We start from the raw sequence: 72,089 nt of genomic DNA, 5'->3' as shown, positions 1-72,089 counted from the left end.
TTCTTCTCCACCCAACACACATAAATCAATACATAAATCTTGTCTCCCAAATAAAAATTAGTATATAGACAAATGATATCGTAAAAATAGACTAACATTAGCACCTTATATCGTATTCGAAGATGCTTTATCAAAAAATAAATTTGGGTATATAAATTTTGATTTTTATTTATAAAATTTCATAAAATTTAATATTTACGTGTTTAATTATTCTCTACAAGTGTAATCCCACAAGAAGGAACTAAAATCATAGACCGCTAGCTGACAAAAGAACTTCACTTTTAGCTTCGTACCATTCCGTCGAACCATCTCTTTCTTGTCTTCAATCTCTTCCCCCACTATTTTTATTCATTTCATCTCCCAGCAGTTCATATTTCCTCTGTTTGGTATAAAAACCCAACAAGCATCTCCCAACAGTTCATATTTCCTCTGTTTAGTATAAAAACCCAACAAACATCTTGCCAGTTTGGTATTTGAGAGAGAAAGAGAGCACCCCACCTCTTTTGCAAGATTGAAAATGGACTCTCAGGTCGTGGCTGCGCTTGGCTTGTCTCTTGTGGGTGGATTGAGTACTTCAATAGGTCAGTTCTTTATATTTTACTGAACTTAAAGCTTAATTGTTATTGTGTTTTTGCTTACGGGTATGTTTTAAGTTTGTGTTTTTGTGAAGCTCGATTGTTTCAGTTAGTTGTCATTTTGATCTCCTACCGTATATCTGAAACGCTAGATTTTAGCTGTTTATTAGGAACATGGTAAGGTTAAAAAATATATAATTTATGTGTTTTGCAACAGTTTTAAAAGTTTATATTTTTGTTATTTGGTTGTGAAGCTTTCTTTTTCAGTTGAGCTGAAATGGTAATAATGTGATAAATGAATGATGTGTTTAAATGGAAATTGCAAAGGTTTGGTCCAATAAGAGCGGAAAGTTACCCTACAGTATAATATGGTGGTGAGTCTACATTATAGTAGCATGGCAATCTCCACTTGGCCTTAAGTTTATCTGTGGTCTGTTTCATTTGATATCAATTGAGGAAGAGAAAAATGATAAGGGTTGGATGAGTATGAAGTTAAACTGATAATAGAACTTAAAAGTGTACTAATTATAATATTTTAGGGGTGGTTTTTATGAATTACAAGATAACTGACAGCTGTTTGAGTAGTGAACAAAGTTTCTGTTCGTTTGCCTTCTTTGTGATCGTGATTAATGAGTCAATGATCTATGATATGATATTGTTGTATCCAGATTCATACAATTTAGATATGGCATAAATGAGTCCGGAATAATAAAAAGCTCTCCCTGTCATTTCATGATATTTTAAAATTTCAAAGTCATGTTAGTGGTATGACATTTCACTTAGATATCTTAAGGGACATGCACATTGAAGTTTAAAATTTGGGAATTATTCTCTTTCAAGATAGAAGTTTGAAATCTAAGAATTATTCTCTTACAATATATGATTAACCATCACTTGAATATTTTGTTCACATGATTAAATTACCTATTTAGTCATTGATGAAGGGTATACTAGTAACATGGTTTGAAATATCTACAAATAAAACTTGTTAATGAATTCTATCTGCACACTATTTTTGCTTCCTTTTTTTGTATCTACAATATATACTTCTTTGAATTTAGATTTTATGATAAGAAAAGTATTAACTATGTATGCAATGTTTAAACAACTTTCCAAGAGTGAAGTGCATAAGGTATTGTCACTAATCTGATTATAAATGCTTGACCGTGTTGCAGGTGCACTCTTTGTAATTCTTAATCAAGCTCCCAATTTGAAGATGCTTGGACTTTTACAGGTGATGTACAGAAGTTACACACTCCATTGCTGCTGTACATTGCTGGGAATTTCGTTTTTCTACCATAATAGTTACTTGTGTATTGGGTAGTACCAATCCATTTAATAAATTGATTCTTAATGGGACATGTGATCGAGCTCTTCTTATTTGAACATCAATCTGTCCTATTGTTATATCTTATCTTAATATTACACTAATTTAAATAATTTTTACCTTCATATTTAACTCATAAAGAAAGTTGGGTCATTGATCAAAGATCATTTTGCATTGATTAAAATATTTCCTTGAGCATAAATTGGTTTTTTACTATTGGCTTCTTTTTCTCTTATTTTTTTTAAGCTCTGGTAACCTTCCCTAAATCTCTAGATGTCTCACATGCAGGGTTTTGCTGCAGGTCTTATGCTGAGCATATCATTTCTAGATTTAGCTCATAATGCCATAAACTCAATTGGCTTTTTAAAAGGCAACCTTTGGGTTAGTTTTACCTTCTATATTCATCAATTTGAATGTGTTTACTCTCATGCATTTGCTTATTCATATTTCTCTAATAAATCAATTATGGTTTCTTGGCAATGCAGTTTTTTGCCGGTGTTATATTCTTTGCTGTTGTTGCCAATTTCATCCCAGAACCATCACTTGCTTCAGCTTCTGATCTGAAAAGTAACAAGGTTATGAAATTTTATTCTCCCAATAAGTATGATTAATTGTGACTTGCTTGCTTTTACAATTGACAGTGGATGCTTCTATGTTCTGCTGATATATTTACTGGTATATTGACAGTTTGACATTGTGCTTGAGAACAGAAAAATGGGGATGACGGGGGCAAGGATATTATGAAAAAGCACCGCCGCCAAGTTCTATTTAGTGGAATCATTACTGCTATTGGTATGACTATATTGATAATATATTTGATTTCTTCTAGGCTGGGATTTTTATTAGACCAAATTGTTTTTGCTCATTCCATTGAATTGGAAATTATTGTTTGGTAATTGACTGCATATTTGATTTATTTAGCTTCAAATATAAGGGCATACTCTTCTTTATCAAATTTAGTAGATAGGCTTTATGATGTAACCGGTTGATACTTGGTGTCTTATCCCAGACAAAACATGAACAAAATAGTCAAACAATTAGTCTCACTCATGGTTGTCCATACTTTTTAAAGCATACAAATCAGCTTTCTAAGGAAGCTATTTGCTCAAAGACAAGAATTTGTAAACTCCTATCATTTCTTCTCTCCAATAGAGATTTAATGTGTGGATTTTAAAAAGGGTCAGACGCCCACATTGAAGAATTTATACATATGTAAAGCATAAGAATTCTTTTCAATCAGTGTTGTACCTATTGGTTTAATTGATGAATATTTCTTTATGATTTTTAGGCATAAGCTTGCACAATTTTCCAGAGGGAATGGCTGTGTTTCTTGGATCAATGAAGGTACTTTCTTATTTTTTATATGTTTTTATGGAAAATTTGAGTTGATTTTGTGGACAATATATCCAATCTACAATCACATTATTGGATGGATCATCATTATTGTGGTGTTTAAGATAGTTTGTTGCTTATTATATTTTGTAGATAACAAAAAAGGAGTATGCTTTTGAATAAATGAACTTGTTTTGGTAGGACCAACTCTAAGAACATAGTTGTCAAAGGCGCACCTGAAGCATGCTTGAGCGACTTTTTCGGTGCCTTGGCAGAAGTTTTAGGCACCGAAAAAGCACACTTCATTATCAACTAGGATATCTGCAACTAGATCTAAGAATTACTAGCAAATCCTAAACAGTTTTCAGCACAATTTTCAGCTTTTTGGCAGGTTTTGGGAAATTTTCAGTTAGATATAGGGGTAACTAACAATTTTTGAGGTTTACAGTGAAATTTAAGGTTGTTGAGGAGATCACTAACAAGTTCTAAGGTCATCAAGAGGTCAATAGTAAGTTTTAAAGTTGACAAGAGGTTATCGATAAGTTCTAAGGCTGCCAAAAAAATTGTTGAAAAAATTTAAGGTCATCATGTAGGTTCACTGATTCCTCATAGACGGTTGCCAAATAGGTCTAGTCTTGATCACCAATTATTTGTTTGATCTAAGATAGTTAATGAAGTTGTTGGTCAATATTTTTATTGTCGTTGTAGTTACATATTATTTTAAATTTAATGGAAATATAAAAATTTTAATAGGATTTTTTAATTGTCTTGGGTAAAAAAATGACGCTTTTGCCTTGCCTTTTTCGCCTAGGCAATAAAACCCCGCATCACTTTTTGGCGCTTTGGGCCTTTAACAACTATGTCGAAGACTCAATGGACCAGTAGTCAACTTTTCACAGGATGATTTTTTCATCTAGATTTAGTTTTAATAAAATAATGAAAACTATAGCAAGAAAAAAAACATATTATTAATATGAAAAATTCCAAAATCACATAAGAAAATTTGCAATTAATGATTGATGTTAGTGGCCAAGCCATTAGCATCTCATCAATGAGAACCACATCATGCCATCATTTGTTGGCAACTTTCAGAGCTGAATTGGTGGCACCAAACTTAGGGGTGAGCAGTTTCAGATACTCTATTAAGAAAAAAGAATCGGAACCGGCCTACTCCTAAAAATAGGAACCAAACCCTCATATAGTAGGTTTCAACTTGGAACCAAGATGGTCGGTTTCGGGTAGGGTTTGGTTCCTACCTAGAACCAATAGTTAAAATTTCTTATAAGGCCATTTTCCTTTTTCACCATTTGAAGGTTTAAAAATTTTAAGCAAATTCATCTTCTAAAGGAGATATTAAATCATCCTTTTGATAACAAAAATGAATTTGCCCACCAAGAAAATATCAATAAAGGAAGAAGCGAAGGTGTTGTTCTCTCTGTAATTGAAAGTGGAAGTAGAAGAAGCTTTTCAGTTGGGCAGAAAGTAACAAATTTGAGTAATAAGGGGATTTGTGACAACAGCTATTATTGGCATTTAATGCAAAGCAAAGCGAATCAAAGGCCATTTAATGTTATTTTTCTCCCAACAAGATGTTGCTTTTTGTAGTCTTTACCTGCTTCTTCTAATTTTTTGAATTTATGATTTTGGACAAAGAAGGGAGGCTTGTTGTGGTTTAATGAGTTAGATAAGTACAAGTCAAGATTGATGATGATGGGAGATCTGTTGTGCACTAGATTCAGTTTCTGCCTCCAGTTCCGGTTCTTAAGTGTTTGAAACCGGAACCAGAACTTGCTGGTTCCAAAAAAGTGGAATCGAAATCTACCCAAGGTGTGCAAGTTCCAGTTCTTATCCGAAACCGAAATCTAGGTATCCTATGATTCCTATTCTTGTTCCAGTTCGGGTATTTTGCTCACCCCTTAGCAAACAGTATGGCTTCCACGATTCCTTGACTAGAATCATACATCTGGTTCACCTAATGTAGTCTTGGTTTCTTGTAGTTGGTAGAATACTTATTGCTTCCTCCATTGTTGCTTTGTTGTTGAGATGTTAATAATTTGTTTAAAAATGCTCAATTTGGATTCTCAAATGAATTATATTTGATTGATGTGTGTTGAGCTACTAATCTGTTTTAGGAATTGAATGAATTGATGACAAATTCCAATTTGAACCTTCATTTAATGATGTGGGATTGGTGATGCATGTCTAAATTTCTATGTAAGTTAATCTGCTCATTTTTAAATTTCTTCATGTTTCTGTTGTAGGGTCTTCATGTTGGTCTTAATTTGGCATTGGCCATTGCTCTGCACAATATCCCTGAGGTATATATTCTCAGATCTTGTGATACAACTACTTTATCACATTGGCCAGGAATTTCTTTTATGTTTACTGCTTTCAAAATTTCCCAGAGGTATATGTCTTCAGTTCATGTTATACAGCTATTTAGCAAACTATTGCATGGAAAACAATGCCATTGAGAAGAAGAGTGCACCACCATGTTAGCTATATGATAGCCTTGGCTTGAAGCAACCTGTGACTCTTTGGAAAGAGTTTGCAAAAAAAAAAAACAAAACTATCCCCCCATTCGATTTTGTTTTCTCTCCCCACAGGTAATTTTGTATGTGACAAAAACAAGCCTAATCCTTAAGAGATGAAACTCCAAAAGCGCCTACCTGGCATCTCTAAATTAAAATTGGATTGCCATCAATTATCATGAAACCATACTTACTTTTAGTGACAGCATGTCCAAGGGAATTATTTTCCATATGTGTAACACCCCAGGTCCAATAACCCGGCCCACTGTTAAGATATTGTCTACTTTGGACACACAGTCCATCATGGGTTTGCTTCTGGGCTTTGCAACCCAAAACGCGTCTTAACAGTTAAGGAGCTCACAAACTATTTAACCAATCCAATTCTCCCGCCACTAACCAATGTGGGATCCATAGACAGAGCACACACAGACCCAACATCTCTCCCGTGCTTTGTCGATGTGGGATTCGCCTAGGGGTATCACATACACCCCCCCTTACGGGACTCAGCGTCCTCGCTGAGATTTGCCCCACCATTGTTCAAGAGGACACGCGGAGTTGCTCTGATACCATTTGTAACACCCCAGGTCCAATAACCCGGCCCACTGTTAAGATATTGTCCACTTTGGACACACAGTCCATCATGGGTTTGCTTCTGGGTTTTGCAACCCAAAACGCGTCTTGACAGTTAAGGAGCTCACAGGCTATTTAACCAATCCAATTCTCCCACCACTAATCAATGTGGGATCCATAGACAGAGCACACACAGACCCAGCATCTCTCCCGTGCTTTGTCGATGTGGGATTCGCCTAGGGGTATCACATACACCCCCCCTTACGGGACTCAGCGTCTTCGCTGAGGTTTGTCCCACCATCGTTCAAGAGGACACGCGGAGCTGCTCTGATACCATTTGTAACATCCCAGGTCCAATAACCCGGCCCACTGTTAAGATATTGTCCACTTTGGACACACAGTCCATCATGGGTTTGCTTCTGGGCTTTGCAACCCAAAACTCGTCTTAACAGTTAAGGAACTCACAGACTATTTAACCAATCCAATTCTCCCACCAATAACCAATGTGGGATCCATAGACAGAGCACACACAGACCCAACATCTCTTCCGTGCTTTGTCGATGTGAGATTCGCCTAGGAGTATCACATACACCCCCCTTACGGGACTCAGCGTCCTCGCTGAGGTTTGCCCCACCATCGTTCAAGAGGACACGCGGAGTTGCTCTGATACCATTTGTAACACCCCAGGTTCAATAACGCGACCCACTGTTAAGATATTGTCCACTTTGGACACACAGTCCATCATGAGTTTGCTTTTGGGCTTTGCAATCCAAAACGCGTCTTGACAGTTAAGGAGCTCACAGGCTATTTAACCAATCCAATTCTCCCACCACTAACCAATGTGGGATCCATAGACAGAGCACACACAGACCCAGCATCTCTCCCGTGCTTTGTCGATGTGGGATTCGCCTAGGGGTATCACAATATGCATCTCCATAACTGCTTTCAAAGAAGTGCCTAGTTCTTCTTAACTGAGTTGACGACCCACATGCAATTTTTTAAGGAAGTTGTTGCCCATGGAACTTCTATGAAGTTATGAAAATTACAGATTATATATGTGGATGAGAAAACAGAGCCATTGCACATGAAATTGGCCCTTGTCTTTGTTAGCTATGATATTCCGTTCTCGAAAAGTAGTAAAAAGAAAAATTCTCTCTTTTGCTGAGAAATTATATTAACCAATACTCTTTTATTGGGACTTTTTGCATGTTTTCTTTTACAGGGTGTTGCTGTTGCTCTTCCTGTTTACTTTGCAACACAGAGGTGAGAATGTCTTGGGGCATCATTTGAATGAATCATTTTTGTAGAGTGGGGTTTTTGCAATGCAGATGCGATCTTAGTAAACAAAGGTCTTCTGAAGTTAAAAAAGAAACTTGATTTTGGCCCTTGCTGAATCACTTAGCTGGTTCTGACATATTCAGCATCCATAAATTGGATGCTATATTGTAATACAGTCACAGTTGGTCTTTTCTATTGCTGTGTGTCTCAACTTCTTACTAAGTTCATTTTGTTCATTGTCGCAGATGCTATGACAGAATATTTGTGTATAGACAAAAGTGATGTTATTTACAAGATTATTCATTAACCTGTTGAATTCATTTCCATGTCTCAGCAAGTGGCAGGCATTCAAATTGGCAACACTTTCAGGTTTTGCTGAGCCTCTTGCGGTTGTTATTGTAGGTATGTTAACTATCTTTTTCTTCACTGCACACACACATACACACACACATGCCAGATACAATTCCACTGGGGAATTGAAACGCGACGTTATTGATTGTGTTATATTTCTTAAGCCTTTAAAAAACATCTTCTGTATCTATGTTGTGTTGAAATGTAATGCCTTTTTGCTAAAATTAATTTATTGTTAAGAATGCTTTTTTAAATTATTTGGGCTACTTGTAATGAATGCTGTTTTCCTTTGTACTGCAGCCTACCTATTCCCAAGCAGCTTGAGTCCTGAAATTCTTGAGGGCTTGCTAGGATCAGGTTTACTTTACTATCAATTTTGTGGCATTTCCAGTGAATAGAGAATTATAGTGTTATATTACGATGGCCCTTCACTTTTTTATATATGTTCACAGTTGGTGGAGTAATGGCTTTTCTAACCTTGCATGAAATGCTGCCATTGGCGTTTGATTATGCTGGCCAGAAGCAAGCTGTCAAAGCTGTGTTCTTTGGGATGGCATTCATGTCTGCAAGGTAAGTAATTCCATGGAAACTCTGAGTTTGCCAGGATTAAGTAATATGTTTTTCATCAATATCTTGATGCTTTTTCAAATGCAAATCGAAAAGTTTTTTTTTCCTTAAAAAAAGTATTTTTGAAATATGGTCAATTTGCTCATTTTAGTGTAGTTACATTCTTCTTGTGTGACTCCTTTATGCTTTTGCAGCTTATATTTTCTTGAAATCAGCCTACCGAAAGATACGAGCTTGTAGTTGTTGCATATGATGTTGTACATTCCAGAGCCTCCATGGTGAGTCCTCAGAAATTTCAGCATTACTTGCTAGTATCAAGGTCCTGTATTAATGTTCAGCTTTATTAGATTGATACATCAAACTTAGCTGAAAGGCAGAGATATAGCTTTCTTAGAAGGATGTTGGTTCTTATGCATGAATGTGCTTTTTTGAAATGTAACTTAGTAGGAAAGAACAACAAAAAACTGAGAAATTACATATTCCAATAAACTTCTTGTCAATTTGGTCAAGCATTCTCAGTTGAACTTCTTGTCATCGATCTTTCTGTGCTTTGTCAAATTTACACCAATTACACAACTTGTTCAACATACAGAAATATGTCCAATAGGAAGTGTGAGAGTTCATTTTGCTGAAAACCCTGACAATCCATTTGATGAAAGCATAGGAAGTTTTGCAACTGCAAATTTTATACAGGTATTTGGTTTGCCCAAAACTTCGTTTCTCAGAAATAAATCTGGTTGTGCAGCATATTGTTTTGGACGGATTGAACTTTATATCTAAATGTACACATTTCACATGTTCAACATGGCATTCTTTAAGAGCCCCTTTTTTTCTTTTGCTCAGGACATCTTTTTAACTTTGTTCTTTTGATCTTTTTGAGAAAGATCCTACTACATAATCCTCTTAATGTATTTCGATCAAGAAATTAACTTTAGCCACATTTATTCATGTACATGTTGTATTAAGTAAGGTACTATGTTTATACATCAATTTGTGGCAAGGACATGGGGAGGTAAAATAGTGAATGAAAAAGACATTAGAAAGAGGTAAACTGATCAGGAAGAAAACGGAAACCCTAGAGAGAAACTATAAAGTGAGGTCATGATCTTATAGACAATAAACAATGACCACTTGCTTTCAGCACACAATGCAACAGTGATGAAAATTTCAACTTGTACTTTTGAAATTTCAAATTCTATACGATTACAATATATTTCATTAAAAAATCTAATTTTCAAAATGGGTATATATATACAATAATATTATGTTTGTACACTTTTAATACATAATTATGTATGCACATAGATATATCATTATGTGATTAGATGATTTTAAATTAACAATAAAATAATACTCAATCATATGATGACACTTTTACATGTGTATATATATATGTACTATAAAATAATACTCAATCATAGCATTATTCTATATATATACACACATAAACACTATGCGCAAGCATGCACACACAGGCAAACACACATACACATATACATATACACACACATATATACACTATGCCTTAGTAAGAATGCCTTAATATTATTTCTATAGCAATTATGAGTGAATAATCTATGGACAAATCTTTTATACCAAAATGTAGTAAGATGTATGTATATTGCATATGAATAGATCACCTCTTTATCTAGGAAAGATGGAAATGAGGATTTATATTATTGATGAGTCTGTGGCTTTTGCCAACATATCATTGCAAGGACTAAGCTTTAGTCAATTTTCGTTCGTGGGGGTCCATTCCTTTTTATCACAACAATTAAAAAAAACAAAAGGTTCAATCTTACAGATTTTTTCTTTTGATTTTGTTTTACCTTCCCTTCTGAATTGAATTGAGAACATCATGATTATAATTTTATGGGAAATATTGCAAATCTTTGACAACTCATAGGAAGCAGAAAATCTGATGAAGTGATTCATGGGATCAAAGATGTCTAGGCCTATCTTTCTCTGTTAACAGAAAAAAGTGAGCTTTTTATTGAAGTTGTCAAAGTTGAATGGAGAGAAGGGGGAAGCATTTAGGAGATGAGGAGAACAACTATACTTAAAGCAAAGGCGAGGAAAAGTGTTTCATCAATTAAAAAATGAAAAAAAAAAAAACTAGTGTTTTTCAAATTAATGTTTTATTGGAAAGAGCAAACGACAAGGTCACGAAAACCAATAACACATGTCAATTTGTTTATGAGAGATAATTTAAGTGATAATGAAAGAGTTCTATATATAAAAGGTCACGAGTTCAATTTCCTTTCGGTAACAATTTAAAATTAAATTATTGACTTTTTAAGTATAATGATTGTAGAGGCTAATAATTGGATTCAGAGTTTTACCTGTTCAATGTGATTAGTTTGATTCTGAAAAGACAATTCTACTCAGTTTGGATGATCCCCACTCCGAGCACGTATATAATGCATCCTCTACAAGGAGCTACTAAGACATCTCGATGCCAAGTGTATAATGTATCTTATGGGTATCTATCACTTTCTTAGTCTTATTGCTTTCACATATATTACACCACATTACATACAACTAGTGGCTAACTCAATGTACATCATTTTGTCAACTTTCTTGAATTTGATTCGAACCTATTTCAATTAAGGTATGTGCATCTTCCATATAATCGGATAGTTTTTGTTAGGTAGTCATCTCAATTTGCCTTTGAAAAGACCTCTTTACCTTTAACCTCATTCCAACACACAACATTGGTGTAAAATTTTCTTTTTGCTAAACCTTGTATGGGTGTGACTAGAACTATATACACCCGTAACTCTATTGGGTGATGTATGAGCATACACGCCTTGGTGTCACAATCGTACATCCAAAACTTTGACTAACATACACCTAATATTTGACTAACGTTTGTTATCTCACTTTTGCTTTGTTACAGGTGTGCATTCCTTCACCTCACTCTTATGAATTCATCTAAGTTATGTATGGGTGTACACTCCATAATATATGACTGCATGTGCCACAAATTCTAAATACTCTCGGGAATACATCAACTTATAGGAAACTCAACTTTTACCTAAAGGATGTACAAATGTACATCTCTGCATGTATAACCATACATCTCATCTAGAATTACTGTTCTATCAATTTTAAGGCCAATCAACTTAGATGTTCTATTGTAAATAATGCAAATCCAATCTCTATTCATCCTAAACATGTTTTTTATTTTCAAATTAGCAAAATAATACAAGAATAGCAAAATTAGTCTTAAATTTCTTCATAACATACTAACATGCATTTCACCACACAATATTACAAAACATATTCTTATCCTTGGACCTCTTAATCAATATTACGAAACGTATTCTTATCCTTAGACCTCTTAATCAATGTAGTATGTTGTATGTGTTTTATAATTCGATTAAAATCATACACGTAACCTTCATAACCATTACATATCACAAAATCAAAACATGGTAAGAGAAAGCCAACTACTTACCTCACTTTCGGTGAATGTTATTCTTCATGTGGCTTATCTAAATTCTGTCAACCAAAAGACTACTTCCAACACTCCTAAACTTTCCAAAGGCTCACAAACTCTCTAATCTCTCTCTTTTTGCTTTGGAATATAGAATGCGTAAAATGAATAATTTTAGCCTTCATTATCATTTTTTATTTTGGTGAAATAACACAATGTATGACTATACAATCCTCATGCACAGGTAGACGTACAGTTTTATGACAAAAACCATGATTTGTGATCATAAAAAATGTTTTTATCTAAAATTCAAAATTTACAAACGATCGTATGTTGCTAGACATATGGACATACATCGCTTAACATAGGTGTATAAGTGTGCATCCATTACATGCATGGTCATACCTTGTCCAACCAACACTTAACCAATTCATGTGTTAAGCATAAAAGACTATTATGCCTTTAACTATGCATGTAAGGGCATACAATCTTGAGGTGTATGATTATACATATTCTTAAAAAATAATATATTTTATTCATAAATGAGTAAAAAGACAAAATTACCCTTAAACGTATTTATGGGTGGTACAGTTTCTCGATAAAAATCATCTCCCATGATCTTCGAAAACGTGTTATCTAAAATTTAAATACCATGTATGACTAGATATATCCTTATGCACAAGCGTTTATGGTGATTAGTTGACATTATTCATCCTTATTGGATGTACGGGCATGCACCACTTCTATGCACTATTGTATTGTAACACCTTTTTTCTAGGTATATACCCCTATCCAGAATATATACTCAAAGAGATGTGTTGGCTGAAAATATCTCTCAAACATTTGCATTAATAAAATAAATGTGTGGTATTTAATTAACATCCCATAATCCCCAAAAGTATATATTATTATTATTTCATAAAACAAAGTACATAAGTTGAAAAATCAAATCATAGAAATCAATGTGTGAAGAAAATATAAATAACCTCAGACATACATAAACATTGACTAATATTAAAAATGACAAAAATGTCCCTGCCCTCATTTGCTACCTCAAGTTGACCTATTAGCTTCCTTGTCACCACCCCACTGCTCTATAATCTTACTTGCAAACTACAAAAAGAATATGTGAGTAAAATACACTCAGTAAGTAGGTGACCTCACAACACTATATATATATATATATATATATATATATATATATATATATGAATTAATCACTACAGCATATGTGTCATTTACTTAATCTCTTTGTGATATCACAAAATGTTTTTCTAATATCCCAGATTCTCATTTGAATTGTCTTGGTGCCCAATGTCTAGTCCTTAATGATGGTGTCCTATGAATGACTAGTGTCAAACAATATATGTTGACCTCCCGAAAGTCTAGTGAAAGCATGAGACATCTCAAATGTCAATCATAAAGTGTACATAATATATATATAGACCAAACTTTGAGCTATGGATACCATATTACAAGGAAATAAGACCTCGGGTGTTTCCCAAAATTGCACAAGCATCCTAAATGCTAAAACTCCCAATGTCAGTGTGTGCATGAGCATCCCAAATACTAAGACACTTTGTGTCAGTGCATAATCGTACACAATCAGACACACTCAAATTATCCTTCATGTCATCTTCCATATAGTATGATACATTTATCTAATACTTATCTCATATTGCCTTCATTAGGATCTTATCATTCATATTCCTTATACTCATCCCCTATAATGATAAAATAGTCATTTTTAAACTCATATATGAACTTAAGAATCTCGTATTAGCATGACTACTTTTTACATCTTTGCTTCCAGATTTCTCCAATTATGTATGAGGTGTATTCTTTATACACAGGGTTGTATGTGCATTTTCAAATACATTTACATGGGTATGCATCCACTAAACACAGGTGTGTAATCGAAGGTGGCTTACACGACTATGTGCCCCATGCCACATAGACGTGTATCCATTTCTAAATTAACACTTCCGTGGCTTAAACCTAACACTGGGGAATTACCCCTAAATATATACGGTTGTGTATACAGACATACATAGGCATGTAACGTGAATTTTTCATATTTTGAGAACAAACTATTTTGTATTTTCCAATTGACTTAACAACATTTACAACACTCGAAACACTCACATATTATCACTAATCTCATACCAATCAATCCTACCACCAATTACTAAGGCAACAATCTCAACATATCAAAATTGCATGGTAAACATGCTTAATCACCTCATTGATAACCCTATCACAATAGCTTTAGTTACAATCCATTTCTTTCTCTAAAATGTATCAAATATCAACCATATATACTTAATTTATCACATACCATTGCTAATGCATTGTACAAAGTTTATTGATCAAGATGACAACCATAATTATTCCATCCACACCTGAATACATGAGCATAATTCACAAAAGTAAGACATACTCCCTAATCAAATAATCATGTTACATCACCAAATTATCAATATGATACATATAGCATCACATATATAATCATTAATACATGTAACAAATCAATTTCATGTCATGACAATAAAAGTATAGGCCATTAAAGAGAAACCTGCCTACTTACCTCTCTTCCAACGTCCAAAAGCTTTTCACGTGGTTTTGATGGCTTCCCTTGACAATCCTTCATGCTTCTAGGCTTTAAGGGTACTTAAACTATCTCTATCTTTGTAGATTTGCTAGAAAATATGACTGAAGAACTCAGCCAAATGCATTTGCAATTCTTTTTGTTTTACTTGTAATGCGTGATACATAGGCATGTATGTCATTACTGTGAAATATATCCTTATCCAATATTCAAACTTGTTGACTATACACAAACGTGCAAACCGATACACCTAGGTGTGTATGTCATCTATACGTAGCCAATTTATACGTATCACATGGGAAAAGACTATCTTGCCCTTATCAACACATGCACGGGATTGTGGCCTTCCCACATGATCGTGTAACACCAATTTCATAAATACTATATTAATTTAGCACAATTAATCACAAGTGAATCCAAAAGACAAAAATAACCTAGGATGGACCTATAGGTATTGCATGAATGTCCTTCCATACTTAAACAATTTTAATTGTGTTGCAAGGAATGACTATTCTGCCTTTCATGGCATATGCATAGATGTGCACTCCAGGTATATATGTAAGGTCATACAGTGCACTCAACATATAACACTTATGCATAATTTAACTCAAATTTAAAAATGACTAAACTACCCTTATGAAGTGCATGTGACGTGTGATAGTCATCTTTCAAAATTGAAGACAAAGGCCATAGTTCTTTATTGGAATAAAAACCTACACCTTAATAGGGTTTAGCTTGAAACTTAGTGTTATAAGTATCTCTTTAGTCTTTAATTTTGTTTTTTCATGAGAGCTACCTTGATATCTTCCAACACACAATGATGACTCTCCTCTACAGCTTTCTTTGCATAACTCTCTCCCATTGAAACAAATTTGTAAGGTAAAAAAAATCTAGAATCAGAGCTTTGTTCATCTCTTTGATCTTTTTGGTTGCCTCGACCATAACCAATCTATCCTTAGGCTCCCTACGTTTTTTAAAGACTTCTCTAAAGTGTGATTCCTATATTATTTGTACATTTCATTGAAACTTAGGGTACCCTTTCTCTAACTTCAAGCGCTCACCCAACTTTATCAATCTAGGCTCCCAATTCCCCTTTTATGAGCTCTTATCCATAGTAATATTTCTAACCACAAAGTTATGACCCTAGTCTTATGGTTCTACTCCATAAAAAGCCAACTTCTTCTCTACAATCAACATCATCTCTTTAGTTGGCTTAATACTTAGTTGCATTCCTTTTATAAAGGCAAGACATGTCTTTTAGAAGTTGCAAATACAAAGAAATAGTCAATTAGGATGTTCAAAACATAATTGATTAAACAATCATATATATGTAACCATTTACCTCAATATAATGGTCAGGAAAGAGCTCAAACTTAGTTAATACGAAAAAACCTCATAAACTTACCCAATTCATTTTCCATTCTACCATTGGAACAAGATTGTGATCAATACTGACAAACAGTTCTTTAGTACAAACTTGAGATAGGAAATGAAGAAGAAAAAGAGTATGTAACCTCCCTACAATTGGGTAAGTTCGCATCAGGTTATTTACCATATCCATATTACCAAATTTGTTGCATTATAAGATGTTCTTATGTGCTCTTGTAGAACACATACTCTTATCTATCACAATGATAAGAGGATGTCCACAAAGTCATCTTTTTTCAAAGAGAAATAAAACTTTGAACTTCCTTCTTTTGCCATGGAAAGATAGACGCAGTGTAATGTTAACTTTTGCCTGAACATAAACAAACAAAGTAAGTTCGAAAGCATCATCAACAATCTCGATTAATAAATAGTGAAAAAATCTCAAAGTTCAATAACTAGCCATTTCATGAACCAATGTAAACAATTCTCTAATTGACTGATAGAATTAGACTTTCAAGAATCTCTTATTGACAAAGACTCATGAACATTCTGAATGTGATTAGAATGAATCATTTTCTTTTTATAGTCAAATCAAGAAATAACAAAAATTGATTATAATTGCCTGAGTCTACCATAAGAAATGTGTCCAAAACACTGTGATGCAAACATAACATGTCCAATCAAAGTTCATGGAGAAGTGAAACAACATGACTAATATGTGAGGTGAAGCGTGTGGGATATTAGTTATATTAACCAAAGAATCTTTATCATAAGATATCAAAAGTATCCTGAATTTCCATGTGGCACCTATTCGAATAAAAGTCAAAGAGTTTTTGAAATCTCACTTACACTTCGTAAATCGAAAGACAATTATTATGTTGTAAACTCTAAGTCGTGGAGTGACTTCTAGAGAAGCAACTAGCTATACAGGTTACAACTTGCATCTCAACTTGTGGATAAACATCATCACTTAAAGAATATGATCTACTAGTTAGTTGCAAGCCCATAATGGAAAGTAATAACTTCTTTCCTTATCAGGACATAACTGTTACCTTATCTCTTATATATAACAAATTATGAAATTTTGAATTTAAATTTGAAATGTAACCAATAAGATCTTATCCCTAAATGATCATTTAAGGAAAAGGAGAAATAAAAAAAAAAATGATAAATGAATAGTGAATCGAATATACAACTCCACATAGCTAACATTTTAACACTTAAGATCATATTAACAATCCTAATGTATGCAAGGAAACTCTTATAGTTTTCTAGCTACTCTCTTTAGAATTCTTGTCAAAAATCAAGTCATTCCCAAGACATCTTATTTGTAATCTTTACTTGACACTCTATTAAAATACTTTTTTAGAGTTATCAATAACATAACTGTGAACGTAACTCTTGAACAATGGGTTGAATCACATTAAAAACTTTTGTGTGTGCAATCTTCTCTATATTTTATTTGTTTTTCACCGTAGTAAATAATTTGATTGACTAACCGATCCTCCTTATTGTTGTTATACCCTATTAAATTATATGTATAAACTTGTGATATAATATATATATATATATATATATATATATATATATATATATCAATCATTGTTTCACTGAAATCTTAAAGCTTTGAACTATCTCAATCAAATAACTAAGACATATATATAATATCTATTGGTTAATCCAGCACAATTGCAGGTTCAAACCAGTTTATCAATAATAGGGGTGTGCACAATTGGTTTAATGCAGTTTGGGAGATTTTTTAAACTAAATTGAAAAAATGATTTAAAAAATTTTTAAACCAAATCAAACCAAACTGAAAAAATACAATTTGGTTCAATTTGAACTATATTATTAGTATCTTATGATATAAAATACGTATCATATCATGCGGTATGATGCAATATAAATGAAAAATGATATGTATCATAAAGTATATCGAATTAATAGGATACAATAAATATATCATAGATACAATATGTATCCTACGATGTAATACATATTACCTATACGAATTGTACACTTTTTTAGAGAAAATTAATGCATTAAGAGTGTATATAAAAATTTTAAAATGTTAAAGGTATTTGTGATATTTTTTAAAATAATAAAATCTCAATTATAATATTTTATTAGTAATTTATTATTTTATTTGTTAAAAGGTGTATCATACAATATGATACACAATATGGTAAATTGAGGTTTTTGATATATGATACGATACACGCATTGACTATCATAGTTCGAATATTTTAAAATCATTTATATATATATATATATATATATATATATATATATCATTTAATAAAATTAACTAAATTATAATTTTTCAAAATATAATATATACGTATAAAATATATATATACAATATACATGTACATAAAATAATAAAATAAATATGGAAAAACAAGTCATACATTTACTTGTTTATTAAAAAATTTTATCATACATAGTTTATATATATATATATATATATATATATATATATATATAAAATTTGTTTATTTATTTATTATTATTTTTTTAAATATGATGTATAACTTGGCTTGGTTTAAAAATCATTGAAACTATAATTTGAATTAAGAAAATGATTTAAAAAATTTCAATTTAAACTAAATTATTTTATAAATTAAATTAGATTAAATTATAATTTTTAAATAATTTAATTAGATTTTATAATTTAAACTTAATTATGCATTCTCCAAATCTATAAGATCACCACCCATTACCGCGCAGAAGAAAGAAAAAGGGAGAAGTATACAAGGATCCATCTCGTTGGGTACTACTAGTAATAACTTTGACAGCTGAAATGTCAGAAGAATCAAAGTATGATGATACTGTAGTGACACTTCACTGTAAAAAGTTAAACAAGAAAAAGAATAATATTTATGAATACCACTTCACCCCTGCGTTCTACTGTTATGTTTAATCTTAACGTACATAGGGAAACACCAATGGCCATCTAAGACTCTGAACAGAGAGAGAGAGAGAGAGAGAGAGAGTCACCCCAATTAATTGTTCATAATCTGGGTGTAATAAACGTAGCTTGAAGTGACATTTCATTAGCCCTTTTAACTCTTTTTCTTTCTTTCTATCTCGCTCTCGAGGTATATAAAGCTGCCACCAAGATCCATTCCTTTCTAAACATACTTTTTTATGTGTAACTTTATTATACAAAAAATATATTATTATTATTATTATTGCCCTGGTGAGTTGCTTGAGTGTTAAATGGTTATGACTTTAAGACTAAAAATTTAGATTCAAGCCTTTCCATCATATATTAAAATTATATTTTTGATTAATTTGTTCTAATAATTATAAAATTAATCATTAAACTCAAAATTTTATTAGTTTAGTGTTATTAGTTTAGCTTTGACAAGATAATTTGATTTAAATAAGATTTCTTATATTTAAAAATATATTATTATTGCCTTTAAGGGGTGAATTAGATGATGAAAGAGTGTGATTTTGAAGTGAAGAGATTGAGTTTAAGTCTCTTTGATAACATACTAAAATTATACTATTGACTATTCTGATATAATAATTATGAGATTAGTTATTTGATTTAAAATTTTACTTGTTTAACATAGTTAATTTGATTCTAATAAATCGATCTAATTCGAATGAAATTCCTCATATCTCTCTCTCTCTCTCTCTCCATATATATATATATATATATATATATATATATATATATATATATATATATATATATATATATATGTATATCTTGACTCACCTATTATCTCTTTCCCTTTCTCTCATGCTAATCATTTGGTTTCCCATTTAACTTAATTTATTTTAGTTTATAAACATAGTATATGTTCTGTCAATCAGTGAAAACTCTTTCTTGAGTGAAAGAGGAATGGCATCTAATGCACACAAACAAAAAGCTGATGCATTAATTTAAGCTTTCTCACAAAATCATTCATTGCATATGCTCATCTTTCCTTCTTCTATTACTATCTATCAGCTTGACACTTCTAGTGTCTATTCGTTATAACTGGTTTAGACCTTACAAAAGTGTGGCATTTTATGACAAGATTTTGACAACACTCACATGGATCCATCATAACATGCATATGTATTTATTTATATGCCCATGCATTTATTAATTCATTTATACATGCAACTCCCTGCACTTTCTCTCCTTTATCGTTAGAAGAACAAAACTCTTAAAGAATATTTACCTCTTTCATGCTACGTTTCTTCAGTTAAAAGTATAGTATATCATCTGTCAACCCATAAATCTTTTGCATCGATAATTTATCCAAAGGACAAAATCAGTTAATATTCCTCTAGCTAATTTAATCATTAATAACATCTAATATTTACATACATAAACAAAATAAATTCAACCCAATTCATAATTTTATCTCATAAATTATAAAATATTAAATTAAAAATAAAGTTAATAGAAATACATTATTGAGTTACATCTTTAGGTATTTAGATTTCATGAAATTCACCAGAATGCAGTGACCAATCTATCTCTCATAATAATTTTTAAATGATAAAATTATCATATTTTTCAATATTGTGTTAGCTTTTGAGAAAGAAATTAACCGGTATATATTCCTCTCATGAAGGGTTCAATAAACGCTAAAATTCAAATTGATATTGTCAAGTTATATTATATTATTTATCATTTGTATTAGACAATTCTTGTATAATCACATTAAGTCCATCAGAATATCTCATTCAACAATACATTAATATAAAAAATTATTAAATTAAATCTTAATTAATGTTTGCACATGTCAATAAATTTTCTAACACGACATGCACAATCTTAGCTTTTTAATACGAATATGAAATCTGTAACTCTCTTCTCTTGGAATGCAAACTTTAATTTACATTTTAGTTTTTAAGTATATAGTTAGCCATTTTCTCATGTCCACGCATCGATGTTAATGCATAAAACAAAGAGAGGGAGACATTAAATGAACATAACAATTACAAGATTCTAAAAGTTAGCAAAATTAATAAAATATTAAAACTTTCAAAAAAAAGATTTGGATTTGAGTCTCTGTTATACTTTTGAAACTCTAATTTTATTGGTATAGTAATTATGAGTTTGATTATTATATCCTGAGGTTTACTTATCCAACTGATCTAAATGATGGGGTTGTAAAAAAAATATAGCAACTACAAGAAATTGTGTTTAACATTGATAAGTCAATAATAGTCCACAATACTAAGAAACTTCTGATGAACAAAAGGAAGAAATTTACAAAATGACCATGGCTCTCAAAGTATTAATTAATTTCTTATGCTGATAAACTTTGAAGCCATGATAAAATAAACAAAGTGTCAGCTGAAAATGATGTTGAGACAGTTCATTCAAGAAAGGCGCCCTGTAAAAGGTCCCATTTAATCGATGTCTCGGGAGGATTCATTATCTTGCTCAATTTCAGAGGCAACTTCATCTTCTTCAAAACAATCAGTCCCACAAGACGCATGGCCATTTCCAAAAGACTTAATATGATCTTTCAAAGACCTCTTGTGCTTAAAATCAGACCCACAACTACAATACCAAAGCTTGCCACAATTCTTCTCATGGGTTCTCCAGTCACCCCTCACTGCAAACGCCTTGCCGCATTTTCTACACATAAATGGCTTGATTCCATGTTTTCTCTTGTAATGCGTTTGAAGGGTTCGAAAATCCTTTAATGGCTTTGACCTTGGATGATCGATGTTGTTCCTGCAACCCGGAGCACAACAATAACAAGGAAGCCTCAGCATGGCGGTTGGTTGTGTTCCTCTTAGAGACTCCGGCCCTTTTCTGTATTGAGATCCGTGCCCCCACATATGCATCTACACATTGGTATAGTTTCTTTAGCAATTAATATTAGCAGCCATTAATAAAGGAGAGAAATAAGAAAAAAAAATGTATCAAGTACTAATCTTCAGGATAAATAAATAAAAAGGAAGCAAATATATTAATGGCAGAGTTGTGCTGCGTGTTGTTAACATCTTGAAACTGTAATAAAAACAGTTGTTGAGACATAGCAAAAAAGAATAAATTCAATTCATGGAGTATAATGGATATGTCAAGTGACAGGAACAAACAGTATGTACTTCTTTTTAGAAGGTAATTAGTGGGATTTTGAGGGCATGAATTTATTGCATAGCATGAGTAAAATCTCAATTTTCCTCCTCTAAACAACTTGTAATATTGTACTTGCCCTATGAAACAAAACAAATACAAAAGGATTTGTTTTATTAGAATTAAAATAAGGGTTTTGTTCTTGTTGCGTCGCAATAAATGTCTTGCGAAGCCATTATTATGATATTTTTTCAGTGCATTTCTGTGTCGCAATAGGCCGTTTATCCTGTGTTGTGTGCTGTTGAGAGTTGAAATTAGGGCTTTGGTGGCTGAAGACGATCGGAGATGAGATTTTTCAGGTTTTACACGGCTACCAATACACTGAACACAAACTTCAAGGAATGCAAAAACATGATGGCTGTATGTGTAGTTCAATCGCATAAAGAGAGGCACTGATCCATCTTTGTTCACAGATGGACCAGGTAAGAATTTTCTTTTGTTTCATTTTTCAAATCCCAAGACCCCAAATCAAGCAAAAGAAAAGTGGTAGCTCGTTCGAATATGAAATTGTAAGAATTTTAAAGTGAAAAAAAGAGAAAGATATGACATTAAAGTCCAATAAAGAAAAAGAGAAAACCCTAATAAGGAGAGGATAAGGACCCATCACCCATCCCATTTGTGATTTGTTTCTCCTCTCATATCATCATCATCATCAATTGAATAAAAGGTGAAAGCTTGAAATGAAGCTAGAAATAAAGTGTACATGTAAAGGATACAAGGGAATGAGATTTCTCTTTTTTTCTGCAAAATAAAAAAAATTAAAAAAGGGAAGCTTTTCAGATGAATATTATGTTTCAAATCATATTCATACCTGCATGTTGTTGTATCGGTTGAAGGTTTTGAAGCAAAGAGGACATGAGAATTGAGTTGGACCAATCAGAATCTGAGCCGGTGTAGGGATCCAATATTGGCCTTTGTTGAGTACTCCCGTTGTTGTTGTTGTTGTTGTTGTCGTTGTTGCAATAGTGACATCTTCTTCTTTATCTGATGAGATTCCTGAGATTAAATCAGCAGAAGTAGTACTTGGGAGGCCTAAATGGAGAGCAACGGTGTCAGTTTCATCATCATCGTTGGAAATGGAAAAGAAGCTTTTCTGATCAACTTCCATGGCAGTGCATGTGGAATGTTGTTGTTCATCTTCATTGTGATGATGCCTTGTAGGGCTCAATTTGAGGAGAGGAAGGGCTTCTTTGAGAGGAGGAGAAGGAGGGGAGGATGAAGAAGAAGAAGATTGATGATAGTTGATGGTATTTGAGTAGAAATTATTATGATAGCCAAAAGGATTTGAAATGAAATTATTAAAAGAAGGATTGGAAGAAGAAGTGGACGAAGAGAAATGGTGAAGAGGAGGATAATTAAACCATGATTCATTGAAATAATTGAAGTACGGATCAGCCATGATTGAATCAACAAGAGGAAGAAGAAGAAGTAGAGAAAGATTGGTAGATAGAGGGTCAAATGAAAGGAAGAGTAAGAGAGACGAGGGGGTTAAAGGAGAAAATAATGAAGGAGAATTGAAGAAAGGTTTGATAGAGAAAAAGCAAACCCCAATTGAGTAAAAAAGGAGAGACAAGTTGTCACTTGTGAGGTGTGACTAAACAAAAGGGAAAATATGCTAAAGCAAAGAAAGAGAAAACAAGAAAAAATGGGAGAGAAAGAAGAAGATAATCTTGGGACTTGAAAGAACAAGTTACTTATTGAAGAGTGTGAAAAGGACTAACACAACACAAAATTAATCATAAAACCCAAAAAATAAAAAAATAAAATAATTATATATATATATATATATATATATATATATATATAAATGCATGGCCTACCAAAGTATCCAAACCAAGAAGACAGTTTGAACAAGGCCAAAGAGAAAGTCAGTAATTAGGGTTAGAAATTTGTCTTCTTCAATAATATACCTCTACAGAGAGAGATTGATTGTTCTTTGTACATATATTTTCAACAACATAAACTACGTGCAAGAACAAAACAAAAATACATGTAACAAGGACTTTTATGTTGGATTTGTCAATAAATAAATAAATATTTATTCTTTTCTTGTTCTTGATCACTAATTGTTTCTCTTCATTGGGAAACAGATACAGAGTTTCAATCAAACCCAGCAGTTGCTTTGGTGGGGGCGCCATGGTCGGCTAGGCTCAGTACATTTGAGACTTATATCCCAGTTACACCTAAGTCACTGTTCAAACTTACGTAGACAGAAGCCATTACATCTGTCTTTCTCTTTCTCGATGTATATATATTTTGTTTCTTAGCTATTTGGCTATTTGGTTCCACTGTTCAAACTGCTGAGTTTCACATGGCTTCCATTAATTTCTTCTGCAAATGTTGTAAGGTGTTACAATGAAGAGATCTTATGTATGACCAATAAGAAATAAAAAGGAAAAAAAATTGCATGGGAAAATGGATAAAGAAGTCGATTAATAGGATTAAGATCCTCTCCTGTTTGAACTCATACTCAGATTTGGAAGATTTTTTCTTATGAGAAAATGACATTTTTCTACCCAAGGTTTGACCTAAAAACGCTTTCCCACTTTTAGTTTGCATAAATAACATTTTTTTATCCAAACTCAAACTCTATTAAAGAAAACTAACAATGCAAGAGTAAAATAGTAATTTTACTATTTATTAATTTTGAAAATAAAAAAACTACAGCTTTCTATCATATTCAAACATTATAAACATGACAATTTAATCTTTAAAAAATTTCATGCCATTTTATTCAATTCTTTTGTGGTGTAATATCATTTTTTAAACTAACATTGGCAAATTGATATTTTAAAATTTTTCAAAAGTCCCCAATTTTTTAAATTTCCAATATCCCCTAAAAATTTTTATACAAACCCCTAATATTTTAAAAAATTATAGTTTATTCTTTGATATATTGTTATACAATAAAAATACTCTTATTTATAAGAAGAGAGAAAGAATGGGTAAAGGTGAAAGGAAAATATAATTCATATACTTAAAATGTTATTTTTAATTTTTGTTAATTTATGGTTATATGATAATTTTAAAAAATAAAACAATAGGGATAAAATGATAATTTTACTCATTAATATTATTATTTTATAGACAGAGTTTAATTTTAAATGGTAAAGTATTATTTATGTTAGATTTAGGGTGAAAAATTGTCATTTAAGTCAATTAGGGATGAAAAAGTGTTCTAAAGCTAAATCTTGGGTGGGAAAATGTAATTCACTCATTTTTTTTTTTTCTGATAGTTACATAATAGAAACATACTATACATATAAATTTGAATCATAAATAAATATGTCTTATGGTATTTTTATAGGCTCAAATAAACTAAAATTAAGAGAGGTTATAGTAACTATATATTATTTGCAATCATATTTAAATCAGATTTGTTTTTGTAGTAGTTCAGAGATTCCATGCTTTTAGTTTGATGATGGGTCTTTTTTACAAACAATGTTTATCATTATAACTATGTGTATCAATTTTGGGTACACAAATACATATACATTTATATGTGTCATTATGTGATTGAGTGATTTTAAATTAGAGATAAAACAATATTTAATCATGTGATAACGCTGTAAGTATGTACATATTTACATACCCAAAACAAGTATGCATAGTATTGCTCCAATGTTTATTTAGGGGTATTAATATGAAAATTCATAAAGATAATTTGATGTGGGTAGATATTGCAACAATTTTTTATTTTCTTTTTTAATTATTATCATGCATTAATTCTCACTTTTTGTCTACATAGTTGGAACTTTAAAGGTCTATTAATTAAAACTAATTTAGTATTAGTGATGACAAATACTATATTTTCATAAAAAAGAAAAAAATAAATTTAAAAAAGGAATTATTGGAGTGTAAGGTTCTAATTAACCTCCCATTTTGAACATAAATATATTATTCCGAGATGTTTAATTGAATATAATAAATATAAACTTTCGCATAAAATTATATTTTTAGATTAAAAAATTATGTGTATCTATTTTTTATACACAATTTACGTATACAAGTGATGTATTATCATGTAATTAAATGATTTTGAATTAAAGATAAAATAACTTTCAATCACATAATGACACAACATCTATATACATAAATTATATACTAAAAGTGGGTATACAGTATTACTCTAGATGTCTAAAACTATCCATCTTTTACTCTCATTTATTGATTGTAATGGGATTACTTTTTTTCCTTGTATAGGTTTGTTATAATTATTTTTTATATAATTGTTAGTAATATATATAATATTTATATTAATTTATGAACGTTTAATTCCTAATAAAAGTTCAGAGTAAATATTACGTTCTCTTACTGAATTCATTAATCAAAATATAAAAATTTTTTCTAGTACTTATCCCTAGTCCCTACACAACTTAAAGATATTAAAATAGTCATGGTGGCTGGCCCTTATTTGTTAATTTTATAAAAAATATTCCTTAGAAACTTTGTCCTTTCCCTAACTTTCTCACCTCCCTTTATAGCAGAATCTTTGGTGGATAAGAATTGCCATATGTAATCCATATTCTCTTTAAATAAAATCTAATGTTAAAGGTTATTTATTGTAAATATTATTATTAATTGTGCCAATTATATATAAAAAATTTGTTATCATAAACTTAAAATATATATTTGATTCAGATGCTGAATTTTATCCTAAGGGTGGGTTTATTAATTAATACCCTAGTAATTGGCAAACATGAATGCCTTAGCCTTTTTAATCTACACTAATTAATAATAGTTGACGTCTCCAATGGTGGCTGGCCTTGTAGTCTTTACGTTCTTTTCTTTTCCTTTTCTTTTTGGGTAATTTGTCTTTACATTCTTTTCCCACTAAAAATTTAAAAGTGTAAATATTTCCATTTGGCATTCCTTTCTTGGTTAATTTTGGATGCATAACAGCCCTAAATACAATGTTTGTAGTGCAGAAACAAATATTGCCCCATAGAGGGGGATAACCTAATTCAACCAATAAGTGAATTGATTGTTCAATGGTCAAATTGATGATTAGTTCAAACATAATATTAAATTTTTTTTTATATAACTTATAAGTAAATATATAATTTAACTTATTTAATATTAAAATAAGTTTACTTTAATAGTATGTCTATTCAAATATGTTAAATAAAATTTTGGTTTAAATAAAAAATCATTTTTTTTTTATACTAATCGAGTCAAATCCAGTTTCATACATAGTTCAATCGGTTTGATTAGTTGTTAATGGTTCAACTGGTCGGATTTACCAATTTGATCCAATTTTTAAACCCATGCCTAAACATGGGTAAACAACTTTACTAATCTTAATTCCCAAAACTATTAAGTCTGTTTAAAGGATAAATTCAGTCATAAAACCACATGATTCAAGACATTAATGGAAAATTACAAGAAAAAGAATACCTAAAATGCGCAAGAACATCAAGCTTAACATCTTCCAATATGGTTTAACATGCTTTAATTAGACTGTTAAACGCCAGTCCAGTAGTAAATGCTTCTAGCATAGTCTGACACTACATATTAATAATGTAGTATTTGGAACTACTAACTTCTGGTTCTAACAATAAATCTTCAGCCAAGCGGTGAGTATTATCAAGCTCACGCTATCCACATCGAGCAACAATGCTTGCTTGATCATTTTTGTGAAACCCTTTAATTAATTATTTAGAAAAAAAAAAAAAAAAAACAATGCTTGCCTGAAAGAAACCTAACAACAGTGTTTTTATGGCAAGGAAAGAAACCTAATAACAGCTTAAGACCACTTTTATGATTCAAAAACCTGAAAATAATGGTTGAAAAGTGAAAACTAAATCTTGCCCTGAGTAAAGCTTGCCACATGCTGTTTAAGAGAAAATGAACTTTAAGAACACCAATGTTTCATTTCACTGTCGAGGGGATGGGAGGCAGTCACTGTTACCCTGAACAACATTGACGCTGGACATAGCAAGGCTCTTCAAATGCATCTACAGAAGAGAGATTATACCAATAGCTGCCAAAAAGCAATTCAACTAATTTTGCATCGATAACATAAAGATACCACTGGGTGCTATTCCAGGCAATGGTCATGACAGCAGTGAAGATTGAAGACAACCAACTGCATCAGTGATGGATAAGTGGAACCCACATAAGAATATTAGGATGTAGGAACGGACTTCAATTTCGGTGGCCAACCCCAAAGTGAAACCTCTTTGTCTGTCATTAAATGCGTATTCAAGTCGCGAAGGCCCCAAAGGGGAGTAGTCAACACGGATACCAAACCCATATCCATATCCACTACCAGGTTTCAATCTTGCCCCAGTAGGATCACTTAATGAAGAAGGAAAATAAAGGAATCAGACCACAAGATCAGAAAAATATCTTGAAAGATGACTCTTCCCACTCACCCAACTGTAGAACATGATAAATAGTGGGTCAAAACTATAAAGAAACCTACCAGGCACAGTGGGGCGTGATCCGAGGTCTGTTCCATAGTCTGAAAAGATAACCCCTTCCACTGGCCCCAACTGCAAAACAAAATGTATTGAAGGGTCAACATGCAAAATTATTACTTACAGATAACAGATAAACTCTGGAGGGAAACAGAAACTTTAGAGGGAAGCATCATACACAGAGATCATCAATCCTGTTCTATTTTCACCCATCTCAGGCAAAATCCTCAGCTCTGAAGTAACTTACACTATTCTAAACTGTTTATGGTCATTCTTTGAAACTCATAAAACCTTCAAACCACAAAAACCTCAGTAAAATTTGTCATTTACATTGAAGGAAACTTGACACTGAATATGGAGTGAAGAGGATGGACCACTCTTTAGATTACAGGGCTTCTGTTTATTAAATTGCAGACAAGCTCTTCAGAATATAATTACGTTGTTGGCCCCTCCTATGACTATTTTCTAACCACTCCGATCCTACTAAATGATATATGCTTGTGCATGGTAACCCCATCACTGATTTCGCTATTTTGAATATATTTAACAAACATTACCGCAATCAAACCATATATAGAAAAAAAAAATTGTTACATAACCCTTTGGTGACAAATTATTATGCACTATCTTTACACATTAATTTAAGTTTTAGCCGTGAATTCAGAAAATTAAGTGATCATAGTTAGTTTTCAGAAGTTTTTTAAATTGTTACCTATTTAACCAAGTAATAACAAGAACATTTCATTAGGGAAAAAAAAAAACTACGCATAAAAACCATGTAGGTAAAATTTATATCTGAGATTAACACTCAACCAGAAAGGTCTTAGCCTGTCTTAATGATAGCACACGAAACTGTCCTTGTAACTAAATAGTAAAGGCAAATCTAATACCACCCTGAAATAATTTTACCTCACATATAATTCTTAAAAACCACACTCTTCAATTGCCCCTCATTATATATGAATATTGTAAAAAGAAAACTGTCAGGTTCCTAGATTCTAACTGGCACCATCAGTTGACCAGTAACATTATCTTGAGCTTAACTCAGCAACCATTACATTCCATTAATTTAGTTCAAGTCCCATTTTAGGGAAATTTAAAAAAATGGCCAAAATGCCCTCCCATTAAGCAAAAATACCCAAAATCACTATTTCCAAGCCAAAATGCCCAAAATCACTGTTCCAAAAAAAAATGCCTATGACTTTTTTTAATACCAAAACTACCCTTCCCCTCATATTTATATAACTCTCCGACTTACTATAGGGTTTTAATGTAATTTTAGATAAATATGAGGGGTTTTTGGATATTTTACATTATAAAGGCATTTTGATATTTATTTATTTATTTCAAATTTTTTCTAAAATATCAAAATTACCCTTCCCTTCATTTATATAACTCCCCTCACTCATTATGGGGGTTAAAATAATTTTAGATAAATATGAAGGGTTTTTGGATATTTTACATTGTAAAGGCATTTTCATAATTATTTATTTATTTCAAACTTTTTCTAAAATGTCAAAATTACCCTTCCCCTCATCTATATAAACCTTCATCACTCATTTTATTTACACACACTTCTCATATCACTCAAACACTCACTCTCACTTTCATTTTTTTTCAACATCAATTAGTAGGGATTAGTTCGGACGGAAGAAGTTTGTATTTCTGTGTTCGACTCGAAAAAACACTATTCATCAAAAAAAAGTATTTATGTCTATCTTAGTCTAAAACTTAATTTCATTTGTTAAGTTTAGTTTTTATGTCATAATATGGGGGTTAAATGCAATGTTTCACAAGTATAGGGGGTTAAAGTAATTTAGGATAAATATGGGGGGTTTTTAGATATTTTATATTATAAAGAAATTTTGATATTTATTTATTTATTTATTTAATTACTTTTTCTAAAATGTCAAAATTATCCTTCCTCTCATCTATATAAACCCTCCTCACTCCCTTTATTTACACACACTTCTCATATCACTCAAACACTCACTCTCACTTTCATTTTTATTCAACATCAATTAGTAGGGATTCGTTCGGATAGAAGAAGTTCGTATTTCTGTATTCGACTCGAAAAAATACTATTTATCAAAAAAAGGTATTTATGTCAATCTTAGTCTAAAACTTAATTTCATTTGTTAAATTTAGTTTTTATGCCATAATATGGGGTTTAAATACAATGCTTCATAAGTATAGGGGGTTAAATGTAATTTAAGATAATATGGGGGGTTTTTAGATATTTGACATTATAAAGGCATTTTGATATTTATTTATTTAATTACTTTTTCTAAAATGTCAAATGAAATATTATTAAAATTAGGGCGCATTTTCATATTAAATATGGTAGACGCATTATAATTGAAATTATAGGTTTTTTCGAGTTTCACTCCTTTAGGATATATCAATTGACATTTTCCAGATTATTACAGAATTTTTCGATTGTTGTCATACTAGGGTATTTCAACTTTTAGATTCCAAATTTCAGTTCTGTTTTTTCGAATTTCATCCCTTTAGGATATATCGATTCGTATTTTTAAGATTTCTGAAGAATTTTTCGATTGATGTTATTCTAGGGTATTTCAACTTTTAGAATTCAAATTTCAATTCTGTTTTTTTGAATTTTACCGTTTTAGGATATATCAACTTGTATTTTTCAGATTTTCAAAGAATTGTTCGATTATTACCATTCTAGGGTATTTCAACTTTTAGAATTTGAATTTCAGTTCTGTTTTTTTGAATTTTATCGTTTTAAGATATATCCATTAGTATTTTCCAGATTTTTGAAGAAATTTTTTATTATTGACATTTTAAAGCATTTCAAAGTATAGAATTTGAATATCTATTTCAAAATATAGATATTATAAAAACGTTTTAAATGGAACGTTACAAACAGATAGATGCATTTTGAGGGGTAAAATAACATACGAAAGTGTTATATAAATTGTCAAATAATTATAGGGGGATAAATAAATTATTAGAAAAATATTATGAGTTTTTCTTAATTATTAATAATTGTACGACTGTTTTTCATAGTTATTATTGATTTTTTTATTATAAATGAATAATTATCTTCAAAAACTGGTCATTGCAGGATTCATAATTAAAATGGATGGTTATGCATCAGTTCGTTATCAGGGAGAATGGATTCAAGGTCGCAACAACACAATGAAATATGTTGAAGGAGCCAAACAATTGATTAAAATCCCTTATGGAATAACATTCGAGGGATTTATTGAGCTTTTGACGGAGTCTTGCAGTATTGATCCAATGAAAAACTACATTCAAGTATCAATGAAGCCAAGAAAAATTGAGCTTGACGGCCCCATCCAGATCCAAAATGATGAAGATGTCCAGGGTCTTCTTGATATGTCCCAGTACTTTCAAGAATGTATTCCTGTATTTGTTACATGTACCCCAATTGAAGGACAGGAGGATGAAGATGAAGATGAAGATGAAAACGAAAGTAGTTGGGTCAAAAAAAAATATGATTTGGAAAAGTTGATTGATTTCAGTAATGACCCGTTGTATATTGCAAACTCATGGGCTCATGGAGAAAAAGATATAGTTCCCTATTGGGGTGACTTTGATGGAAATGATATGCCCGACATTCCTTCAGAAGATGTAGAGCCTGAGTATATGGCATCAGTTACCGAGAGTATGGATAGTTTACAGCTTGAAGATCCTATTTCAGGTGGTGGAAATTATTCTGGGCCATTTTTTGACAATGTCCCCACTGATCCATTTAGGTGGCTTCCTGATTTTCCTCCACAGTCATCAGCATCATCAGGTAGTTTCAGATCGATCCGAGAGGAGCATGGTGTCAAGATAGGGGATATTTTTAATAATAAAGTCCAATTGAAAGACGCTGTGAAGCAATTCGCCTTACTGAAAGGATTTCAATTTGATGTCAAAAAGTCTGACAAGAAACGGTGGGAAATTAAGTGCACGGTCGAAAATTGTAAGTGGTATATACATGCAACCAAGTCCACTGTTGGTGATGTGTGGGGTATCAACTCTATCAATCCTACCCACACATGTTTAGTTGATCAAATCTTGCCACATCACAGACAAGCTGGCGCTCGAGCTTTAGGTCAATTAATGAGATCAAAGTTTGTGATGATTGATCGAATTTATCGGCCTAAAGAAATAATTGTAGACATCGCCGACCGATATAAAATTGATATTTCCTACTTACAGGCTTGGCGGACAAGAAATTGGGCTATTAATTCATTGAGGGGTTCACCGGAGGAATCTTTTATGCTGTTATCAGATTATTGTTACAATTTACAACGTACTAATCCGGGCACCGTTACTGCTATTGAAACAGATGATGAGCATCGATTTACAAATTTTTTCATGGCGTTAGGATGTTCCGTTCGTGTGTTTAGTCAATATCTTCGCCCCGTTATTTGCATTGACGTTACTTTCCTTAAAGGTCGATATCTAGGGCATTTATTTATTGCGGTGGCTCTTGATGGTAATAATCAAATATACCCTATTGGTTTCGGTGTCGGCAAAAAAGAAGATCATGACACGTGGTGTTGGTTTCTTATGAGAATTAAAGAATGCATCCCTGACCTCTCTGAGCTTGCAATAATCTCCGATCGACATCCATGAACTGGGGCATACACGAACTCAATGTAAATCCCCAACACCGGTCCCGAGCTCCGCCCCCCAGCGTTCACATACAAAAGGCAAATGAACGAGATCTTGACATGCTTATACTCAATTTTGTTTGTTATATGATTCTTCATTGTTGTACTTCAGTTTTATGTAACCGATGTATTTTTATTATTGTTTCAAATGTGTAATTGTATTGTCATTTGATGTAATAAATTTAGTGTTTCATATGAGTTATTTCAGTATTACTTTATTTTCTCTAATTGTTTCAAGTGTGTAAATGTTTGAGTAATCATACGTTTTTATTGTTTTTTCATGATAAGATTATTTAAAAAATGAAATCAAATACGATACACATCCATATATAACCACAAATAAAGTATATCATACACATATGCACATACAATAAATATATACATCTAAACATAGAAATAACGATAAATATACATCCGTGAGCTAATCGATACAGTGAAAATACAACGATAAATATACATTCGCAGCTCGCTGTCAACCCGTCTTATTTTGCGAGAAATATCCTGAAACAATATAAAAAATTCGTTAAACATGCGTAAAAACAAATATGTAAACAAATGTATACGTGAAAAAAACATAAAAAGATGAAAAATACCAAATAATCAAAAAGGAAATGAGAAACTTTAAAAAACAAGATTTAACTGCCTGATAACAGTGAAATTCGAAAAAATGAAACTGAAATTCGAATTATACACGTTCAACTACCATAGAATGTTAAGAAACGAAAAATCGATCGAAAATCTAGAAAATACGAGTTGATATAGCCAAGAAAGGTGAAATTCGGAAAAACTGCAATTAAATTTGATTTCTATAAGTTGAAATACTATAGAAGGTTAACAATCGAAAAATCGACTGAAAATAAGAAAATATGAGTTGATAAATCCTGAAATGATGAAATTCAAAAAAACAGAATTGAAATTCGAATTCTAAAAATTGAAAAACCCTAGAATGACAACAATAAAAAATCCTTCAAAAATCTGGAAAATACAAGTCCATATTTCGTAAAACGGTGAAATTCGAAAAAACAAAATTGAAATTCGAATTGTAAAAGTTGAAAAATCCTAGAATGGCAACAATCGAAAAATCCTTCGAAAATCTGAAAAATACGAGTCGATATCTCGTAAAACGGTGAAATCTGAAAAAAGAAACTGAAATTCAAATTCTAAAAGTTGAAAAACCCTAGAATGGCAACAAACAAAAAATCCTTCGAAAATCTGAAAAATACGAGTCGATATCTCGTCAAACAGTGAAATTCGAAAAAACTGAACTAAAATTCGAATTCTAAAAGTTGAAAAACCCTAGAATGGCAACAATAAAAAAATCCTTCAGAAATCTGAAAAATACGAGTCGATATCTCGTAAAATGGTGAAATCTGAAAAAACGAAACTGAAATTCGAATTCTAAAAGTTGAAAAACCCTAGAATGACAACAAATAGAAAATCCTTTAGAAATCTGAAAAATACGAGTCGATATCTCGTAAAATGGTGAAATCTGAAAAAACGAAACTGAAATTCGAATTCTAAAAGTTGAAAAACCCTAGAATGGCAACAAACGGAAAATCCTTCGAAAATCTGAAAAATACGAGTCGATATCTCGTAAAACGGTGAAATCCGAAAAAACGGAATTGAAATTCGAATTCTAAAAGTTGAAATACGCTAGAATAGCAACAATCGAAAAATCTTTCAGAAATCTGAAAAATACGAGTCGATATCTCGTAAAACGGTGAAATTTGAAAAAACGGAACTGAAATTCGAATTCTAAAAGTTGAAAAACCATAGAACAGAAAAAACGGATATAAAATTTGAAAACTACCCTATCAGAAACCCTAGATAAGAAAATTCTCAATTTACCCCCTCATAAAAATTCCTATTCTAAAAAGGTCCACTGTTATATGAAAAATTTCAGAAAAACCCGCTCTGTTCTAAGGAATCTCCTTGGCTTCCCAATATTTTAAAAAAGCTAAGTTACACCCCCAAAATTTGCTGAACGTGAGCGAACGCACTTGACGTGGGAAACACTGTTCCCACGTCGGACTGCCGATCACTTCGGAAGCCATTTTCGGCCAAAATTTGGTTGTTTCGGCCTCCGATTTCTACATAAATCAAATCTACACGTTGTATAACATAAAACCCCTCAATCAATTCAACCAAAACAACCAAGAATCAAAACATTTTAAGCATTGTTCAAGATCGAAACCCTAAAATTCAAACCGCAAAATTTCAATCAAATCTCAATAATATGCGCAATAATTTGATTCAAATAAGATTACGGGAGATATACTAACCTTCTTTGCCATTTGAGGATGCCGGAAAGCAAGAAAATCGCCAGAATCTGGTCGAACGTGGGATGAACATGGTGGCTGTGTTTAACGTGAGTTTTTGCTGTGTTTAACGTGAGTTTTGGCTGTGTTTATATACAGGGGTTGTTTCATAATTTCGTCAAACTCACGTTTATGTGACCAATTTCAAAAAAACCCAACGTGGGCTAACGACTTTCCCACGACACCCCAATACTTTAAAAAAGCTAATTTACCCCCCCTAAAATCTGCTGAACGTGGGATGAAGTGCTTGACGTGGGAAACACTGTTCCCACGTCGGACTGCCGATCACTTCCGCAGCCATTTTCGGCCAAAATTTTGTTGTTTCGGCCTCCGATTTTCGCATAAATCAAATCTACACGTTGTATAACATAAAACCCCTCAATCAATTCAACCAAAACAACCAAAAATCATAACATTTTAAGTATTGTTCAAATCGAAATCCTAAAATTTCAAATCGCAAATTCTTAATCAAATCTCAATAATATGAGCAATTACTTGATTCAAACAAGATTACGGGAGATATACTAATCTTATTTGCCATTTCCGGTTGCCGGAAACCAAGAAAATCAGTGGAAATCCGGATGAACGTGGGAGAGTTGGAAATTTTGAATTTTCTTTGAATTTAAACAGTAACATTAACGTGGGAAGGAACGAAATTTGCTGAGTTTATATATAGGGGCAGTTTCGTCATTTCACAAAATCTGGGCATTTTTGCTTAAACCTAAATATTTTGGGCAATTTCCTTAGACCCCCTTAATTTTGACTAATTTTTAAAATTTCCCCCCATTTTAATACATGGCACTGAAGTACCTTCTACATTGGAGAAGGACCATAATTTTGGAGCATTTTTCCACTCCCCTAAATTTATATCGTTCAGAAATGATTTATGCATGCTTTGCTATTCTTCATATATGTCACATTCCTTATAAATGCCTAGATTCATGCCTGTTTTGCTGTTTATATATGTGCTAATTCTTTACTGACCCTTTCCTTTTGGAATTCATCATGTGTCTTGCCTTCGTAAAACTTCATTAAATTCATGTGTTGTAATTCCAACCAGATTTATGCATCATGACATGCAGTGACAAGTTCATATAACACAATAAAATTTTGTTGGGGTCCTACCATTGGGAAAGAGATTTCACTGGAGACAACAACATAAGATTGACCAGAACCCACTGCACCTTCTGCATAGCCTCTCACACTATTTGTTCCTCCCATGGCAAAGGCTTCATGAGGTAAGAAATTACCTACTACATGCCCACCGGACAAACTAGCAATGAGAAACAATGCAAATTAGCAAACTAAAACAGAAACTTGATTCATTTACAATAAACAAGGATTACTTGATTTAAAAAAATATAGTTATCCCACACTAATAATCATCTGAATTATGCCTTTAATAACCCAAAAAAAAAAAAAAGGAAAGAGAAAAAGAGAGGTAGCATACCTTAAAAGAACACAGGCCAGACCAACTTCTACACACTTTCTCACATAAGCAGTCACTCTTATTAAAAAATAACCACTCAGGCAAAACAGGAAGTCCTTGTTCCACATTGAAAACAAACTGCACAGACAACAAATATGATGGTCCACACAGACAGTAAATAAAGAAAGTTTAAAGGAGTTCCAAATGACTAACCATTGAAGACCCTGATCACCAGAACCAGTATAAACACTCTCAACTTTAGCAATTAAAATCTTATCATGGCTCTTGCCACTGCCCAAAAAAAAGAGAAGTTACACAACAGGAAGAGCAGAAGCAAGTCCATTGCATCATAACCACTTATTTGCAACCAATTAATAAATCATATACAAACTACTCATCATACTAGTCATTTCTCTATAAGAAATTTAGTTTTGGCAACCAATAAACTTAGAAAAGAAATGACTAGTTCAGCGATATATTTTTTCTAGGAGGCATACCTAGCTGTAAGAGGGCTGCTGTAGAAGTCTTTGATAACGGGATTTCCTTTTCCATCACGGGCACCAGCATGCTGACTAAAGGAAAACACAATCACATGGTAAAAATTTTTGTTCTGTACAATGTACTATAGTTTCAAAAATTGACTTTTTGAAGAAGCCTGAGCATAACATAGAGAAGGCCTTGCTACATCATTTACAGCAGCAACTAAAACAGTCAATAACAAAAGAAGTTTCACTTGTAAACAATGTATCCCTGTAAAAAATTGTAAAATAAACCTATGGAAATAAAACAATATTATGTTTGCATAGTGCTATGATAACATTAATCCTTAAAGTTCATGCTATTAGATAAAGAAATTGGTAATTCTACCTGAAAAATTAGTCCTGCTGTCCCACTCCACTTTGGCCTGATTGGTCAACTAAATTCTATTCCTGCCAATGGTCGGACTGCTATTGTCAGGTTGGTTCCCATGGACAAGGGTAACAGGAGTTATTGAATTCCAGTACAAACAAAATCAGTTCAAGTAATAGTCAGTTCCCCACGATCAATAAAGTTATAGTTAAAAAGAAAACCTTAAAGTACCTGAACCATAATAGTGCGAGATGTCCGCCTGTCATCCCCTTCAATCCATGGGTCTGTGTAATTTATGTGAAATATAGAGTCAATCTGGCCCCTCTCTAATGAAATATTAAGTTTTTGGTTTCCTCCAAATACATTCCGATGAGAATAGGCAGAGCTGCAATAGAAATGAGTAAATATTAGGAAAGGACTGTAAATACTCATCATCACATCAATTTAGCAAAAGAGAAAAAATTCAGAAATGCAGTACATGCACGTGCGTGTAGGTTGATATGCATGTGAATGTATCTTGCAGAAATGAAAAGGAATTTATCATGGCTCCCAAACAAATCTTATGAGCATTAAAAAGACAAAACCTCTTAATTGAATGAGAACAGGCAAATAAAAAATAGTGTGAACTCCATTTGTTTACATAACAGAAACAATGAGGAATATATAAATATTTTAGGAATAAAACATGTAATTAATTAGGAAGAACATAAAATTAGGAACTGACAACCAGATGATGCAGTGTAAAATATCACCTTCCTATGAGTCCGGATAGAGGACCACTTGTGATCCTGCAAGTGAATGAAAAAAAAATTAATATTGTCTTAGATAAATCAGCATATGAATATATAAACTTTAATTTCAATATATACATATATAAGGTAACACATATTGGAACTATGTCTAGCTAAATTAATATCACCTACCCACTTCATATACCACCACCAGCAGAAAAGCCTCCGGTAGGACGCTCAACAACATTCATTATTAAGTCAACCTTGTCAGTATCTACAATGTTGCCAAAGAAAATGGGCATTTCAATTCAAAAAATATGTGTTGAACCATAGCCATAACTCCCAAAAAAAAAAAATATTTGCAAACTTTTTACATATCTCTATAACATCTGAAAACATATATCATGTATGAGATGATTCAAATGCAATTGCACTTTATTTCACCTCCAGCAGGTTGAGGAATAATGCTGACATCTTCCATGATTCCCATAGTTAGCACTGTTTCTACATCTCTTTTCCCTTGAAACACACTATAAACCTACAGAAGAATTATTTCAAATGCCAACAAATTTTTTAGTTTTAAATATTGTCTAAAGTCTGAAAACAAACTGGTGCATTCCATAGAATCCACCAATTATTTACATGAGATACATCATAACACATTAATGGTCAACCATTAATACTTCACTTACCAATAAAAAACAAAAGCAACTTGACAACCGATCATAAGGTAATAAGAGATGGCAACACCAAAACAGAAAGTAAAGTATATCTCATATCCTATGACATTCGACAAAAATATGTGAAAAAATGAAAGGGTAACAAAGAGTTTAAAGGATAAATAAGCTGAAGAGAATTCTGTGTGCTTATATATAATAAGTTCTCCCACATTAAATAAAACCCTGAAAGTCAACATTATTGCATTTGTGCCAGTCAAAGGTGAGAATACACCAGTACTGGCCCAGTCCCATAGATGTCCAAAAGCTTCCACTTCATGCCAACCTAACACAATTTGTTCTTCGGTTGAAATTCAACAAAAGCCTTAATACTTACAGAATGAGGGTCGATATATCAATTAATGATCACTTGTAACCAGGCAAAGTGGGGACTTTGACAATCAGCTATCTTGACAGCTATGCCTAAAAAATCTTGAATCTTGGTTTTGGTTATACTCCCTTTTGAGATCACATCCTCTAGCGGGATTTACCCAAAACCACATCCTATGTTCAGCTCTATAACAATTATAATAGCCCACCCACTTGAAAGCATAAATTGTTCACCTTAGGCTAATTATTCACAATTTTAATATTAAATGTTTTCCCGAAAGACTTCATAGTAGTCTAAAAAATGTAACTCCAGTAACCCTTTTTAACTACACAGTGCATATAGGATTTCGTCTTGGCCATTATGCCTATGTTTAAGTCCTTTTATCAAAACACTCTTCCTCACAAATTACAAGTAAATTCGGGGATGTACCTGTCCTTTATTGGTTGTAAGTTGCTGAAGTATGTTTTCAGGCTTTGTCTTCCCCCTAGTTGGTTCACCACTAAAATAGCAATACAGATATGTCACATAGAGATCCTATGTTTACAATTTCAAATATTTTATAGAAAATAAAACACAAGATTTTATGTGTGCCAATGTGTCTGCGTACAAAATGAATCTATTAGTATGTGCATGAAAAAAAAAAGCAAATTCAACATGAATTCTTATGTCTTCCTGTCACGGAAACATATAGAAATATTATTGACCTCAGCTTCTACAACTTCTAATCTTATTACACCACCAGAGAGAATTTTGACACCAGATACCTGTGAAGGCAATCAAAATCTGATTTTCGATTCTTAATATCTTGGGTGAGGTCAACTTTAATATTGAAATAAGCTAACTCTACTTTTCCATAAACAATGAAATATAAGTAAAGAATATCAACAAACAATGAAACATAAGTAATGAATATCAGCAGGTAAAAACACTAACCAACCCAAAAAGACCACGTTCTGTATACCACCAGTTAATGGAATTCATTTCTTCCTCCAAACACCTAACATTGACAATTTTTCCTGCACAGCTTGACCCCAAAATTCAAATTAATTAACATATATAATCCATTTTGAATGTGGCACACAATCAACATATGTTGAGAAATCTACCATAACCATCACAAAAAGAATCTTGCAGAAACTTCGATGGAAGAACATTAGCTCCTTCACATACTAAACCATGAAACTCCTGGTTCGGTTCTACCTTATGCCACAATAAATTAATATCAATCATCAAGCCATACTAAAAAAATAAACATTTTTCCATAAACACAATTGTTTAATATAAAAAATTTACATATAAAAATGTTTTCAGACAATGTTTTTAGATACAATTTTAATTTAGAAAATAATGCTGGAATATTATATTAAATGCATTCTCGAAATATTACAGTTAGGTTTTTAATCTTTATTTTTCATTGTCAAAGAAATAAAAAGAACAAAATAAAATATATAGTTAATTTTATTGACTGTTTGATATATCATTATACTAGGGCTGTCTTTATCCCACTTCTTTTTTCTTTGTTTTTTGTATTTCAAGAAATTATATCATTAAAAAAAGGAATTCAAACTTATTTGACACAAGTGCGGGTTGAGGATCTGGGGTCACAAGAGACTAGCGGTTTGTCAAATGCAAACGACTAGCAGAGAGAACAATGCAATTGACTAGCTAAGAGAGTGACTAATGGCTAGAGAGGAGATGATTCAGGAAGATCTTATTGGCACCTAGGTGTGACCACATTGCTTTTGGTGATTGCTAGAGCATGGCAATCCATTAAACAGGAAGAGAAGAGTATAAACTGTGAGAGTGGAGAAGAAAAACAAGCAGCAAAACTTGTTAATGAGTTTTTGGTGCAGGGAGTGTATTGGCCAGTTGAATAGCCAAAAGTTTCTATCTAATTTCTTTTATCATCTCCGGATTTCATTTTCAGATTTATAAGCCAAGAGGTGGTTCGTGCGTCTGCCTTCCCTGTAATATCCTCATTGATAAATGAACCGTATCTTTGAGTGAAATTTCTAGTCCATTATCATACTCATATGGATTTGTGTTCAAATAATTATTTGCATTTTATGGGTTTGTATTTAGTTGGTATCAGAGCAATCAAATGTGGGGTATGGTTTTAACAAGGATGGAAGGATGTGTGGATGAATTGGAGCATAACTACCGTGGGTTGGTCAAACAAATGACATCCATATATTCATGGCTAGTTTAGTTAGCGAAGAAGATAGAAAAGGGTGAATCACAATTCAATGCCTTAGATTTAAGCATGAACTTCGATAGTTTAGGACGAAGGATGAAAAGGGGAAATTCACCAATCCAACTTGTATTTCCCCCATGGTTATCGTCGACCAATCTTTAGTGCGCCAGGAAACTGGGCTAATGGTTGACGATCTTCGCATGTTAATCACCCACCAAGATTGACAGTGATGTAGGATCCAATGGTGTGACCAACCTCCACATCGACTTGAGCTTCCCATGTTTTTCGGGGATTACTCATACAATTGGATAGCTAAAATAAAGAGGTATTTTCACATTAATATGTTAATTAAATCGAAGCAATTAGCTTCAGTTTTACTGTGTTTCGAGGAAGTTGCCCATGGCTGGTTATAATTCTATGAACTAAATCAACCGTTTCACAGCTGGGAAGAATTACAAGATGAATTATTGCTCAGATTTGTCTAACTTTGATGAGATCCCCCCAGGAAGAATTGATTTCGCTCCAACAGTTGAGTTTGATGGCAAATTATTGAGAATAGTTTGAAAGGCTAGCGACAGTCGTCAACCTTAGTGAAGAAATCCAGAGTGAATCAAGGTTATTTAGGCCCAAGGAATTGAAGGAGGTGATGATATTTGCCCAATGCTTAATTGGGCTTTAAAAGGAAAGGAATTGACCTAGTCTAATGATAAGCAGTGGCAAGGCTTTGGGCTTTTCCCAATCTTCCTTAACAAGAATTATTAACTCGACCCAACCCACTTGCTTAAATTCCCCAACCATAACTTACCAAATTACTTGATTCCACACATTTCCCCTAATACATCCAGCCATAAACTCTAGATTGACAACCTATAGACCTCAATCCAACCCTAAAACACCACTTTAACATTCTTTCACATCGAAATCTTCTCCAAGTATCCGTCAAACGATCCATCCAAATGGGTACAAGCGTTTATCCTCTGCAAAATTCCAATCCAAGAGAGATCGAGGGTTATTTTTTTGATGCAATGAGAAATACAAATTAAATCACATATGTTGATTTAAGCAACTGAAAGTCTTTTTGTTCCAAGAAGAGAAAGAGGAGGAAGACATCCAATCTATAAAGGAAGATGAGGTCATTGAAGTGGAAGCTAAGGCAATGGAGGTCTCACAAAATTTGTTGGTTTTATGTCCCCTAAGACAATAAAGATTGAAGAAACCATCCATAATCAATCAATCATCGTCTTAGTGAATTACGGGGGTACTCATAGCTTTATCGCCTAAAGGTTGGCTAAACATCTTTAACTTCTAATTAATACAAAGAATTTCAAGGTCACTCTTGGTAACACGTAAGGTGTGAGAGGAGTTGGTCTTTGCTGAGAGATCCAATTGGTTTAGAGCTAGTGATTTTCAACACGATTTGTTAACACAACATGACATAAAAAATATCCAGTTAGAATTGAGTTTTTTTGACATAGAATTTATTTCAAATCAATCCGACATGACTCAAAACTAAATTGGATAGTGTTAAGATTGACATAAAAGTGACACAAAAGTAACCCAAACTAACTCGAATATTTAGAGAAATGTTAATTTAGTAGAATTTTGAAGGATAAATTATAGAATTGTTGAAGGAAATATTAACCAAAATTGAAATACTTAAATATTGCATATAATTGTAATTAATCATATTATTCTTAATTTTTATTTAAATATTTTATTATATTATTTGATAATGAGAACGTGATATAGGGAGAAAAATTCTTTGAACTCTTGGACAGAATTGAAATCCTTTTGTTGGCATCTCTGTTAGAATCTAAATGTCGTTTGTTGGCGACACCATTCTATCCAACCTTAGCCATCCAAAGTCCACCTTTTACAACCCAAAATGTCCTCTTTCCATGACTTTCAAGTTGCATCTCCAAACCTACTACATTATTCGTCATTGTTGCCACATCAATTTCCTTTGTTGGTGGTCGTCCTACTTATCTCCACTGTCGCCAGCCATCACCACCACCGCCTCATCACTGGTTTGTTCGTCACGTCACCTCTTATTAGATAATTGTGTTATGATTATTGTTGAATTTGTGTTTTTGAGTTGGGGAAGTTGAGATTTGTTCGAGGTGTTGTTTTGTGTTCGGGAGTTGTTCGTGTTGGAGTTGGTTTCATATGCTTTTAATTCATAGGCAAGTCAGAAATAAGATCACATGACTGAGGGATGAGTGGGGTACCCTCATTTCTAATAAGGGGATTTCGATAATTTGGTTGTGCGATTTTACCAGGTTTGCTTAGTGTCCCGACACAACCATCTATTGAGAACACATTCAGGTACTTCATTAGTTGTATTCCTATTGATATAATAGATAGTTTGATTGCTCTCATTACTAATATAAAGATTAGAGATGCATTATTCTCTATTCTTAATGATAAATCTCCTAGTATAGATGGGTTTACATCTTTATTCTCTAAGAAATCCTAGGATATTATTAGGGTTGAGTTTAGAGTTGCAATGAAGCATTTCTTTGGTACCAGTAGATTACCTAGATGTGTAAATGTCATGAGTATATCTTTGGTTCCTCATATGGAGTGTCATAGAAGTATGAGTGACTTTAGACCGATTTCTTGTTGCAATGTATTAGGACTTCATTCTTTTGGCATTACAAACAATGGGCATTCCAGATCAAATGGTTCAGTAGATTAAAACATGTATGACAACAATGCATTTTTTAGTTGCACTGAATAAAGAGTTGCATGATTTTTTCCTATCATCTAAAGGAGTTAGACAAGGTGATCTTTTAACACCATATCTATTTGTTTTGGCCATGAAGGGGTTAAGCGGTATTTTGCGAAAGACTACTCAGGTTCTAGGTTTTCAGTACCATTAGAGATGTTGACAAACAAGTATCACTCATTTTTGCTTTGTTGATGATTTGATGGCTTTTTGTCATGCTAATGTTGTTTTTGTGGGAGTTATAAAGTATTCTCTAGATGAGTTTGTTTCGATTTCTAGTTTAGTTACTAATTCAGAGAAGAGCCATTTTTTTTGTCAGGGGTTAGTGAAGATCATGTGCAGATATAGTCTACTTTAGGCTTTCAGTTGGGTGTGCTACCTATCCAATATTTGGGAGAATCTTTGGTTTCCACTTGACTTAAGCATGTCGACTGACAACCTTTGATTGAGTGGATTTTGTGTAAGATCAGACTATGGACTTCAACTTCACTGACTTACGCTGGTCAACTACAGTTCATTAAATCAGCGTTATTCTCTTCAAGTATGCTATTCTACTATGTTTATTCTTCCAATAGCTACTATGTGGAGAATTGAGAGTATTTTGAGAGGTTCTGTTTGGAGAGGCACCTCACTTTTACATTTGGCGGCTAAGGTGGTTTAAACGTTAGCATGTTACCCTTTGAGGGAGGGAGGTTTGGGGATTAAGAGGATTTAAGAATGGAATAAGGTAACAATTTTGAAGCATGTTTAGAGGCTTCTCACAAATCACAACTTCATCTGGTCATCTTGGGTTCATAGGGTTCTTCTTAGAGGTTAATCCTTTTGGCATATCAAGGTTACTTCCGAGGTTTCATGGGCATGGAGGAAGATTTTTCTTAGTAGAGATTGGTGTAAAGGCCTTATTGTTAGTTGCATTGGTGATGGGTGAGACACTTCTATTTGGCTTGATTATTGGTAATCACAAGGTCCTTTGTGTGATTTATTCTCCTTTAGGATGTTATCATCTACCAGTCTACCTTGAGATACCAAGGTGTCAGATATCATCCAAGATGGTTCATAGGCTCTTTTGTCGAGTAGCTTGGAGCTGCAACATATATGGAACTCAGTCACCACCCATCCATGAGTTGGGGTTTCTGATTATCTTGTATGGAAAGGTCACTCCTCTGACAAGTTTAAGGTTGACTTCGCATAGAATGTGTTATAGGCCCAAAGAGATGTCAACTTTGTGCACCATCTACTTTAGTTCCCAGGACATGTTTCATGCCACTCATTCATCCTCTGGCTTGCCACTTTGGGTCGTTTGTGCATCATGGATCACCTTCAAGGTCACAAGCTTCTAGATTCTACCAGCTGTGTTTTGTGCAACTCAGTCATGGAGACATATGATCACCTATTCTTCAGCTACAATTTCTTTGATTTATTTAGGAGGAAATCAAAGTTAGAACTCTTGTGACTTAGTCAAGCTTTTCTTGGTTCTCTCTGATTCATTGGGCTTCTTTACACCTTTGATGCAGGAGAGACTTTAGACATGTTTTATCTCGATTATCCCTATCTATCATACTATGTTGTCTATGATATGAGAGGAATAATCGAGTGCTCCTCCAACATTATAGGCATCGCTATGAGATTGTTACAAGCATTTTCAATGTGATTCACGCTAGGATTGTTGGCTTGGAGCCGAGGCATGAGATCTCCCTTTAGTTTCAAACTATTTGACAATTACTTAGTTTTCTCTAGAGCTTGCGTGCTCATTCTGTTTTGAGTCTTTTATAACACTTTTTCAATTTGTTCTTTTATGGAGTTTGTGTGCCCACTGTGTTTTATTTTGAGTCTTATGTGACTTTTTGATTGGGGTATGCCCCTCACATTTTGTTCTTTTTTTTTCTTTATAATTTCTTAATTTCTCCAAAAAAAAAATGATTTGGTCAATAAAATTATTGACGTGTTTTAAATGTCTAGGTACATAATTATTAGACCATTTGTAAACAAGAAAAAAATATTATATTGTGTATTTTATTAATAATAGATTGAGTTAATTTAATAAATGAATTAAAATGCTAAAAACACTTAGGCAAGTAAAAACAATAGACAATTTTGAATCAATTTGGGTTGTGTCAGATCAACCTAAACATTAACAGGTTGGACACAATTCTAATTTGGGTCGGGTTAAAACTAAAAGTCTCTAACTTAAACTCGAAATGACAAAATACAAATACGACCCGATAACACAAATTATCAGGTCTAATTTGGTTTTACATAGTATCCATATCACTCAAGATCTTTTCCCTTTAAATTTGGGTAATGTGGATGTGACACTAGGGGTGAATCGATTGTCTATGCTAGGTAAAGTGTGAGGTAATTGAAAAACACAAACCATGTGTTTCAAATTGTAACGACGACAATTGCAACGTGACCCAACTCTAATCACTATGGAAACAACATTCAAAAGTCTCTAGAAATCTGTAAAGGCTGGCAATTAAGGTTTTTGGCTTGAGTTTGTTAGTTTAGAGGATACCATTTTACCAAAGGAATAACCTATGTGAAACTTGATTACCTAACTACTCCAGGCTTTTCAGCATCAATTTGATGGCCCATCAAGAGAACCTGCTCAACAAACCAATGATCAAGCTATCAGATTGATAGATGGAGCTAAACCTCCTAATTTTTTATTCTAGCTTGTATATCTCCTTCATAACAAATTCTCTCCTATTAGACGTTTGGAAGATCTATGTAGGTGGAACATTGTTTGGATTGTGAAAATACTTAAATTCCCAAATTTTAGATCTCTTATTAGGTGGGGGCACACGCACAAGTATGAGCTAAGGAGCTGGGGTCACTAGCACCAATGCAAGCAACTAGCAGCTAGAAATGAGCTGATTCAGGAAGATTCTAATAGCACCTAGTGCCCATAATTTACTGTTCTAGCCTATATAGCTCCTTCATACCAACTTATCTCCTATTGTACTTTGGAAGATCTATGTAGGTGGGACATTGTTTGGATTGTAAAAATACTTAAATTCCCAGATTTGTGATCTCTTATTAAGCGGAGGCACATGCGCAAGCATGAGCTAAGAAGCAGGGGTCACTTGCACCTCGCAGTTTGTCAAATGCAAGCCACTAGCGGAAAGAACAATGCAAGTGACCAGCGGCTAGAAAAGAGCTGTTTCAGGAAGATTCTAATAGCACCTGGGTGTGGCTATATGGCTTTTGCTGACTGATAGAGCATGACAGTCTGATAAGCAGGAAGATAAGAGAATAAAGTGTAAGAGTGGAGAGAAAAAAAACATGCAGAATTTGGTAACAAGTTTTTGGTGAAGGGTGAGACTGACCTTTGGAATAGTCATAAGTGGAGAGTATGGACCTCTTAATAGTCAGTCTAATTTCTTCTGTCATCTTCCGATTACACTTTCAGTTTGTAAGCCAAGAGGTGGTTTGTGCATCTGCCTTCCCTGTCTCATTATGAATCAATGAACAGTATCTTTGAGTACAATTTCCAGTCTATTCTCGTACTAATTTTTGGATTTGCGTTCAATTAATTATAAGCATTTTCTGTGTTTGCATTATTAACTCCTTGCTTAGGTTTATTTGTAAATGGACGTGGAAAGCGGTTTGATGGTTGTACGACGAAGGCGGTAGATTATAGAACACAGAATGACATGACGAACAACTCTGATAAATAAAAATAAAGTAGTTCAAGGAAATATTTCTTTATATATACCTGAAAGACTAATCTGATGCCGTCACGCGTGTACGGCGACAGGCATACACGAACAAAAGTGACGCTATTGATGATTCTGTGCACGTCCTCTTGGACTTCACGTATCGTTAAAGCTGAGTTGGCACGGCAGGCTTTTAACGCCGTTAAAGCTTCAGTTTCAAGATCTTTTTTCTCAAGCTCGTCACCGTCTTTGTTTCTCACCAAAACTTCACTTATCAACACTCGCTCTTCGTCAAACTGACTTAGTGAATGCGCCTGCCCCTTCAGTTACGGATTTGACGACTCTTTCTGACTCAGCGACAGAGATGCCGAGCATAGAAGCGGCGAATTCGCTACCGTCTCGGATTGAGTGAGAGCCAATGAAGCTGAACAGAGAAGAGGAAGCCTTCTCTTGTACTCTCCTAGTAAGAGTGAAGCCGCCAAATGGACCTTCTGATTCGATGCCACAAAAGTCGACTCAGAGGAACGAATTTTGAGTGAATTAAGTAGTTGGGAAAGCGAATTTCTGGTTTTGATGAGTGCTTGGGAAAAAAGGGGAGACAAGAGTGGGGACGAAAGAGAGGAACTTTGACAGAAGACGAAGTGAAGCGAACGTCTTCGTTTTTGTGAGGCATTGCTTGAATTGATCGAAATGTTTGTTTGTGGAAGTTTAATCTGGGATTTTGATTTCTAGAGTTTTAAGAAGAGGAGGAAGAAGACCAAGATAAACCCTTTCCGGGTTTGAAATTTGGCCCAGTGACCCAGACTGAATTTTTTTGTATAAATTAGAGATGCCCGTGCTTATCGAATATTTTAAAAAGAAACTAAATTTTTAGAAGACGAAAATACCACGTAACACCCCTAAACAAAAATAACTCTAGCACCCACCAACTTTGAAAACTAAAGATGCATTCCCTCTGTTTAGGGATGGCAATGCAGAAAGGTGGGGAGGGGATTGATATCTCCATCCCCATCCTCGTAAGAGATATTAATCTCAATCTTCGATTCATCTCTATTATAAAAATGACAAAGATTATCCGTTTCCTTTTCACAAAAAAATCTTTTTTTTGTCCTCACAAAAAAAAATTTTCATTCATACTTTCTAAACATAATATAAATATATTAAATAATAAAATTAAAACTAACTCATTATTTCAAATGTCACAAATATTATATATTAATTACCTTAATATATACAACAAAAACATAAATAAATTTAAAAAATATAAATACTCTAAAACTATAAAAATATATTAATATTTTTTTAAAAAAATTAATATGAAGGTAGGGCTGGATTCGATCTGAGCCGAGCCGAGCTCGGTTCGATTTATTTATGAGTGGCTCGAGTTCGGCTCGAGCTCAACTCGAGCTGAACTCAGCTCGACTCGAGTTTAGCTCAGCTCATTTTCAGCTCGGTTTAACTCGTTTTTCATATAAAAACGACATCGTTTTGTATATATATGGATCAAAATGACGTCGTTTTGTATAAAAAATTTAAAAAAAAATCTACCGAGCCAGCTCAAACTCAATCGAGCCGAGCAGAGCTCGGCTCGTTTCGGGCTCGAACCCAGCCGAACCGAGCTCGAGCTCGAGTTGGCTCGGCTCGAGTCCAGCTCTATATGAAGGGGTGGGAATGGGGACGGGGCAGAGTGAGAAGGGGACACATATATCCCATTCTCAACTGTGGAGATTTTTTCATTCATGTCTTTGTCTCATTTCCTGTCTATATCAAAGAATCTTCTTTCTGTTATAATCAAGAAGAGTTTAAGATTTTAAATTTAGATTGAAATTGTCATCTCTACGCTCGTTAGTTTAAGCTATTAAGATGTATAAAAAAATGATAAATTTAATATTTAATATAAAAATAGGAGATTAAATAAGAAAAAATTAAAAAATTTTACTTATTAATTTTTAGTAAAAGATTTTTGTACTTTATTAAAGGATAAAATTTTGTATTTACAAATTAAAAGATTTGTGTCGATTTGGTTGTTGTAGTTAGAGTTCTATTTTTAATTTTTTTAATTGTTTTATTTTTATAAAAATATTATATATTTTTTTTAAGTAAATAATTATGTACATAGATTTTATATTATAATATAAATATATATTATTTTATTTTTAAATCAAAATTATTTAATTATATAACGACAAATTATTTATATACACAATTATATACTTAAAAAAATATGTATATAAATAATAATGTAAACTTTAAATTATAATGTAGATGATTAAAAATAAAATAATAATTTTATTAGGTAAATTGTCCATTCACAAAAATTAATTAAAGTGTAATTTTGTAATTTTTGGTCGAACACGGTCAACTTCCTCCTTTAAGAGTTCAACACTTCCTGAGAGGGGTGTATATTGTAACTTTAGAAAATGGGCGGGACTGTTAGGAATTTGGTTTCACGGGGTGTATTTGATAAAAAGCCTATCTTTAAAATACCATGAGCAACAGACGGGCATATATATTTGTCCGTTTAAAAAGTTTTATATCTTTTTTCGACCCGATTCGGAAACCCGACCCGGAAGTTCGCCATCTTTGTATTATCCATTCTGAACTCGAAACTGTTTTGATCTCTTCGGTTGGTGTAAAATATACGGTTAGGGTTTTTTTTCCTTTTACTGCAGTGGGGATTTATTTTGATTTGTTTCTCGTTTCTGTATGTTTTAGGTTAGGTTTCGAACTTTTTTTCTGTCCAATAACCTCTTTGTTTGCGGATTAGCTAACTATGTTCTTATCCATCTGATAGTCAATGTTTTATTAGTCGAAAGAGGCAAAATGTCAAAATCTTGCAAGGGCTTGGCTATGGAGCTAGTCAAGTGTCTCAGTGAATCGGATTGTGTAAAGGTCTTTCTTATTCAATGTGCCAGTATCTACTCAAGGATGAGTTTTGTTGGGCATAATCTGATTATATGATGACATTCATCATCTTTCTTGTTGTAGGTTGAGAAGAGATCTTACAGGGAATGTGTTGGAGAGAAGAGCCCATGCATATCGAGCGAGTGTGTTGGACTAAGGGAAACTTATTTCAGTTGCAAGAGAGGCCAGGCATGTTCTATGTTCTATTTTTTGGTTAGGCAATTTTATAATGTTATGTTTATTTTTCTCTATTTACTTAGCATTGATTGTTTAAATTCGAATGACCAATGTGTGGTTCCTTAAAAGATCTGAATTGTAGAAGTTATAGGAAACAACTATAATCATGATATATATATGTATATATGGTTCCTTATTAGAGTGAAGTATAATTTTTTGTGTGTATCCAGAAATCCCTTTATCTTCCCTCTGATGAGAGATACATCAAATTATGAATATAGAATTTTTAGTATTTTTCCTTTGTGTTTTCTTATATAGAAAATAGAAAAACCGGTTGATAGTGTCTAAAATCTTCTGAATTCTGTTCCAACAATGCAATCCCAAGTAATTGTTTCCATTTAATTTTCTTTAGATGATATAACTTGAGATTTCCCGATAAGAAGCATGGTTAGCTCTTAAACCTTTCCTTGAAATTAGTCTTAGATGAGTAATCCCAAGTAATTATTCTCCTGTATTTACCTATAAAACTCAAATAGCTAAGTTGAATAAGGCCTTTTTTATGGTTGACTTGATGGCTAAAATCAGGGAGATGTTAATTAGGTATATCACTTTATTATGGTAGTGAAGAGAATTTCTTTGTCAAATGTGACTCAAAAATAATGTTCTGACATGCTGGTTCTTGGCAATGATAGATAATATTTGGCATCAAACCTATGGTTCCAACCTTGAGGATAGTCTAGTGGTTCAGCATGTGGTTGTCTCATTTGGGATTTAAAACTCCTACATGATGATAACATGTCAAATAATAATTGTAAAATGTATAAAGTAAAAAGACTAAAACAGAATATAGGAAGAAGACTTAAATATTGTTATCTTCTCATAACAAAACTACTTTATTTCAGAGGTGTCACGATAACAAGGGAAACCATGTTGTATTTATAGGCATTAACTGTCCAGTTTGTCAGATAAATTGATGTCATATGCTTTGCCACATGCCCACATGAGAAACTTGAAGTTAATGGTGGCATGAATCCATATTGTGAAGTGTCCTGGAATTGGTGGAAAGACACCATGTATTACAGTTCTTCCATGATAAGGGTAGTAATTATCAAGGGAGCATATCTTTGAAGAAATTATTTGACACATCATACTGCACTTTTTTTCCATTGACCAACTTTTACCTCGTTGGGTTTTGTAGCCAAGGTTTTTGACGAGGTGGTATTGAACATATCCAACACCACTTACAACTCATCAAATAATTGTGATTCTTTATTGAGGTTTTTGTCCCATTGGATTTTTTCTTAGAACAGTTTAATACAATTACTTGTAAGTGATGGTGTTATCATACTTGTGAATTTCTACCATTTTATAGGGCATTTGCTAATATCAATCATGCTCTCCTCAAATTCTTGTTTCTTAAATGGACATGTAGCAAGCCTTATGACAATAAATTATTTTTTAGCTTTGGTGTCATTTGCCTACAGATACATATTGATTTAGATACAACTGAAAAGGAAGGAATTGTATAGTAAGAGGATAATAACATTCGAGTCCTTTAGTTTTTTCTCCATTATCTTGTCATATTTTATATTTTATATTCTCACATATTGCTCAGCAAAGGCCACATGGTTCCTACTTCTTACAAGTGTAGGGTTCAAACTCGAGTTTGAAAAAAGATTTGAGGGATTTTTGGATTATTTTAAAAAATAAAACAACAGTCACACCTTGGATAAGGATTTCATCACACAATCCCATGAGAGAGCTATTCTTTTTGAAATTTTGGTGTACTGCTATTGCAAAATTGAAAGTTCAATATGCATACTATTGTTCAAAATCAATTTATGTTTTATTTTTTGTGTATAAGGCAGTTAAGGTAATGGATTCCATCACTTCACCTTATCCTACTGTGGGTGTTGGCGGCCCTATCATTTGATAAGCCAAAGACTATGAGCAAGCATAGCATTTCTAATAGGCATAACGGACATTCTCCCCAGTTCAGAAAACTTGACATGTGCTCTGAGAATATGTATATATTTAGTCTTTTTATTAAGTTGAGGATGCAAATATAATTCTTAGATGTGTTCTGCATCATTTCTCAAAAATGATAGTGTGCTCAGATATGTTGAACTTTGGATGTTAGTTATTAGACGGTTTATTTTATTGCATATCAGTGGGGCTTTTAGTTGAAGTCAATTTTTACTAACTTGCAGTTTCTCGTCTTTTTTCTCTTTCTTCTTTGTTGTGGTTGGTCAGGTTGACATGAGAGCTAGGATCCGCGGAAACAAAGGCTACTGAGAAATTAAGCTGCCTTGCAACTTGCACTTTGTTGTGGTTGGTAACAGTTGGTTTTGGACTGTGCTCTTGTAATGCTAATTACTCAGTGGTAATAACCGAAAGTGGGGAAGGAAAGCAAAGCTGAATAGAAAGCTCCAATCAGCTATCCAAAACTCCATGGACTAAAAAAAATTTTCAGGCTATCTTCATATGATAGGATGCGGCATTTGTTTTCTTTCTTTCTTTATTTCTTTTTCCCATATATTTCTTGTTTGGTACTAATGGGGTGTCCACAACCAGAAAAGCTTTTTCTTTTATGTATTTTGTGAGGTAGTTCATGAGGATGATTAAACTACTGATACCTTAGGATATAGGGCAAGTTTTATCATTTTACACTGGAACTGTTGGCTCTTCTTAGCAACACTGTTAGAGGAGTACTATTATGTGTATCTATTTTTAATATATAATTCATATATACAAATAATATGTCATCATACGATTGGGTATTGTTTTATCTTTAATTCAAAATCTCTCAATTACATGATAACACATCAACTGTGTATATGAATTGTATATAAAAAATAAGTATACATAGTTTTATTGCTATTAGAAATAGTTGTGGAAAACCCTTAGGTCTTCTTCTATACAATAATTGGACAAAAGTACTGGATCTGTAAAGTTATTTGCCAATGAAGTAGATTTTCCAAATGGGTTGATTTATACTCATTTTGAGGCAAATAGTAAAGCACGCTCATCTAATCCCTCGTAACAAACTAGTTAGGTTGTAATCTTCAAATTTGTCAACCCAAATGTCTCTTTGTCAAGTTTATCTTACCATGACAATGAAGTTCTACTTTACGTTCTCTTGCATGGAAGACAACTAAATTTCGGTGCATACTTTGTAAAGTAAAATAAGATTATATGTGCATTCTAGAAAATAGTCAAATCATGTATTGTATTATATATCGAAAGTCTAATTTTTTGTATCATGTATTAAGTATTGTCTTGTATCGTATGATGCATTTTTTAAAAAATAAAATAATATAATTGACACATAACTATTTTAGAAAATATAATAAACATCCTTAAAATTTTAAAATTTCTTATATAGGCTTTTATTATATCATCATTTTTTTTAAAATGTATCAATCCATATCAATAATATATATGGTATCGTAAGATATATATTGTATTGTATGATATATTTATTGTATCATATTAATTTGATATACTTTATGATGTATATTATTTATCACCTGTATCATATCTTATTATAAAATAGGTATTGTGTATCATAAAATACTAATAATTATATTTCAAAAATGTATTTTGTTTTATTCTTTGAGTGACTTGAATTAGATTTAGAATTGATTTCTATGCACACTAAGCAACTAGTTAGTAACATCTAGGAATGTTAATTATTATTCTTCAAAAACCGTTAAATACTTTTAGAAGGTTTTTTTTTTTTTTAAATGTTTTTTATAAAATTTTGGTAGTTTAGAAGGGTATATGCAAATACTTGAAACTTGATACTCTTTAAATTCCTATTCCCTATAATAAAACAACATATTTTAACGTTTGAAATTTAGAATTTTCTATTTACAATACTTAATAAATTGAAATATAAAATGTTGGATAAAAATAAATAAATAATAACCAACTCATATAACATAGTGTAATTATTTAAAAAGACACAATTAATACAAAACCGATCAACTCCATAAAGAGATATATAGATATAATAATACATTAAACTCATACGAAACTTCTTATATATAAACAAATCTTAAATTAAAATACACGTACAAAACCGATCAATATGCATGATTTATAATCATGAATCAAGCCACACATGTTGAAAGCCAATAAAAGTAGGCATTTCAGATACTTTTAAAGTAGGTGTGATGCGTATAACGGTATTTTATTAATATTTTTTAGTATGTAGTGGTTATAAATATTGTTTAGCACGTAGGTCACACATAGTGAGGGGTTTATTAAAATTTTGGGAGAAGGACTATTTCCCACCCAACTTTTGATGCATTTTCAAATTGGCACCCACGGCAGATGAAAATCCAGTTTTCCCACCCATGAGCTGTTAAAATGGATGATATCTGTTTGCATAAGAGTAAAATATCCATTTTACCCTTGTTAGATGAAATGACCAAAATACCCCTCAATTTAATTTTTTAAAATTGATGTGAGGGTTTTACTATTCACCCCCCTTAGGTTTTAGAAACTAACATTTTCACCTTTCCTAAAGTTTTTAAACTTTAAAAACTAACATTTTCACCCTCAAACCTAGGGTTTCCATATTTTTCAAAATACAGACGCCCCCCATAACTTTCAAAACTAGCATTTCACCCCCATTCTTCAACTTCATCTCCCGACGTTTTCTTCGGCGTCGTCACCGGCCTCCTCCTTCTCCTGGTGCGACGACCGTGGTGCGACGAAGAGACGGAGATCTCTTCGTCGCTCGTCGTCCAGATCTGGGAGATCGGTTTCAAACTTCGCTCGTCGTCCAGATCTGGGAGATCGCTCAACAAAGGTCTCTCTTCGTCGTTCGTCGCATCTGGAAGACGCGCTGATGAAGGACGACGATGTCGCATCTGGACGACGCTGTCGCATCTGGAAGAAGCGACGACGAAGGACGACGTCTATTCTTCCAGATCTGGACGACGCTTCGTCGTCCAGATCTGGGCGACGAAGGGTCGTCCTTTGTCGTCCTTGTAGTCAAAGATGGGAGATCGGTCGAATGCGTCGGCCGTCGATGGTGGCCGGAGAAGGAGCAAACCCCAGGGGTGAAATCTAAACTTTTCAAACTTTGAGGATGGGTTAGTTATTAGTTTTTAAAACCTGGACGGGGGAAACAGTTAAATTTAAAAGTTTTAAAGTTTTAAATAGCAAATGACGATTTTACCCCTGTCCCTAACGGAAAAATTGGACGGTAGTTTGGTCACGGGTGGAAAAACTGGATTTTCATCTGCCGTGGGTGCCAATTTGAGAATGCATCAAAAGTTGGGTGGGAAATAGTCCTTCTCCCTAAAATTTTTTAGTATACATATTTTATGCGGCATGTATAACGTACTTAATAAACTTTTTTGATATTTTTCAATTTGAAAGGCTACTTGTAGTCGTGTCTCATCATTGATAATTTTCTTCAAGTCCCTTCAAATTATTCAAATTAATTCAATTTTTGATACATCTTTACATGTGAAAAAGGCATATAGTATTTTGTTACGAAATAGGTAAGATTTGATTGTACATGGTTGGTCATTTGACAAAAAATATATTAATTTTGTGAGAATTTAGATTAATTGTTTCTGAAAATATCAGTGTGAATTTACATATTGTGAAAGATGGATAATGTTTTGAGTTGGATATAACATAAGACATGAGATTTGTGGTCATAATAATGCTGGATGTCAGTCACTCATAAGATTATTCATGACTATTATTATCTAATTCATTTCATCTTATCTATTTTCTTAAAAATCATATATTTTAGGATTTTTTTTTTTTTTAAATCAATCACTTATATTATATATGTTATATAATTTGTCTTTTATTTAACATCTATGATATCTAATTATTTTAAGGTATTCTATACCGTAAAATCAATTTTCGACGAAATGAGAAAAACATATATGGTAGACTCATAACCATACAATATGACTCTAATCGAAATGCATACATTTGTCTCATACACTATAGGGATGGTGAGAAAAGATATATTTTACATCCTAGAGGGGCTATAATTAGAGATACTATTGTTTCTGGTACAGAAATTCCTATAAAAATTAAAAATATCCTACCTTTAAGTGTCGTTTGATATTAAAGTTAATCAAACTTCATTAAAAAAGAAAATTAAAAGAGTATATTTACTAAAGGGTCCTTGTCAATCTAACAATCATAATTTTTTTCACTCTTTTTGAAAAAAAAAAGAAACATTTATTATTTCCTTCCACGTAAAAAATTGATTGTGTTATTACATTTTTTTTTTTTTCAACTTCTTGATAATGTTTTATTTCATTTACTTAAAGTTTGGTAGTTTTTTAAAGTTTTAACTAACTGATTGACAAATAATGGTGAAATTGTGAAGGCTCCCTCTTGACAAAAAATTTGGGTCTATCACTAGATGATAGTCCAACTTATTTTAGAATTAGGAATATTGGATTATGATATTAGGGTAATGTCATCTTGGCATCAACCATTAGATTTATGTAAATAACAAGTTAATTTTATTTCTTTTGTATAACTCAACTTTTGATATGTTGTAAAGCTTTTTTTAATAATATATTTAAAGGAGTTTTTAGCTCTTTCAAAGGATATTTAAATGCTTAAGAAAATAATTGTGCATTAATTAATTTTAAAATTATTAATCATAATCATTTATTATTATTATTATTTTTTTTATTTGTAAATCCAAATCAAATCCGAACTTTAGGCTCTCAAGATCCTATTATATTTGATTTAAGAGTAAATATCACGGGAGTTTAACTGTATATCGTATCATATATAAAAAATTTAATTTTATGTATCATGTATCAAATATTATATCGTATTGTATAATACGATATTTAAAAATAAAATAAAAAAATATAATTGATACTTTATTATTTTAAAAAATATCACAAGTATCATAAAAAATTTAAAATTTTTAATATACACCTTTATTATATCATCATTTTCTCTAAAAAGTATATTGATCTATATTAATAATATGTCTCGTATCATAAAGTACTTATTATATCGTATTAATTTAATACACCTCATGATATGTTTTATTTTTTATTTGTATCGTATGATAAAATATGATATATATCGTGTATCATAGAATATCAATAACTATAATTAGCTTAGGTAATTTAGGTATTATCATTTCTAATTTAAGGACTGATTCAACAGAAAAAAACTCTTATGAGTCATATTGTTATAACTAATTTAACCTCACAAAACCACAATTAGCCTCCCAGTGCAATTAATTAGCTAGAATTACCACACCCTCCGCCAACTTTTTCTCATTCAAATTCCTCCACAGAACACTCAAAATACCAATAAAATTAGCAACAAACTACCACCATATAAACCCTCTTCACCCCAATGCTCTCTTCAGGATTGCAAACAAGAAAAACCCTTTACTGACTTCTTCATCTCCAAGGCTAGCTGCGCATTTTTGGTGATTAGATCTCATTTTTGAGCTCTTTTTACCGATTTATTCACCTGTCACCATGGATATGAAGATGATTTTGTTCGCTATCCTCCTCTTAGCTGCCTCTATGACTGCAACTATGGCCGCAACTTCAAGGCTGGACGTGCCCGCTCCTGGACCAGCTCCAGTTTCTTCTGAGTTAGCTGCTGCTCCTAGTGAATCGGCTGCAACCATGCCTGTGGCTGGATCCTTGGTTGGAGCTTTTCTCTTGTCAGTTTTCGGCCTTTTATTCCAGTAAATTGATGGCGAATGGAGAATTATTCAAATAGAGAAGATGAAAAAATGAAGGATGGACTCACCTTTATGATTCTTCTTGTAGTTGAATGGTCGAATTCTCTATAATTGTAATGTATGAATAAATAAAATGGTTTGCAATCTCATCTCCTATTTTTCTGTCTCCGACTCTCTCAATCTTGTTTGTTAATTGTGTGTAAAAAATATATTAAAGTCAGGTGAAAACTCGCCTCAAATTCAATTAGCATTTTGCAGAATTGAGGATTCGAACTGAAAATACTGCTTCTAATGAAAACTACTGAAGTACAACGTTAATGATGTCAATCTTTCAATCTACATAATAAACAGAAGGATTGGAGGCTTTCATAGAACTTACAAACCTATGACATGTATCAAGTTGTGCCCATATTAGGATCTCAAGTATATGAATTTAGATCACATTGGAAAGAATAAGTTTCTAGTGTGAGGTTTATATGAGTTTAGACTTTTTGAAATATAGTTCTTTGAAGGTTTATATTATTTAATATTAGAGCTTTCACGGGTATTAGGACTGTAGAGGATGGTGGTATAGATCCTATATTAAAAAATATGAATTTTTAATGTAAGATTTATATAACTTTAAACATCCAATAGTCATATTTCTGGGTCAAAATCCAATTGTTCTCCCAAAAGGAATGCAGTTTGTGCTCCTTGGCTGGCTTGAATGATGGGCTTCTTTTAATCAGAATCCTTAATGAAATGGAAACCCATTCTAGACCTGTACTCCCTAGTTCCCCGGCTGTGGGAGCAATTGGCATTATCGTGTGGAAACCATGCAGTTTACTAATGGAAATACAAGTACAAAAATGATTCAATAACACGTCAATTTGGCCATTCTCCTCTGGGAAGAATAGCTAAATTGATATGATTGGTCCTGCCTACAGTATCACGGTATGTTAAAACCCAATTTATGTTTTTACAGGAAAATCACAAAGCTTAGTAGTAACCATTAATTGAAAACTGATAGAAATCCAGCATTAACAAACACTGAAAGTTTGATTGAGGTGAATGATATGAGTTTTGGTTTGTTAAGCTTGTATTGAACTTAGATATTGCTGAAATTACCCAGTCTTCACACATAAACAATAATCATAGTAAAGACAAATAAGAGCAGAAAAAATAAAGTGGATACCTCAATTTTTGCATGGTTAGACTAAGTTCAAATAAAGCCTACATTGCATGAAACCAAATCCAGCAAATATAATACATTAAACAATAAACCAACTATCAATTACAAGTTAAAAATAACACATACGTAAAACACTCCTTGTTCACTTAATAAATTCCTAAAATTTTCCAACAAACAGTTGCTTATCCTCAAATTTGAAATACTTAAGAAGCGTTTGGTTTGAGGAATATTTTATTATCAAAATTGAAATATTACTTTGAGAATTACTGGATACAAATTTATTGTTATGTTTGGTAAAACTGGTATGTATAAATAATTAATATATTTGATTAAAAGTAATAAAAGAATATTAATATATTATTTTATTTATTATATGAAAGATTACTAAGTATAAAAAAATATTTTTTATATTATTTATTATTTAATTAAAAATTGAGGGTAATTTTATCCTAAAAATTTAATAAGTAAGCATAAAAAAGTAATAATAATTAAGATAACCATAATAATTTTTTAATACTTAAGGTGAAGGTAGTAATCAAATTAACTCTTATATTATCTATCATATTACTATTGATAATGAAAAATTATTAGAATATTTTATTATTTTACAGACCAAACAAACTAATAAATGTAATAAAAAATAAATTACCAAAGTAATATTTAAATCTCTTAACCAAACGGACCCTTAGAGCATTCCACTTGGTTGTTCAAGCTCTCCTTCAACTTTGTGGTTGAAATCTCTTTAGCCTTTGGCCTTGAAATCTCTCAAAGCTCTAATAACAAATGCATATCCCACGATCTTAACAAGCTAAACTGCAAGATGAATGGTAGAAACAAAAAGAGAGAGAGAGAGAGAGAGAGAGAGAGAGAGAGAGAAATTGTAAAATGAAGGTACACTCAAACAATAAAAATGAACTTAACCAAATAACATTGAAAAAATTATACATAAACAAAAAAAATACGTGTTAGTTGGCTCGAAGAAAAATGTTGGTTTATATACCCAACAAGAGTATAAAAGATGAATAACCTATTTAGATAACTCATAACTTATTCGAATAAGGATAAAATAGGTTGTTAAGTGTTCTTGGATGAATAACCTACTTAAAATATTTTCATACGATGCAATCGTGTGCACACACATTTATACATGGCACATAAAAACTAAATGTGAACATAATTATTCATAGTTTATTAGAAATTGTAGCTAGTGGACGTGGCGATGAATATGAGGGAAACCCAAATCTTCACACACTAGTTTATAAATACAAAAGATTTTTCTAGATGTTAGATGTTAGATTAAAATGTTAAATTTGCAAATATTTGGGACTGGGTATATGATAATTTTAATTTTTGTTGTCTTCTTACTACAAATATTTATGAGTCTAATTCCTAATGGAGAACGAATTAGAAAATGTAATACCCTCAGGTACGTTATAGGGGTATTTGTGTCTTTTGATCCTACTTTGAGACATTTCCAGTTTTAAATTTATATGTTGAAATGTATGTGTGTGTGTGTGTTATATACAAACCAATTACAAAGAAAACCAAAGATATATATATATATATATATATATATATATATATATATATATATATATATATATATATATATATATTAATATATTCAAAAGTATGTAAATTTATATATATGGAGAGAAAAGTCAAAAAAGGCAACCTTTACACTTTTTCCATCATTTTCCCGTCTCTTCCAGAAGGAGGCAGTTTCTTCCTTTCTTTGCTGTGTTTTTGAAGAAAAGTGAGTGATTTGGAAGGGTTTTGGAGGATAAATAAGGAAGAAAAAGAAAATGAAGCACTTTGGGAGCCTTGGTAACCAAAAGATCTCTTCCTTTTCCCTTTACCTATGTTTATATATGTATTGGATGCATGTTATATAAACATATTAGTATGTTTTGGTGTTGATTTAAGGTGATTTTTGTGATAAAGAAAGCAAAACAAGGAGGAGAGAGCCAACTTGCAAAGATTGGCTTGAAACAAGGTAAGGGGTATCATCTTTAATATGTTACATGTTTTAGGCTTTTGGTTCCTTGTATTTATGTTATAAATGATGATTTTGAAGTTGAGAAATGTTGTTTTGCCATTTGGGGTGTCTATGTGTGTGATTTTATTGATGACAGAAAGTTGGATAATATTTACAGTTTTACCATTGATTTCGTCCCATGTTTTGGCTGTCTTATCTGATGAATCATGAGTGCTGTTATAGTTTTTTGGAAAGCTCTTTGAATCCTCTTTTCAATGATATATAGCTTGTATGAATTAAAGACTGTTTGGACTGTTAAATTGCTTGAACAAAAAAACTGTCTTACTAAATAAATAGTGAAGACAGTTTTTTGCCACTGAATTCATCTCACGTTTTGACTACCTTATCTAATGAATTATGAGTGCTATTATAGCTTTTTGGAAAGCTCTTTGAATCCTATTTCCAATGATATATAGCTTGTAAGAATTAGAGATCATTTGTACTGTTAAATAATGTATGAACCAAAAGGACTACTTTACCAAATAAACAGTGAAGCCAGTTTTTTGCTACTGATTTCATCTCACGTTTTGGCTGCCTTATAAAATGAATTATGAGTGCTATTATAGCTTGTTGGAAAGCTCTTTGAATCCTCTTTTCAACGATATATAACTTGTATGAATTAGAGACCATTTGGGCTGTGAAATTGTATGAAAAAGAAGGCTACTTTATCAAATAAATAGTATTTCACAGTTTTTGGGAAAGAAAGAAAAGGAGAAAAAGGAAAGAAAGAAAGAAAGAAAGGAAAGGAAAGGAAAGAAAGGAGAGAAAAAGAAAAGTAAGAAAAGGAATTTGAGACTCAAGATTCAGGGGTCGTCCCAAGAGGATGGTCTAGTGAGTTATGAATAGATTTAGATGGAAACAAGATTAATAAGATATAAGACACGCATGCATGCTATGAACTATGAGGGGACACTTTACATTGCACCGCCCGCAGAAGGGCACATTCGCAGTAGGACACGTCCATAGTAGGACATAAACCCCCAATAGGGTCCGCTCGCAATAGAGCTCAATTCAGATTCAAAAATGGTGTAGTGAGAGAAAGAAAAAGAGCTCGAGCTTAGAAAAGTATCAAATCTCTATAGTTAGCTTCTAGAAAGTATCAAATAGACACTAGATGAGACAAAATATGACCCAAATAGTAAAGAATGAACTAGATTACCCCTTCAATCTCTTATAGAAGTTATGATGTGAGGTTGAGTCCCGAGAGTGAGTTAGAACAGGAAATGAGATAGTTTACTTGATTATTTCCCCTTACTGAGTGTTCTTATCTCTCACTTCCTTTTCTTTCATGATTGCAGGTATAGGTGATCGAGGTAGCTGCGAGGCAGGGTCAGGTCAGCGTAGGTAGATCCGGTTGGAGCAGGTTATCTATGGTTTATATTGCATGCATACAGTGACATGTTTTTGGCGACTTTTGACCTTTTTGATAGGATTGTACAGTTGTATATGATTATTCCTTGTTTTCAGATGTTTTTAGATAAGTTTTCATATGAGTATATACATCTTTTGTTTGCTTCCAGATTTTCAGTTTTCTTAGAATAATTTCTAAACACTTTTAGTGATACGTTTATGTTAAAGTATTTAAAAGAAAAAAATTAGACGCTTCGGATATTAATTCGTAATATTTCTCCTTTGGTGGATAGTACATCTAGAGAGGGATGTTACATAAAAATTAATAACAACTTAATTTTTGTTGATTTTCTAATTTCACTCCGCTCCGCAGTCTTAACGTATTAGGAATGTTAAGCATATCCACAAATATGGTCAACACTCAACTTAAATCTCTCTTTTGATAATCTAAATTCTGTAAGAATCATAGTTGAATATCATTGGATTCAGCTGAGATAATACATTCTTGTCCAACTCTAATTCCTAAATCTTTAACAGATTAGGAAACTTTATAGTCTTCTTTTTGGTTAATTGAGTCCAACACAAACTAATACTTAAAAAGATTACTGTTAACTATCAAAATTTAGTTACTAATCAAGCACTTGTAAAACTCTGATTTCTGAAACCTGAATGAAGTAGGAGAGTCATTATGATCTGTTATAAATACGTGAAGATACAATCACAATTCTTCATCTTAGTTTCACTTTTTTTTGTTTCTCTAAGCTTTTTTTTTATTTTTTGGGGCTAAGCACTCCTCTCTTCTTTTGTTAGATGACAATGGAGAATTTTCAGGCCATTCAACGTGTTGGTGAGGGGGCTTATGGGAAAGTTTGGAAAGCTTTTGATAAGCGTACAGGCGAGGTAGTTGCCATCAAAAAGTTACGAAAAAGATATCATTCTTGGGAGGATTGCATAAATCTGAGAGAAGTGAAGTCGTTAGGCAAGATGAAACATCCTAACATTGTCAAGCTTCAAGAAGTTATTAAACAACATGATTCTTTATACTTTGTCTTTGAGTACATGCAAACCAATCTTAATCGGATTATTCGTCAAAGGGAGTCTTTATTCTCTGACTTTGAGGTGAGAAGCTGGTGTTTTCAAATTCTTCTAGGTCTCAACCACATACACCAAAAGGATTATTTCCATCGTGACTTGAAGCCTGAAAACCTGCTTGTTTCTGAGAACATAATCAAGATTGCTGATTTCGGAATGGTAAAGAAGATAGATTCTGAACCACCGTACACTGAGTATGTTACAACTCTTTGGTACCGAGCACCTGAAGTGTTGTTAAAGTCTGGCAGTTATAATAGAAAAGTTGATATGTGGGCTGTGGGTGCAGTAATGGCTGAGATGTATACATTGCACCCTATTTTTCCTGGAAAAGATACAATCGACCAGATGTTCAAGATTTGCAGAGTTTTAGGCACTCCAACTGAGGAGACTTGGCCTGAAGGATTACTTTTGGCAAGAAGTTTAAGGTATCAATTTCCAGAGTTACCAGGAGTCAACTTGTCAAGGTTCATGCCATCTGTGAGTGAGGATGCTGTTAGTTTGATTTCATGGCTTTGTTCTTGGGATCCTTGCAAGAGGCCAACAGCTGCTCAAGCCTTGCAACATCCTTTCTTCAGGAATAATGGCTTTTGGGCTCCACTTTCTTTTCTTGGTGTACCTCCAGGATTTAAAGTGCCAAGGAGAGCAGTGAAGAGGAATGATAAAGTTTCAGAATTTGACATAACCGTTGGTCCTCGGAAGCGCCTGAAGCCAAATCTTATGATGGAGACAGGAGTAGGATTGCAATGCTGAGAATAGAGTTACACTTTGAAAGAAAGAAGTTCGAATTAGTTTTGGAAGTTTTGTCACTATTTGTTTTTATTTTAAATTTGAAAGAAAGCCACATCTTATTAGTTTTTATTTCGAATTTGTTGTAAATTGTTTAGTTTAAAGCAATTTCAAATGGGTTCTTGAGATTCTGTGGAAACTAATCCAAATTCAGCAGTTCAATCAATGGTTCTGTGCAATTTGTTCATCGTTTGGGCTGAAGCCAGTTCAGAAGATGATTGTTTGGTTATCAATTACATCAACAGCTAGATTTTTCATACTATTTTATTTATATTAGTCAAATAAATTTTAGATTAGAGGTGCGGTTTCATCCAGAATTGTTAACCTCTTTGCTCATATCATTATTTGTTAATTAGAATTTACTCATCTTAGTAATTTTAATTGATCTACTCGACTTCTTGCAACATTCTTCTTTAACAATTTGCACAGAATCATTTAAAGGCCAAAAGGATTGCATTACTAATGCAAAAGACTAATTGCAATTAATATTATTTTGTGGAGCGTCCAACTATGGAGTCCGACTTCGAACCGAATTTTTTGTAACATTTAATGGGTTTAAAATTTACATATATTTGTGTTCCATGTCACCATTGGCAGACCCAGGATTTTTATTAAGGGGTCTCCATGACTCCGTTATTGTTAAGGGTGAATACGTACTAATTCTAGCCCAAACACACTCTGTTTTCTGCTTCCATGAATTATTTGATTTTTCATAAAAGTTGAGGCCTACCCTTAACATTTGGCAGGTTCGCCCCTGCATGTCACTGTTTAGACTAAGCTTGGTCTCTGCACATCATATTGTAAATAACTCAGGAAAATGAACATATTTAGAGAATTATGTTTATTACAGAGAGACTATTCTTGTCTCATAACATATATAAAATTAATAATGATAATTTATATAAAGAAGAGGAAGATCCACTGCATCTGCACCTAATGAGAAATCTTGCAGCTCTAAAAGTCTTATGAGACTAACAAGAACAATGACTGCAACAAAAATGTATATATATATAGCAAAACTCAGCACCTATGGATTCTCTCCTCGGCATATTAAGACAGGAGGCCTTGCACCTTCAAATTGCAGAAATACTTTGCATCACGAATCTTCTACCAGCAGGTTTACTGCATTAACCTTGAAAAAAAATAGTGTCAGTACTCTCCATCATTCATAGAGTTCGCATTAAGAAAAGTGCAAACAGAGATTTAGCAAAGGTCAATAAACAAAAAAAATAACTAAATTGAAGTTCCGCACGTTGGGCGCATTTCTGGTTCCTGGTTGTTGGACTGAATTCTATTTACGGAAAGAATCTGATCTAAAAGAAAATTATAATTTTCTCGGCTTGATTCGTGTATTAATTGATATCAGGTGATACAATCTCTATTGAGAAACTTCTTGTGATCAAACCAGAAGGCTTCGGAACATCACATCTGCAAAATACTTACTAAATCCATTTTATTTGTGGAGCTGCATCCTTTGATTCAGTTTGAGGCTGCCTTCTACTCTTCTTGACATCTCCTCTTGACGACGGCTGCTTTTGCCTCCAAGAAGAAACTGCACTGGAATTCTGGTTTGTAGAAATTTATGTCAGAGGACTGACCGGACGAGAGCTTGTACCTAAGTCAATTGGCTTCACCGATAAAATGGAGAGAGAGCGCCGGGAGAGAGAGAGAGTGAGCTGAAGACGGCAGCTGGAGATGGAGAAGTTGGGCGGAGAAAAGAAATGCAAATCGTGGGAGGTGGATATGAGATCAAATTTAATTTGGATATTTAAATTAAAGGATAAAAATAAAATAAAATTTTATTTTTATAATATTATTGATTAAATAATAATTATATTCATAAATTTAAAAATTTATGTTAATTATAAAAGTTTGTGAATGAACAAAATGGGAATAAGTCTTTTACCCTACAAATATCTGAGGAAATTGTCGAATAATACATATAAAATAAATTATTATAACTTATAAATAGAATAGGAAGATCCCCTGCATCTATATAAATGTGAAATCTTGCAGCTATGAAAGTCTTCTGACATTGATAGCTAGCGCTAGATTCAAATTGAGTTTGAGTTTGTTGAGTTTGTGAAAGCCAAGCTCAAATTTAGCTTGAATTCAATTCGGTTCATTTTTCGTTATTAAAACGACATCGTTTTAATACATATTGATCAAAACGACGTTATTTTATATCAAAATTTTTAATTAAAAAATTTAACGAGTAGCTTGAACTCCACCAAGCTCATATAGGGCTAGCTCGTTTTAGGATCATTCGAGCCGAGTTTAAACTCAAGCTCGAGCAAGAACGTACTTGGTTTGAGTCAAAACGGACTTGGTTCGAGTCTAACCCTACTAACAATGGCTGCAACAAAAATATACATACATGAACTTGTCAAAGGGTCGGGGGCCAACGCAAAAAATTTTGCACGGCACATGCCAACCCAGCATAAAGAAAAAGTGGGTTGTATCATTCTCCTAAGTTTAACAAATCATGTTCCAAGTAATGGGATAAGGTTAAGGATCAATTTAAGCTGAGCTTAAGTTTAAGTTCAGCTTAAATAAGTAATAAACGAGTTCAGCTCAAATAAGTTATAAATAAGTTTGACTTAAACGAATTTAAACTCAAGTTTTAGGGATGTTCAACTAACCAAGTTCGTAAGCCCAAAAAGTTTTGATACAAATCGATTAAAACAACATTATTTCAACTAATACATATCAAAATGATATTATATTTGTAATGTTTTACTTGTCTATGATATCAAGTTGAACTTAAAACTCTATTTGAGTTCAAAATCGAGCTAAACTCAAGTAAATTGAGTTTGAGTTTGGCTCCACTCGAGCTCAATTCAACTACTTGATAAGAGCTGCAGGGCTGCCCAATATGGCTTGCTACTATTGGGCATAATTTTTTTAAGCTTATTTAAATTTATTATATATAATGTATTAATTTTTTTAAACATTTTCTACTTAATCAAAATAACAACAATATCTTTAAAATTTTAGTAATATGACCTCATTTATGGTATAGTAATATGACCTCATTTATGGTAAAGGAAAACCGTGATTATATTATAGAAAAATAAATACAAGATAAAATAAACCCAATAAAAAATATACATCAACTTGTTCATTCATCTTCAATATTTAAATTCTTATAGTCTTCAAATATATCATTGGTCACATGATTCTACAACCTAAACTTTTACCATCACCCAATCCTTCAAGCACATGATGGTCTTAACCATTCTAAGTATAAGTTTAAGTGTTTGTTATCTAAGATGCATCCACCTGCACTATAAGATGATTTTGATGTTATAACATATATCAAAGGGATTAGTTGATCACGTGTCATGGCGGAAAGCACAAAGCACACACGATAAATGTTTTGATATGTTTTCCACCATAATAAAATATCAAAATTTTCACTGTGATTTTTTATTTTGAGAAAATAATCAATATTAATATAATTATAAAATTCAATTTAATTGTTTACATTTTCATAGTATAGCCCACAGACGTGACTTACCTCTAAATGAACAACTTAAACTTGTGGTCCTAAAAGGTGTGATGTGTTACCATATTTTTCAAACATTATACATTTCTAACAAAAACTCTTGAATATCATCTAACCTAAAAGTTAATGATTCTGTTAAATTTTAAATTATAACTTCTAACAAAATTTGAACTCATAGTAATTTCGCCCCCAAGGGTGTAAAACAATTTTTTTTCTTCTTTTTAACCCAATTTGTTTACACATTTTATGATAAATTTATAAACGTGATGAAGAAAATGAAATATAAATAACAGTAAGTTTGTAAGCTCATGGCATCTTATGCTATCAAAATCATAACATGACACACACATTTAATATGAAATCATTTTCTATCAAAGGGTAAGTTTAAATATTTCGACATTAATTCTATTAGTTTATCTTGAAATTAGCATTATTAAGTGTTATTGTAAAAATATATTTATTAATTTTATATTTATTAAATATTTTAGCTAATATTTGATAAATTGTGACATCAGAATATTTTTTTTGTACTACTATCAATCAAAATTAATATATTAAGTAGTTGCACAAAGATACTCTAGTTCCTAACTACTAGTTGAACATAAATAAGAAATTATAAAGATAAAACTATTGAATTCATTTATTTCGTTCATATTTTTTATTTCATTAATTTATAATTTTTAATTGTATCAAATCTTAAGACTTATGCATATTTAGAGCAGACTTCTAATATTGTATCTTCTACATGAGAAAAGAAGATTGGTCAGAAGAGACATCATACCTAGCCAATGTAATTGCACATAAACTGATGATTGTACATAAAATTGAATGTTTCTCTCGTAGCAGAACCGGGTGCATCTAGATTACCTAAACAAGACACACACACCAATCTTGATCTTGCGAAGAAAATTTGTTATTGTCCTTTCAAGTTTTGGGTAATTTTTTTACAGTACTCTATTATATGTTGACAAAAATGTCTAATGCGTACTCTGTTATATGTTAACAAAAATGTCTAATGCTCCCGAACTTGCACAACCCAAATGTTTACAATAGTGTTTGTATACTATCATTTAGTTTACAATCGATTGTTTCTTTAGTTTGATTAAAATGATCTCATTTACCTACGAAGGTGTTGGACTTACTTGCTCAACTCAAATTCTTTATTGATATATGGAAACAGAGGTGTTTCATCAAAGTAATCGAATAGGTTGAATTTATTTAATCTTGAATTTTTTTATATATAAATTAAATAGAAATAATAACCGATAATGTTCTAAGAAAAATGAAAAATTAATTACGAACCACCGAGAATTGAGATTGAGAGACTTGAGAGAACTTTTTTGTTGTAAAATTTAAATTAATTTGGAGGGGGGTTTTATATATGGTTAAAAAAACAAAAACAAAAACAAAAAATTAAAAAAAAAACTAGCCGTTGGGCTTGCGCCCAGTGGCTCTGCAAAAGGCCAGAGAGTCGTTGGATGACCCTGGTGTGCTAGCTGACATAGGTTTTTCCACAAATACCTTCTTCTCACAGAGACAACCAACTTCAACAATGCAACTCCCGGTCAACAATACAACTCCTAGTCACAAACAAATCCTCAACGAAACTCAAAAAACCCACCGATCAAACAGAGAACACAACCCTAATCAGATTCAAACAAATCCGTATACACAAAATAAATCCAGAAAAGAAACACAAACCAAACTAACGTCACAGGAGGAGGAGCAAGGAGTGACGGGCTGACAGAAGGTCGGAAACGGTGGTGATGACCGAAAAATGCAACAGCTGCAGCAATGGTGGCAATGGCAGTGATGAAACGGTTCAAAGTAGTGTTTGAAAGTGTAGAAAATTATTCACAAAAGCAGGAGACAAAGTTTCATTCAAATTTCATCATTATCAAATAATATAAATTAAGGTTATAAAATTATTCAACAAAATTTTGAGAGTAAAATATTATTTAGTTTGAGGAATTTTTTTAATCATTTAAAAAAATTAACAAAATTTATTAAAAATTGTAATAGATAAGTGAAAAATTGGATGCTTGAAATTTTAATAAGTTAGAAAAACTTATGTTTTCTTTTTGTTAAATCTGTAAAGTATAATTTAATCTACCAGATAATTTGATCTACGGACAATATTATTGTGGTAAAGATCGTAATGCCAAAGGAATCATTACCACATGACATAGAGATGGAGGTCATAAGCGTCTATACCATAAAATCGATTTTCGATGAAATGAAAAAACATATATAATAGAATCATGTACATGTAATACGACTCTAATTGAAATATATATATTTGTCTCATATATGATGGGGATGGTGAAAAGAGATATATCTTACATTTTAAAGGGACTATAATTGAAGATACTATTGTTTCTGGTATAGAAGTTTTTATAAAAATGAAAAATGCCCTATTATTTAGTGTGGCTTAAATTATTGATTTATGTAATTAAAAATAACTAATTAGATTTATGCTGAAATTTAGAAATCGATCATTGATCTAATTTGAATATCTTCACAAGATAGATTTTTCATTTTTTATTTAAATTTAACAAAAGAAAAACTTATGGTATTTTTTTTTTTTAAATCTGAAAAATACTTTTTATTGTTATATCCTATTTTTTGAGGAATTACATCGTGATTTCGCCATTTGATTTATGAAGTTCCAACCACCAACCTCATCAAGTGATTAATTATTGTTAATTGTACTTAATTATCCCCCAAAAAGGGTTTTTTTTAATTAATCTTTTTACTAATAATAATTTACACCTCAACTACCATCACACAAAAGCACCCACTTCTCTCAACTCCCATTCGACGGTCACCCTCACAGTCTTCACCACCCGCCACTTTCTCATGACACAATGTCAAAACCGATATTAACTATCCAGCAGAGGGTAAAATGGGAAAAATGAAATAACACGCTAAGCAAATAGGGATGTGACACCTGCTCCTAATCAATGTAGAGCCTTCGTTGGCAGAGAAACAACCCCTCTTGGTAAATCCGAGAGAGACCAGAAGAGGGGGGGAAAAAAAACAAAATTAAATAAAAAAATCGCGACGTCTCTCTCTGCTTTGTGTCTTCTCAATCTCTCTCGGATCTGGTCCAAAAAGTTTTGGGGTTAGGATTTCTGATCTTGGTTTTGATTGTGTGGTTTTTTATTCCATTTTTTCTATATTTGTTTGAATTTTTTTGTAGGGCTTTTTAAATTAATTAATAGACGCAGGGCTCAAGTTCAACGGATGCCGTTTTGAGCCTCTTTGA

The 72,089-nt window shown here is 32.4% G+C and overlaps 5 protein-coding genes and 1 pseudogene across 10 annotated transcripts in view; 4 read left to right on the top strand and 2 right to left on the bottom strand.

Moving 5' to 3' along the window:
• Positions 1-253: 253 nt before the first annotated feature.
• Positions 254-9,476, top strand: LOC123205619 (zinc transporter ZTP29-like). Of its 3 annotated transcripts, XM_044622616.1 has the most exons (13): positions 254-581; positions 1,751-1,809; positions 2,191-2,283; positions 2,388-2,477; positions 2,613-2,694; positions 3,191-3,246; positions 5,496-5,552; positions 7,558-7,598; positions 7,948-8,015; positions 8,265-8,321; positions 8,417-8,534; positions 8,726-8,809; positions 9,124-9,476. In XM_044622616.1, the coding sequence occupies exons 1-12, from the start codon at positions 518-520 to the stop codon at positions 8,769-8,771; spliced, it is 831 nt and encodes a 276-aa protein (XP_044478551.1). In that variant the 5' UTR covers positions 254-517; the 3' UTR covers positions 8,772-8,809; positions 9,124-9,476. The 3 variants fall into 3 exon arrangements, with proteins under 3 accessions (XP_044478551.1, XP_044478550.1, XP_044478552.1); XM_044622615.1 differs by lacking the exon at positions 9,124-9,476 and having other exon boundaries at positions 8,726-9,040; XM_044622617.1 differs by lacking the exon at positions 9,124-9,476 and having other exon boundaries at positions 544-581; positions 2,204-2,283; positions 8,726-9,040.
• An 11,613-nt stretch (positions 9,477-21,089) lies between these two features.
• Positions 21,090-23,552, bottom strand: LOC123205642 (zinc finger protein WIP2-like). Its single transcript, XM_044622658.1, has 2 exons — positions 22,861-23,552; positions 21,090-21,757 (listed from the first exon to the last, which is right to left on the bottom strand). The coding sequence occupies exons 1-2, from the start codon at positions 23,446-23,448 to the stop codon at positions 21,314-21,316; spliced, it is 1,032 nt and encodes a 343-aa protein (XP_044478593.1). The 5' UTR covers positions 23,449-23,552; the 3' UTR covers positions 21,090-21,313.
• Positions 23,553-27,486: 3,934 nt separating this feature from the next.
• On the bottom strand, positions 27,487-48,866 carry LOC123205617 (annotated as a pseudogene).
• A 1,721-nt stretch (positions 48,867-50,587) lies between these two features.
• On the top strand, positions 50,588-53,837 carry LOC123205620 (cytochrome c oxidase assembly factor 5-like). 3 transcript variants are annotated; one of them, XM_044622619.1, is made up of 4 exons: positions 50,588-50,725; positions 50,876-50,973; positions 51,070-51,174; positions 53,416-53,837. In XM_044622619.1, the coding sequence occupies exons 2-4, from the start codon at positions 50,905-50,907 to the stop codon at positions 53,455-53,457; spliced, it is 216 nt and encodes a 71-aa protein (XP_044478554.1). In that variant the 5' UTR covers positions 50,588-50,725; positions 50,876-50,904; the 3' UTR covers positions 53,458-53,837. The 3 variants fall into 3 exon arrangements, with proteins under 3 accessions (XP_044478554.1, XP_044478556.1, XP_044478555.1); XM_044622621.1 differs by having other exon boundaries at positions 50,622-50,796; XM_044622620.1 differs by lacking the exon at positions 50,588-50,725 and having other exon boundaries at positions 50,732-50,973.
• A 10,414-nt stretch (positions 53,838-64,251) lies between these two features.
• On the top strand, positions 64,252-65,277 carry LOC123205605 (cyclin-dependent kinase F-4-like). The gene has a single exon (XM_044622594.1). It carries the CDS (start codon positions 64,252-64,254, stop codon positions 65,275-65,277), a length of 1,026 nt encoding a protein of 341 aa, XP_044478529.1.
• Positions 65,278-71,786: 6,509 nt separating this feature from the next.
• Positions 71,787-72,089, top strand: part of LOC123205641 (zinc finger A20 and AN1 domain-containing stress-associated protein 8-like) — a 3,917-nt gene continuing 3,614 nt past the window's right edge. The window contains exons 1-2 of one of the 2 annotated variants that reach the window (XM_044622656.1): positions 71,787-71,945; positions 72,052-72,089. The exon at positions 72,052-72,089 is cut by the window's right edge and continues 42 nt beyond it. The gene's annotated coding sequence lies outside the window, so the exon portion shown is untranslated. Of the gene's footprint in view, positions 71,946-72,023 lie in introns of both variants that reach the window. The other variant, XM_044622657.1, reaches the window with a different exon arrangement.

The sequence above is a fragment of the Mangifera indica genome, unplaced genomic scaffold (genome assembly GCF_011075055.1).
Source record: "Mangifera indica cultivar Alphonso unplaced genomic scaffold, CATAS_Mindica_2.1 Un_0010, whole genome shotgun sequence".
NCBI lineage: Eukaryota > Viridiplantae > Streptophyta > Magnoliopsida > Sapindales > Anacardiaceae > Mangifera > Mangifera indica.
The sequence above is the reverse complement of the archived record's forward strand: the minus strand, read 5'-3'. Positions and strand labels throughout refer to the sequence as shown.

Bases quoted from the DNA above. Each gene is read 5' to 3' on its own strand.
- LOC123205620 (XM_044622619.1), top strand. From the start codon at position 50,905: ATGTCAAAATCTTGCAAGGGCTTGGCTATGGAGCTAGTCAAGTGTCTC. The intron at 50,974-51,069 runs GTCTTTCTTATT...TTCTTGTTGTAG, and splicing joins GTGAATCGGATTGTGTAAAG to GTTGAGAAGAGATCTTACAG. The intron at 51,175-53,415 runs GCATGTTCTATG...GTGGTTGGTCAG, and splicing joins TCAGTTGCAAGAGAGGCCAG to GTTGACATGAGAGCTAGGAT.
- LOC123205605 (XM_044622594.1), top strand. From the start codon at position 64,252: ATGGAGAATTTTCAGGCCATTCAACGTGTTGGTGAGGGGGCTTATGGG.
- LOC123205642 (XM_044622658.1), bottom strand. From the start codon at position 23,448: ATGGCTGATCCGTACTTCAATTATTTCAATGAATCATGGTTTAATTAT. The intron at 21,758-22,860 runs GTATGAATATGA...ACCAATGTGTAG, and splicing joins ACCGATACAACAACATGCAG to ATGCATATGTGGGGGCACGG.
- LOC123205619 (XM_044622616.1), top strand. From the start codon at position 518: ATGGACTCTCAGGTCGTGGCTGCGCTTGGCTTGTCTCTTGTGGGTGGA. The intron at 8,322-8,416 runs GTTTACTTTACT...ATATGTTCACAG, and splicing joins TGAGGGCTTGCTAGGATCAG to TTGGTGGAGTAATGGCTTTT. The intron at 8,535-8,725 runs GTAAGTAATTCC...ATGCTTTTGCAG, and splicing joins ATGGCATTCATGTCTGCAAG to CTTATATTTTCTTGAAATCA.